This window comes from Coenobita brevimanus, chromosome 4 (genome assembly GCF_032717465.1).
Source record: "Coenobita brevimanus isolate Jiangsu-jjx chromosome 4, ASM3271746v2, whole genome shotgun sequence".
In the NCBI taxonomy this organism is placed as follows: domain Eukaryota; kingdom Metazoa; phylum Arthropoda; class Malacostraca; order Decapoda; family Coenobitidae; genus Coenobita; species Coenobita brevimanus.
In genome coordinates, this window is record NC_136957.1 from 22,155,290 (window position 1) to 22,227,378 (window position 72,089).

Genomic DNA, 72,089 nt, shown 5'->3' on the forward strand with positions numbered 1-72,089 from the left:
GGGGTCCACATCAAGCTCCTGAGTCAGTAAGTGGAGGCGAGCGGCAAGTGGCCGACGCACCCCCCGCAGAAGGTGGTGGTATTGACGCAGGGGGGTACAGGCCACATTGCCGATATTACTTTTTCTTAATGTCCTTATGCCGTAGGACAAGGCCAGGTGGTCACGGCGAATACGGAGGGGAGGCACATTCGCCTCCACTTCCATACGAGCCACACGGGTACACCGTACAGCATCAAGACACATTCGCAAGCATTTATTCTGTAACACATCCAATCCTTTCAGCGTGGCATCAGATGCCGAGCCATACACCTGTGCGCCATAGTCTAGCTTCGATCGAATAAGGGACTTATACACCATTAATAAAGATTTTCTGTCGGCACCCCAGGTAGTACCCGCTAGGTACTTGAGGACATTTAACGGTTTATCACAACGAGCAAGCAAAGTATTAACGTGAAGTTTAAAATTCATTCTACGATCAAAATGTATTCCTAAAAATTTTACAGAATTTTGAAAAGGTACCGCCTGATTATCCAAAGTTAAGCACAAATTAGGTACGTTACGATTAGTGAAAACTATAGCGGCACACTTACGTACGGAAAACTTAAATCCCCACTGCAAGGCCCATTGGTGGACGGAGTCAAGGGCTGCTTGAATCCGCCCAGCCGAAAATTGTGCATTACGGGAAGAGTGCCATATTGCACAATCGTCAGCATAGAGTGAGTATTTAAGATTCCTCGGGATGGGAGCTGATGACAGAATATCATTGATCATAATACTAAATAAGGTAGGACTAAGCACACTTCCCTGCGGCACCCCGTTTTCCTGGATAAATATATCCGATGTTACGTTACGGGGCAATTTGACAGAGAAAGTTCTGTCCCTTAAGAAATTTGAAATAAAAACAGGCAAATTTCCTCTTAAACCATAAGCATAGAGCTTCATTAGTACACCGTGTCGCCAGGTCATGTCATAGGCTTTATGGATGTCCAAGAACACCCCTATCATGAATTCTTTATTGGCAAATGCCTCTGCAATACAATGCTCCAAATTCATTAAATGATCTAGTGAACTTCTGTATTTACGGAAGCCACATTGTTGATCATTTAACAAATTCTTCGACTCTAAAACAAAAAGAAGCCTATTGTTAACCATACGCTCCATGACCTTACATAGACAAGAAGTCAACACAATAGGACGAAATGAAGTGGGATTCATAAGACGACCAGCCTCTTTGGGTATCGGTATGACGTGCGCAAAGTGCCATGAGTTTGGGAACGTTCGAGACGCCCAAATCTCATTGTACAATGCTAACATCTTAATCAGGTTGTCCTGATTAAGATGCTGGATCATACCGTACGTGATGGTGTCTGGTCCAGGGCTGGTGTCTTTACAGGATTTAAGGGCAAGGAGCAGTTCATCTAGCGTAAACTCTTGGTTGTACGGGGAGTCTACGTCTTCTGTGGCAAAGTCTAATATCTGTAGCTCAGCCGTGTGTTTATGATGTTGGAAACGCAGGTCATAATTGGCTGAGCTACTTACATGAGAAAAACTCCTGGCGAGGATGTTAGCAACGTCCACGGGCTCGTCATAGGTGGTGTTATTCACCTGCAAGGTGGTGACAGGGAAGTATGGGCGTTTATTATTTAATAATCTTATAGTGGACCAGACTTTATTTAATGGTGTTGTACGAGTCACCGTGGACACAAAGGACCGCCAGGAGTCACGTTTAGCCCTTCTTATTATTCTCCTTGCCTCAGCCCGTGCCTGTTTGTATGCAATAAAATTTTCCTCAGTGGGCTGACTATCAAAAATCCTGTATCTCCTATTGCGTTTTCTTAATGCTTGTCGGCAATCCGGCGTCCACCAATGTGCTCTGTGCTTCGCATGAACTGTAAAAGTCTTGGGAATAGCAGCCTCAGCTGCGTGTAATATGGATTGGGTTATATTTTTGACCTTAACATCTATGGTCTCCCCAGATATATCTAAATTGGCGATCCTTGAGAAGGATCCCCAATCTGCTTTCTTATAGTTAAATTTTGGAGGTGGAGGGTCCGAAATGATGTCGCGTGTATAAGAAAGACAGATGGGTAAATGATCACTTCCCAAGGAGTCGTCGTAAGGGTCCCATGAGAGATCTTGATGTATACCAGGGAGGCCAAAGATAAGTCAATGGCCGAAAAGTTACCAGTACGATCATCTACACGAGTCGCTCTACCATCGTTCAGAAGACAGAGGTTGGACTGTAGTATTAGGTCGGCTACTTGCTCCCCACGACCATCAATCCTCAAGCTACCCCATTGATAGTGATGGGCGTTAAAATCGCCCAACACTAACCTATTTCCAGGCAGATGTTCAACTAGTGAATTTAAAGCATCACTATCAATGGGGCCATGTGGGGGACAGTACAGAGAGGAAATAGACAGATACGTGTTATTAAATTTTACTCTGCACGCGACAGCTTCCAGAGTAGAATTTAGAATCACTTCCGTTTGTGGGTGTGATTTGTGTGTGTAAATGGCAACTCCGTGACCTTCATATCTTCTATACGAGTGGTAGTGTCTGAACTGTGAAGGATCAGGATGATCCTCCAGGCACGTCTCCTGTAAACAAACAACGTCTGGCCTGTGTAGTGAAAGCAAGATAGCTATATTATGTAACTTATTCCCAATACCTCTACAATTCCACTGCAGTATAGTGAATGCGGCGGTTTAAGATTTTCGAGGGTGGCCAGTGTGCTTAGTCTTTTTATGCCCCCGCGACCAGGCGAGTGGCTACCGGGGGACCTATCCCGGTGCTTGTTTGTGGAGATCTCCATAGTCTCATCAATAACGAGGCTCCCAGATTCCATCGAGGAAGAGCTATTCTTTCTCTCCCTCACTGGACCAGGAGCAGGAATGACATGAGGACGTGACTGTTTGGTGAGGGTGGTCAAGTTAATTTTATCTGACTTGTCAGGCTTCTGTTTTGACCGCACTGACTGCGAAGGAGCAGCGGCAGCCTGTGAGTATGAAGTGGCAATAGGGATGTCTGTCAGAGAGTTGGAACGTACAGGAGGCTTAGACTGAGAGGTAGGGCGTGGGGCATGAGGAGCGAATGTTAGGTCAGTCTGTGTTTCAACGGTGCACATCACGGGACGGGACACAACCGCCGATGCATAGGAGACATTAGGCTTGGGAGTTGCATGCAACTCCTTCACCTTCTTCCTTGCATCGTAAAAGGAAATGCCCTCGGTCGCCTTCACTGTGCAGACCTCTTTCTCCTCCTTCCACTTGGGACAAGCCCTCGAGGAAGTGGAGTGAGAATCCTTACAGTGGAAGCAACACTCCGTCTCAGATGTACAGTGTTCAGCAGAATGTCCCACATTCGCGCACCTACCACACACTGGCTGGGAAGCCCTACAAGCCTTTTCATGATGCCCATAAATCTGGCATTTTAAGCAACGCAAGGGGTTCGGGATGTATGGTCTGACGTTAAGAATTTCATAACCAATTCTGATGTTTGAAGGTAAAGCAACTTTGCCGAACGTTAGGACAACTGTGGCGGTCTTCGTCTTCCTGCCTTCCGAGAATCTAGTTATGAAACGGGCCTCTATAACATCCTGCTGAGCAAGTTCTTGTACGATCTCTTCCTCCTCCATGACCACAAGATCTCTGCAGGTGATCACACCTTTGCAGGAATTCATGGAGTGAGGGATCGTGGTCTGAACATCATAACAGTGGAACTTGCTCAGTTTTAGCAAATCCTTTACCTGACTTGAGTTCCTAGTTTTAACGAGAAGATCTCCACTCGCAAGTTTTTTCACTTGTTCCACTTCACCTGCACACCCATCAATCACCTTCTTGATGATAAAGGGATTGAGGCTGGACAGGGGAGTGGGACCAACCGCATGTATCTGTACAAACTCAGCATTTCTAAAATCAATGTCAAGACGGGTACGTGTCTGGGGCCGTTCAGTCTGGGGGTAGTCAGTCCGTGAGACAGTCGGGGGTCGGTCAGGACTACCTCCCCCCCTGAAGGGGAGGGAGGCAGCAGTGGCGTCCGCCATAGTTACCACTTCCCCCGTGAGGGGGAAGTGGGAAGAGAGAGAAAAACGACCAAGGGAGAATTGCCCGGGGAACACACACCTAATCTGAGATTACCCTCTCAAACCACTCTCGGGAGGACGCGCCCGTGTGTAACTCACACCCCAGAGCGATCAGTGGGGGGTACACTCCAGAGGTGAGTAAGCAAAGGCAATCTCAGGAAACAGATATAGACACTTACTATATCTCTAAAGGGCTGGGAGGAGAATTAGTACTAGCTAACCTAACTTTATTGAAAAACGCCCTAGTGGCGGAGAAAACAAAGCTAAAGCCGGTGAGGCAACCCTGCAGCTAGAGGAGAGCCAGAGAAACACGTCTGCACACTCCACGACCATGCATCAAAGTCCTCCATTTCCCTCCCTTGCTTCTCACCTATATGTTATAATCCTCTCTCTCTCTCTCTCTCTCTCTCTCTCTCTCTCTCTCTCTCTCTCTCTCTCTCTCTCATTACACTGTGACCATACCAAAATCTCCACAATCTTATAATAGGAAATTTACCACTGCCTGTTTCTTGTTAAGAAACAATGTGTATATAAACATACTATATTGGTGTAACTTTGTATCTGTGATTATTAATCTATTTCTATGTTTATTACAATGGTTCAACCCATCAAGGCAATCCACCCGACGTATAGGTTACTAGGGGGGGCGCCATTTGTGTCATTTTTATTATGTAAACCTTACACAATAAAAAAAAATGTAAATCAAAAGCGGGAGAAAATGAAATGAAAAGGAGTGAATATGATCAATCAGGAGAGAAAGAAAGAAAGGACAAGCAGCAATACAGACAGGTAGAAAAAACAGACAGACACACACTGGGATAATTAAAAAGCTAAAGGCTGGGAGCGAGTGTGAGAAGGGAAGAGAGTCAGTTGTAATGAGTCTTTAGGGTCAGCGAGAGAGAGAGAGAGAGAGAGAGAGAGAGAGAGAGAGAGAGAGAGAGAGAGAGAGAGAGAGAGAGAGAGACGGACAGACAGACAGGCAGGCAGACAGACAGACAGGCAGACAGAATGTGTGTGTGTGTGTGTGTGTGTGTGTGTGTGTGTGTGTGTGTGTGTGTGTGTGTGTGTGTGTGTCTGTGTGTGCTAATTACACAGAATGCAAGTACAATGCAGATTACAGAGATACGCAGTACCAGAAGAGGTGGATCGGCCCTGATGCTAATAGACAGCCATATTCTGTTCGCAGAAATAAAGAGAAGACTAGACCAATGTCAACGCTCTGCCCGACTCTAACACCTGTGGTTGTGAGGCGTAAAGAGAATTAAAGCTACACCGACCAGGAAAAACAAAAAATGCTGATTTTCAGGAACAGCAAAAAGAAGGTTTAGGCATAACGTGTGTGATTAGCAAAGCCTGAAGAACAACGACCTATTTTGCTGAGCGTTTTTTTTTTTTTTGTATGTTTATTTCATTTTTTAGTAGTAATGGTTGTATGTACTGCATATAAGTTAATTTCATTATTTTAAGGTATCGTGCATAGTTTTTGTTTTGTTTTTTCCGTAAGAAACGAAGATGATAGTTAAACCATAATAATGTTAACAAAGTAGTGATCTTACATGGTATTGATATTAGAACTACGAACATCATAATCCTCCACAATGGCCAGATTATACAACTACTTTGTGCCATCTTTGGTAACCCCATCACCTGTAAGTCTGAGAGAGAGAGAGAGAGAGAGAGAGAGAGAGAGAGAGAGAGAGAGAGAGAAGAACTCTACGAGCTAGACAATTATCGATCATGTAGCCCCGCAAGGTGACGGGAGAGAGCTACCTCTCAAAGCAGGGCAGCTACCCGGGCGAGGAGCAAATTCTCGACTCTTCTGCCTCGAGTCAGGCGCTCTACCACTGAACCACCCTGCCTCAGAGAGAGAGAGAGAGAGAGAGAGTTAGGGAATATGAAGGAGTGAAGACAGGGGAGAGACGTGCTTTAATGACTATAATGGATGAAGGTGAGGAGAGAGAAAAAAAATAAAGGAAAGGAGATAGGAAATGAGAATAAAGGAGAGGGGACGGTGTAATAACCGAGAAAGGGAAGAGGAAGGGCGGAAGAGTAAGAAATGACATAGGAAAGATGAATGGAAGGAGAATTAAAGAAAGAATATGTAAGCAAGGAAATAATAGAATTAACTGATAGAGTGAATATGGTATTTGGATAATAAGCTTGATAATATCTGAAATCAGTACATTTATCATTATCATCATAACTATCAGTCAATATCCTCATCGTCATCTCCATAAGGCAACGTTTACAAATGCTTTCGTGAATTGGGCTCTTTCATTTCAATGGGTCATACATCAAAAGACAAAGGAAAGCCACGATACTGTCTCGTCAACACCCCTGCTTTTCTGTAGGAGGTACAGTGATGCCTGCAACACGAGTGCTGGGTGATGGGGCTGTGCTACCACTACATCACTACGAAGAAGGAAAGTTTACAGCTATACTAGTACTCAGATTTATTTTGTCATCATTTTGGCACTCAGTTGGGTAATTATTATTATTATTATTATTATTATTTCTTATTATTATTATCATTATTATTATAATATTCTTCTCTCTGGCCAGTCCACTGGAGCACTGTCATGATGTTCGAACCATAAAACTGTATCACAAGATTCAGGTCCAACGAGGGCATTGTTTGGTCAGTAGTCGTCTTGCAGGTCATGCTTCACAAGGGACAAAGAAAACTATGCACTTTCACCAGCTGCTGGTGAAGGTGCAAAGAATGAGGTCGAGTCAGCACCTCTGGACCTTCGCAGCCAGAACAGCAAGTTTGTGAAACCCGTCTAGAGCCACCACAGATGTCAACCGGAAGACAACTCAGCAAGTGAAGGTTGATGCACACTGATGATCGACGACATAAAACACATCCCATTCTCTCACTTATATGTAATATAAAGAATGTTTACATTTTACAATAAGTTATTAGGTGGGGGTGCTCACCATCCACTCACTTGATGTAATGCTGCTCTCGGGTGTCTGTTCTTTCCTCTCTTCCTTACTTTTTTCCTTCCTTCCTATTCTGTCTTTATTTCCTTCATTTTTTCCTCCTCCTTCTCTCTACGGATGACTCTAAAGTGACTGGCAAGCCAAATGGTTTCCTGTACACCAGGAAACCATATTATGGCGCCTGGTGGTTTAGTGGGTAATTAAGGCGCTCCAATCGGATTGAGTCTCTGCAGGTTTATATCCAAGGGGTGGTTGGGGTTTATCGCTCAAGTAATGCCACTCAGGGACGAGTGAGGCTGGTCACCCTCTTCTTAAATTTCAGGACCAACTTGCCTAGCCCCGGGTTCCTACGCTCCTTATGGGGAACCACAGGACTGGATGATGATGATAATGACGATATTTAAAACGAAATACCTTTTAACCTACAAAACAGCTGACTGTGTAATAACCTACTATGACAGATGTTACCCATACCCAGTTATGTACATGAGTACGGCTTGAGAGAGAGAGAGAGAGAGAGAGAGAGAGAGAGAGAGAGAGAGAGAAAGAAAGCAAAACAATTCAAAAAAAGAAAGCAGGAAGAGACAGAGAGGAAAGGAGATAGGAAGCAGATGACAGAAGCTACCACAATACCGCAAAAATAGTGTGGAGAAGATGGAGAAAGAGGGGGAAATAGAATATGTGGAAAATAAGGAAAGGAAATGATGTGTGTGTGTGTGTGTGTGTGTGTGTGTGTGTGTGTGTGTGTGTGTGTGTGTGTGTGTGAGAGAGAGAGAGAGAGAGAGAGAGAGAGAGAGAGAGAGAGAGAGAGAATGACGAAATGAAGAGCAAAAGAAAAGCAAAAACAGTAAGGAAACTAAAACAGAAACATAATGCTGCAAGGACAGAAAGAGGATAAAGAAAGAGAACGGTAAGGGAATGCGCAGATTTGGAAGGAGAAAGACAACATTTGAATGGAAAGAAGATGTGTAAAAAGGAACGAACGAATGTCTGAAGGAGAGTAAAGATCGGTAGACAAAGGAGCAAGAGAAAAAGCAAAAGAGGAGATAGGTGTTATAAATGTAATGGTGGTGGTGGTGGTGATGATGATGATGATGATGACTGTATCGGAGAGGGAGTAGAAAAAAAAAAAAAAGAACAGGAAGAAGGCTACAAACTAGTTAAACATACACTACAAGAGAAAGTGTGTAAAAAACTGAATGATCTGCATATACTCGTACTACTTTTCATAAATTAAGACTGCATCACCCAAGACTGTTTTTGCTTCAAGTTGCCTAATTTTTTTGTCTTAAGCGTCTTGAAGTAGTCTGCTGTTGTGCCTCCCTGTCTTCCTGTACACCTCACTGTGGCAGGGTCTAGAGAGGGGACTGAGACACTTAGGATGTACTATTCATTATTCATGCTTCTACAGTGCTGAAGTAAGTTTTGGATCAGTGCTAAAGCAGTACCTCCTTACTGAAAGCAAAAAGCCTGGGTAGTTTGTGGGCACTTATAAAGTGAATCCCCCCCCCCCTCCCTCTCTCTCTCTGACATCCTTTTCCAAAAGCCTAGTGACTCCTTTCAGAGACGGCACTGAGGAGACAGAGAGAGAGAGAGAGAGAGAGAGAGAGAGAGAGAGAGAGAGAGAGAGAGAGAGAGAGAGAGAGGACAAGAAGAAACTAGCCTACTTATTTTCCCCTCCTTGCATTTTCTGCACTCCTGCATTATTCTCTTCCCCTTCTCCTCTTGTTCCTATTCTCTCCCTTGTGTGTGTGTGTGTGTGTGTGTGTGTGTGTGTGTGTGTGTGTGTGTGTGTGTGTGTGTGTGTGTGTGTGTGTGTTTTATTGAATGTAGAGAAATTTCAGCAGATTAACAAGAGGCTCTATTATGTATTATACTAGAGTGCACAGAGGAGAGTAATAACCCTTCAGCCAGGATTTTTACTTTTTTTTTTTGTGGGGGGGGGGTTATAGTTAGTTATCAGGCTTACGTGAGAACTTTTGAACTGGAAGAGTTATTGGCGATCGTCTCTTATCCCTTCACTACGACACATCGTTTCTATCTAGCTCTCTGTTGCCAGACGCCTCAACCCAGAAGGGGTGGCCACAAACAAGTCGCCTCCATGTCGCCATGTCCAATGCAATTTCAATAACTCGCTCCCAGCTCACACACCCCATTCATTATAAAAGCATTCAAATACTCGTATACCAACAGTCTGAAATAAAACCGCGCTATTCAAGTGACCATTCTCAACCCTCTAACTATCGCTCAATTGCTTTAACATCCTGTTTCAAAAGTTTTCGAGTCTATTCTTAACAGAAAAATTTTAAAACATCTTTCCTATCACGACCTTCTTTTTGATAGTATGGGTTCCGTAAGGAACGCTCCACTGGCGATCTTCTCACCTACTTTTCGGACTCCTGGTCATCCTCCTTTCGGGACTTTGGTGAAAGCTTTGCCATTGCACATGGCATCTCAAAGACTTTCGATCGAGTCTGGCATAAATCTTTACTTTCCAAACTTCCCTCTTACGGTTTCTATCCTTCTATCTGTGCCTTCATCTACAGCTTCCTTTCTTGACGTTCTATAGCTGCTGTTGTTGACGGCCATCGTCCGTCTCCTAGATCTATCAATAGTGGTGTTCCTCATGGCTCTGTCCTATCACCAACTCTCTTCCTTTTAATCATCAATGACCTTCTAGGCTGTACATCTAACCCTGTCCACTCATACGCTGATGATTCCAGACTTGACCTTTCCATTTGGCTATCGCAATGTCCATCTCAGCAGTTACTTCAACAAACAAGGGATGCAGCTATGGCACACCTAATGTCTGACTTGGCTCGTATCTCTGACTGGGGAAGAATAATCTTGTTTTTAATGCATCAAAAACTCAGTTCTTACACCTATCAACCCGACAAAATCTTCCACGGGAGTACCCAATAATGTTTAATAATATCCAGTTTAATCCTACATCATCCTTAAACATATTTTGGGTTTCATTCTCTCGAGACTTATCTTATAAAGATTATATTACATCTCTTGCAAAATATGCTTCCAAGAGATCAGGTGTGCTAAGCCGACTCAGTACCTTCTTTACCCCTGCACAGTTGTTGACTTTATACACGGGTTTTATTCACCCCTGTGTAGAGTACAATTCTCATGTGCGGGGAGGCTCCCCACACACCGATCTTCTCAATAGGGTGGATTCAAAGGCTTTTCGTCTCATCAACTCTCCTCCTCTCACTGGCTCCGTTCAACACCTGTCTCTTTGCCGCACTGTTGCATCTTTATCTCTTTTCTATCTCTTCAATGATCACTGCTCCTGTAAACTGTCTGCTTGCATCTCTCCACCTCTACGACGGGAGCGTAGCATCAATCTAGCAATAAACTCTCATCCCTTTTCTGTCCAACTCTCTAATTCAAGAGTTAACCGTTACTACCAGTCCCTCATTGATGCAACAGGTCATCTCTGGAACAGTCTCACTCTGTATTTCCTACTTAATATGATCTCCAGTCTTTCAAACGCAGTGTGTCCAGGCATCTCGAAGTGAACGGATCTTGAATTTTTCTCTCTTTCGTTTTGTTTTGTATTTTATCTTAGAAGGAACTGTTTTCGGGCTCCTGGCCTTTGGTTCCTTCTTCCTTGCATAAAAAAAAAAGTAAGGGAACTCTTGAAGGCAACGATGAAAATCATTCTCAGTAGAGTCTATTCGTTGGTGTGCACACACCTTGGCATTATAATTATACTGGCTACGCTGTTCGTCCGAAATAAGTCATGTATGTAGCTTTTTTTTTCTTTTTATTGCTGCAGACAGATAAATTTATATCACTGAGATGCAAACCAGACTATAATATGTATCTAAAATGTGCAATTATATTTAACTGGAGACTTACAGGTATTATTTGGTTAACATTTTTTTTTGTCATACAATTCCCCTCCCCTTTACTCTTCCTAATCTAGTCTTTCCTCTTCCTCTTCCTCTTCCTCCTATCTTTCATTCCTTAACAACCTCGAGAGGATCAAGCATTCTATACTATTCGCTTATCGTTGAACCCTCTTGTACTCTACTGTACTAAATCTTTCCTTTCTTCCCCGAGTTCTCCCTCCTTCTCTTCCCCTACTCCACTTCTCTTTCCTATTAGGTTATTCTTCCTCCTCTTACCTTCTTATTGCGATCCCCCTTTGTCTCTCATTCTCTCTTTTCTTTCCATCGCCTCTATCCTTCTGTTCCTCCCTGTCCTCACCTTCCTTCTCCTCCCGTCGCTTTCATTTCCTCCTTTCCCCTCCCTCTTCTGTTTTTTATCCACCACCCTCGTCTCACACTCCCATGGCCTCACTGCTTTCCCTCTCCTAAGCCGTCCTTCTATCGTACATCCTTCCCCCCCCCCTCCTTCTCTCCTACCCGTTCACCTCGTCCTAAAAAAAAAAAAAAAAAAAAAAATTCTTTTCAGGTTACACTATGATAGTCTCTATTCTCCTTTCACACTTTCCTGTAAAATGTCCACGCCAGTTTTTCTATACGGCGTGGTGTTCTTTCTGACTTATTCCTGCCGGCTTCGGCTGGAGGGTTTGGAGGGCGGGGGAGAGCCTTCTTCTTTGCTATCCTTATCTCATTCTAGTAGTTCAGTTACTCTTCTAGGAGCTGCCTAGCATGGGCCAACCGGCCTACTGCAGTTTTCCTCTCTTCTTATGTTCTTATGTTCTTATGTCAGTCACGTTCACCCCCTATTTCCATCCTTTTCCCCCTCTTCCTCCTTTCTCTTTTCCTCTCTCTCTCTCTCTCTCTCTCTCTCTCCTCTTTCCCCTCTTTTCCTCCCTCTGCTTCTTCCGGTACCTTTACTTTATACAACAGAATCACTTCTATCTTCCCCTCCTCTCCCTCCCGTCCCCTAGACCCTCCTTCTCCCCTCCCTTCCCTCTCTACCCCTTCCTTAAGGCTGAGTGGAAGATCGGTACAGTGGCCTGGAGAGAGAGAGAGAGAGAGAGACAGACAGACAGACAGACAGGCCGAAACAGACAGCTACACACACACACACACACACACACACACACACACACACACACACACACACACACACACACACACGGGGAGACGCGGGAAAGATGGAATGGTAAAGAAAGGAATGAGTAAGATGTAAAGGGGAGAGGGAAGGAGAGTAGATGGACGAGGAGGGGGAGGACGGAGTCTAACTGGAGCTGGGGGCAGGAGAGAAAAGTTGAGTGGAGGAGGAAAGGCAGAAGGGGATAGAATGGATTCTTGGAGTTGTCGAAGAGGCTGAACACAGAGAACTGGGGGGGAGGGGAGGAGACTGAGAGAGGAAGGAGGGGAGAAGAAGAGTGAGGTAAAATGGCAATACTGAACTGAATTAGACGTCGTATGGAAAGACGGGTCGAAGGAGGGAGGAAGAGGAAAAGGAAGAGGAAGGGGAATTATGGAAAGTGAGAATCAGAAAGGTTTAATTAGAGAATAATTATAGCAGAAGGAGAGAGGAGGACGAGGTGAGGGGGGAAAAAAGGAGGACAGAGAATGGAAGATTGGAGTGACAAAAAAAAAAAAAAGTCTGAAGAAAGGAAAAGTAGGAAAGAGCAGTGGAAGGGAGGGGTAAGAAAGGAAGAACAGAGTGAGAAGAAGGCTAAGGGACGGCAAAGGAAGGGAGAGAGAGAGAGAGAGAGAGAGAGAGAGAGAGAGAGAGAGAGAGAGAGAGAGAGAGAGAGAGAGAGAGAGGTTAGGTTTATATCTTCGAATTCATATTTCAAGGCAAGAATGATGTATAGCCAAGACCTGCCAATCACATGCTATTTTCAGAAGAAGGGTGATAATGATGATAAACGGGTGAGGATGTCTGACTGGGAGATGGACATCATTGCAGCACTTCATGTGGTAGGTGGGAACATCGACCACCACCTCACTGGATGTAATAAACCCTTCAAATGACTCTACACTCAGTGACAAGTCACATGATTTTCTGTAATCAATGAAACCATTTACAAAGTTGGATAACGGCCACATAAATGCTCTCCAGGTGGTCTGTGTGGTTAAGACTGGCTGCCCCAACCAGATGGTGCCCCAAAGGGTTTATATCGGAGGGTTGACTGCGTTTATTGCTGACGTAATAATCCCCCAGTGGTGAGTGAGGCTGGCATCTCATGCCTTAAATATCATAACTGAATAACACTGCGCCAGACCTCAACGCTCCTGGTGCGGTGAAAAAAATGATTGGATGAGAGGCAGATAGACTGTCTACTTAAAAATTGAAATATATCTTATGTATAATACTGTGCACTGCTCTCTCTCTCTCTCTCTCTCTCTCTCTCTCTCTCAGTTATTTGCCAAGGAGTTGAAAGGTTAATGGAACCTAAGTGTTTGTGGTTGCCCCTGCTTCTCTATTAAACCTATATCCTTTAGCATTTCTTGTACGTGTATAATGTTGTTTGCAACCTTCCCCCCCCCCCCTGGGACGGGGTACATATTCAATAACAAATACTGTACAACATTAGTACTTGGTGTCAACATTTTTTGCATTTATGTCGACTGGATTCCACAACAGTTTCATTCCATCCGTTTCAGCGTAGATATGGCAGCCTGTCTTCTGCACCACAACATAAATTTACTTACCTGAATACAAAACCGTCGCTCAGAAGAACCTACCACTTGATTCTGATTACCTTTTTCTTACGGTAATCCCGCTACAAACATACAATTTTCTCAGCTTTCGGGGAACATTTTTCGATGAGGAAGAGTAAATGAAGGCTATACGTGCCTCATCCAATTTAACGCTGTATAAATTTGACCCGAGATAGCAAAAATCACAAAAATGTCATCATAGCGATGGTGTTTACTCCACAGCCATGCGATCAAGTTCCCAAATCAAGCTGTATATATTCAAAGTTATGGAACACTCCCAATCTCTTACAGAAAGCGTCTCTATTCACAATTTTAAAATGTTTATACAGCAAGACTCTGATACATAATACAATATCCATCATTCAGTTTCACACACACCTCTCGTGAGACAATCCTCTTTCCGGTTCGTAGGTCTATTTGGTAGCATGGTAAAGGATAAATTCTGGCTTACACTGATTCCTAGAAGGTCCAGTCCTGCAGAAAACCTCATATGTGATTATAAACATTAAACATTACAGCAGCTGCCACTAAGAACAATATGTTAAGCCAGATAATCAAATCATACATAGACTGCCATTATAAACAACAATATACTTAATATGATAAATGAATAATACAGAGGCAACCACTAAGAACGCTATATTTAATATGAAAAATGAATAATACAGAAGCGGTCACTAAGAATAATATACAAAACTTGAAGGAGAGCTTCAGAGGCTTGCTAACACCTCTTCCTTACCAGTTTTTATCCACATACACCATGTAAATATTCTCGTCTGTTAATAGTAAGTTCTTCAGTACAATGAGGAATATTCAGGCTTGTACCAGACGAGTTCAGTGAACTGAGAAAGGGTCTATAGTAGTACTCCCTCCTGTTGAAGCCTTGCTTCCTCTGAATAACACCCTTTGAAGATAACTCGTGTAAAATGACGTAATCATTATGAAGTAGTTATGCCAAGTATGCAATATTATCCAAAAGCAGTAAAAAATACTAAGGCACTGCCGAGGTGTATATACTTATGCGAGAACAAATCACTGCAGAGGATGAACATTTATATTCTTTTAGCTGCCAACAGGCGACTGTAGTAAGCATAGGAGAAGCGGAAAGCTATGTCTATAACTCCTCGAATGCAAAGCGTATCTCACAAACTAAATACAAAAGTAAAGCTAAGATTAAAATCAAAAGAGATCATCATAGTGAGTGGTTTAATGCGGCATAGGCAAAATTAAGATGGTGATGAGGTGTTAGAAAGCCCTGAATTTCAAAAATCTGGTAATCTATTGTATTCTGTACCTTTGTATACTCGTCACAGTGTTATTAAGCTTAGATGTTTTGAAATGCATGGGTTAATTATATTTTTCGTTATCCTGTACAGTACTCGAAACCACTGCAACATAATATTAAATAATCTGTTCGTTAGCCAGAATCAAGCAACAAATACGCCATCAGAGTGAAAACTTAGGAACGTACAGTATTCGCCCCAGCTTACAGGCTCGCTGACACCTTTCATACCAGATTTCACACACACACACACACACACACACACATACATATATATATATATATACTGTATATATATATATATATATATATATATATATATATATATATATATATATATAAATATATAAATATATATATATATATATATATATACACATATATAAAATGTATATGCAACAAATCGTAAAGGAAACGGAACTAGAAAAACTAAACACACGGGAATGCGATAGTAAGACTGAGATATGAAAAACAGGTATGGGCGGATAAAAGGCCATGGAAATCAGAAATACTGAATACATCACACGGTGGCAGAGAACAGAAGAAAGGAGAAGATGGAAGGGAAAAGAGGGAAAACGAAAGAAAGGGGGGGAAATATTGTATGTGCAGAAAATGGAAATAATGAGAGAAGAAATGAAAGGGAGAGGAGGGAATGTTGATAAGAGATATAAAGAAGGGAAGGAAAGGAAAAAGGCATCGGAGAGGGAAGGTTCACTATGGTAAGGAGAAGGCATCCAGTGCACTGATGGGATATAAAGAATACAAAGAGGAATGAATGAAGAAGCAAAATGAAAAGAAAGAATGTCAGAAGCAAATGAAAGGAAAATGAACAAGATGGGAAAAATTTTAAGGCGAGAATGATACAAGAATGAGAGGGAAGAGAAAAACGGCGAAATGGAGATTGTTACTGGCCACTACCCAGCCACTAATCTCGGGAGTGACCTTGTAAAGCCACTAATCTTCACCAAACCATGTGAAGTTCTTTTGGGGGGACTAACCATGCGAGGTTTGGTCTTAGCCAAAACTAAGCTGACTCATGTGTTTAATCAGCTCTGATCTGGCCTGGCCGGTAGCCTATCGGATGTGATGAGAATCAACACGTGTCGAATTACAAGGTAAAGGAGGCGGAGCTGAATTCGAAAGATGAGGATTGCATACATAGAGTGCAGCAGCTAACCCCAGCTGAATAATTTTGTATGACCACTCTCTCGAAGTCAGTATTGGAAAGAGATTTACTGTGCTGTTAGATAGGTCAGTAGAGAAGATACGTGGCTACTGGCATAGGCTGTATCAAGAGTGGCTAGAGGTGGAAGACTCAGTACTCTAAACTCCAGCCTCCTCCAAGCACCTCTCATAGTTTGATAGTATTGTTTAATAAGTACTCCAAGATGTCTACTCCTAAGGTAAGACTTTGCATTTATGTTAACTTGTACATAGCAGCCTAGTAATGTAACTGTTCTCATTTAGTACTCTTTTACCAGGTGTGCCTGACTGATCTTGTTTGAGAAAGTTTGTAAGTGATACTATTTAGGTTAGGAGTGTCCCACTGTGCACCTGTTTATTATATAATAGAACTTAATTCTGGTATGTTCTATGTAGACATTTCGTAAGTAAAGCTAATTTGTTTAGGTGTCATTGGCTTTGAGTTTAACCTTCAGAGACAGAAACCTACCTGCACGGTCCATAACGAGATAGACTTTATGACGGTGAGTATGGAGACAGATGAGGGGGAAGATGCATAAATAGTAAGGAAAAGTGTGGATGAGGGAATAAGGAGAAAAGATGATGAAAATAATACCAAGGATAAAAAACGGAGAAGAATGGTCAGTACGGAAGCGATTGGCGAAAAACTGAGTGAAAGGAACGGAAGAAATGAGAGAAAAAGAGAAGAATATAGAGCTCATAACTGAATAGGAAGAACGAGAGAAAAGGAGAAGGCAGCAGAAAGGAAAGAAGACACTAGGAGGACAGGGAAGGTAAAAAGTGAAGAAATGAGAGCGGAAATGAGGAGCGAAAATGGATATGTTGATAGAAAGAACAACGAGAAGGGAATGTTAAAGAAGAATACAAAAACAGAAAGAAGGGAGAAAAATAAGAATGAAGGAGATGTAGGGGAACGAATAGACATGAAGCAAAGGGGAAGGAAGGAAAGGAAATGTATACAGAGAAAAAAGGGAGGAAAGGAAAAGGAAGAATACGGAAAGGAGAAACAGGTATAAAGGGAAGGTGTAGCAGGCATCAGAAGGGATATCTTCAAAAATGGAGAGAAGGGAGAGGCAGCAAGAAAGTACAAAAGGAAAAAAAAAGGTTGAGAAAGAATGGAATGGTAAAAACAAAGAAAGAGGACGGGAGATTCACTTCAAAATGTGAGAGCAGAGTTGAAATCAATGAAGAACAGGGGGTGGACGTAAGAGTTATGAAAAGGGAGAATATGGATCATCAGGACAAAAATGAAGGATAGGAAATAAAGAATGTAGCTATACAGTTGAAGAATGGACATAAGGGACACAAATAATAGAAGATGAGTACAAAAGGGGGAATGTGATGGAGGAAAAACATGGAAAAGAAAGAGGGTTAAAGGGAAAGAATATGCTTAAGAAAACTGATGAAAGAATGGGTAAGAAGAAGGCAGAAATAAAGTGAAACACTAAAACACTGGGAAGAAGAATGAAAAAAAAAAAAAGAAGGAAAATGGTGGAAGTGAAGGAGGAGAACGTGATAAAAGCAAACAATACAGAGGAAGGAAAAGCCAAAATGATACAAAAAAAAAGAAAAAAAGAAAAAGAAGACCATGAAGGAGAGGAGAACGACTTGAATTTTGAAGAGAAGGAAAAGATTGATGAAAATGAGAAGCCATGTAAAGGAAAGCAATGAGACGAATATGGAAGAGCAATAAGGTGTATAGAATAAGAAAAAAAGAAAACTAGGAGCGACATTTAAAGGCTGAAGAGAAGGGAGAAACTGAAGAAAAAGGAGAGGAGAGGAAAGGATACGAATAGCTGCAATATGGAAAGAGCAATACAGAGTAAGGCAGGGGGAGGAGGAAGATTTCATAAAGAAGAAACACCTGAAGAACGTAAGGATGGGAGATGAAAGGAAACAAAAATCTGGGAAAATATAGACAGAAAATATGGAGATATAAATATAAAAAGAGAAGACGGGAGAAAAAGTAATAGAGACGAAGAAGAAGGACTGGGGAGGAATGATAGAAAGTAAAGAGAAGCGATAGGAAAGATAAAAATACAACAATGAAAAAGAAATGAGGAGGGAAGTATAACAAACAAAAAGAATTGTGGAGGAAGAGAGAAAAGAGAATAAAAGACAGAATGGGGGAGTGAAAAGGAGGAATAAATCAAGCAATATGATAAAGGTATGGGGAAGAGAAAGAAAGACAGTAATCAAAAAGAAATAGGTGGTAGAAGGAGGAAAACAGAAAAATAACAGGGAAGAGGAAGGGGAAAGAAAGAAAGATAAAGACATTGTTAGAGAAAGAAGGGAGGGGGAAGAAGTAAGGAAGACAGAATGGTAGCAAGAAAGAGAAAGAAGGAAGGAGGAGGAAGAGTCAGACAGGAGGGAGAAGGAAGGAGAGTTACACAGGCCGACAAAACCCACAAACTTTACCGACCCATTGATGTGATGAACCCAAAAGTTAACTGGAAAACTTTTCCATTGTGGCTGAAGTAAAACAAAAGGATACTGCAGTGGAAGACTCCCGACCCCTTTCCAAACCCTTTGGCCATGAACCCTCTAGGGGGGAGCTGAAATATTTTGTTCGATTGACATGGTTGTGGGAAATTTTATAGGAAGAGTAGACTCTGTAGTTTATTTGCTTTTGTCCATGGAAACTGGGTCACTTCTGAAAATTAATACCAAGTTGTGGCTGCGTGAAGTTCAAAGAGCCTTAGTTCTGCAGTGGGAATCAGTAATTTTGGCCATCTATTTTAATGATGTTTGACCAGCGCCTGAGCTAAAGGGCAATGCATTTTTGTTAGATAAGGACAAACGAGCTATTGCACAGATAACGGAATTGTTGACAAAGCAAAGTTCAGGTTAATGTAAAATTAGATATATATACTTGGGTTGCACTGCCATTAATGCATGCAAATGATAATAACAATAATCATCACCACCATCATCATCATCATCATCATCATCATCATCATTATAATAATTATCATCATCATTATTATTATTATTATTATTATTATTATTATTATTATTATTTTATTATTACTATTATTATTATTATTATTATTATTATTATTATTATTATTATTACTACTACTACTATTATTATTATTGTTATTATTATTATTATTATTATTATTATTATTATTAAGGCCTCCACATTCTGTGGAGTTCTTACTGATATTATAGATTTCTTGTTTTGTTTTATTGGGGAGGAGATCTAGAAGTCTGGCATTCCAAGACCGTTCGAGATAAAGACTTGAAATTTTCAGGAATGATGTATCTTGGTTGCAGGCTTCTTCTGGCTCAATTTTTTTTCCCTAGCGCTAGTGATGCACATGCTTTCTCTACAGAATTTTTTTCAATTTTTGCTCTCTTCTGCAGCAAAAACTACTGAACTGATTGTTTTGCAAATGTTCTTGCATGTAGTCGCCAACATATACTAGCGCAGCTGGGTTCTGATACAGAGATCCAACAAATACTTTTTGAGATATTGAAGAAATCAAAATGGCTGCCTCATGCCGGAAAGTGCTAAATAGGAAAGATTTTGGTCAATTTAAACCTAACTGGGTGGAAATGTAGTGGGTAATGAGTGAACATGATATGCATCGTATGAATGACCGACCTTGATATCAAGGTCACAGGTCAAAATCCATAAAAAAATTTGAGTCAGTCCCTTATTATTAGGCCAACAATGATAACAGTATTTTGATCTGGAAAGTGGAGTTCTTTGAATAATGCTTCAGCCATTTCAAAATTTTACTTATTATTATCATTATTATTATTATGATTATTATTATTTGCTATTATTATTATCAAGCTTTGCCATATATATGGCAAATATTATTGTTTTTGTAAGTATTATTAAGTTTCGCCATATATATGGCGAAGCTTATTGTTTTGGTAAGCATTATTGTTTTTCTCTGCATTTTTTTTTTCTTAGATCTTGATGATATTATCCAGCAAGGTATCCAAGTGTAACCCTAGTTCTTGTGCCAAATATAAATGACCTGGACCTTTTTTTTAAGGTCATATACTCATTATTGGTGGAAAAATTGCATTTTTAAAACTGAAATACCTCAGAAACTAATTGAGATATATATAGGTATTTGGTTGAAAATCCTGTGATAAAAAAGGTTGGTTGCTGAGAATTTTGACTGAATATTTGGCCATTTAGCCTGGCGGAAAGTACCAAATTCAAATCATTTTTTTTTTTTTTTTTTTTTTGTAACACGTTTTAGAGATAAACACAAAAGCTGTCAAGCTATAACGTTACAGATATATTGTGGTCCCTCTCATTATCTGAAAGGAATATGGTTACAGTGAAGCATACACTTAGCCCGTTATTGAGACAAATGTAAACTGTACCCATGGCCACAGAGACAATACCTTAAATAGATATGGCGAAATCATCAGAGAAATTACCAATATGCCGGGAATCGAACCCGGGACTCTCAAGTGAGAGTCAGGCAGCATACCACTACACCACGACCAGGTAAAAGTTAACTCACGTTGTCACAATCTTGTAACCAACGTCCCTCCGCCCCCACTGTGGGCATCAAGAGGATGAGTTAACCCCCTGGCACTCGGGCACTTGCCGTAAGTGTTTGGGATAGATTAAAAGCATCTACTTGCCCGAGTGCCAGGGGGTTAACTCATCCTCTTGATGCCCACAGTGGGGGCGGAGGGACGTTGGTTACAGGATTGTGACAACGTGAGTTAACTGTTATCTGGTCGTGGTGTAGTGGTATGCTGTCTGGCTCTCACCTGAGAGTCCCGGGTTCGATTCCCGGCATATTGGTAATTTCTCTGATGATTTTTCCTGTGAAAAATACAGGTTCTCTCTACAGATATGGCGAAGCTTCATTACTTTGACTACACGATAAGTAAATAGGTAACGAGTTACTATTTTTCTCTCCAATAAGGAGAGTACGTTTTCATCCCTGTTTGTTTGTTTGTTTGTCTGTCTTTTTGTCTATTAACTTGATTACTCAAAAACTAAACGAGAGCTTTGGACCAAGTTTGGTGGGCAGATAGCCCATGTCCCAGGGAACAATCCAATAAATTTTGGGACCAATCCCTTGGTGGTGTAGTGGCTAGAATGCCCCGATCGGAAATACAACCTTGATTGCACGAATTTTTTATTCCCAAGGGATGACTGAATATATTTCTTTCCGACAAGGAGGGTATGCTTCCACCCTGTTTGTTTGTTTGTTTGCTTGTTTGATTGTCTGTTCACAGGGTTACTAAAAACTTAGACAGAGATTTGGACCAAATTTGGTTGGTATATAGCCCATGTCCCAGGGAACAATTGATCACCTTTTGAATCCGATACGAATCGTACTACAGATTCTGGACCTGGAAAACACTTTTTGCGAAACCCTAATCAGTGATGAGAAAACCTAATCCATTATGAGGAGTGGTTTGGAGATTACGTTGCCTTTGTTGGGAGAGATGCGCTCCCGTGAGTGCCCTTTTAGTTATAGTTATTATTATTATTAATATTATTATTATTATTATTATTATTGTCATCATCATCATCATCATCCCTTTTTAATATCTTCCTTTAGACGAAATAGAAGTCAGAAGTACAGTGACTTTACAGTAATTTGTTTAGCATCTACCAGATGATTGTATTCAATGTTGGGGAATTTCATGTAGTTCAAAAAAAAAGAAAAAAAAAAAAGACGTCTTCAGTAACCACTTCACTGTGATGTCTTTTATATTCTTCCTTTTGGTACAGTCGCCCCAAGAAGTGATGGCAGAGTTTCAGATTACTTCGGTCACTCTGCAGTGCCATACGTTCAATGAAACAGTGAATATAAGGTAAATATTCAATGCCTTCATCACTTCATATCAAATAAAATAGATATTATATCACGCCAAGAATGATGTAAATTGAATAACAGGAGGCAGTGATATAATAGAAGTTAACACTTATATAGTTACCTTTCTCGATTTGAATGAATGTGAAATGTATTACTCCGCGCGCGGTGGGCATTACAGAAGTTAGCATTCTCCAAGAAGCTCCGACTCTAGGGAAATTTCGAGGTTCTTTTTTTTATACTTCTTTCACCGATAGCCCTCTGGCATATATTAAATAATCCAGAAATTTTTCTTGATGGAAAATTGGCCAAAGGCAGTGTAATAACTTCATATCTTTGAGTAAATGTTTTCTCCTTTCGTGCGTGTTGATCGAAACATTTAAAATAGCTTACTCACCTTACTGGCTTGCGCCGCCTTCCCGCTTTCTGTCGTCGTCCATGGAGACATTGGAAACGGAAATAAATGACTTTAAATTATTCCCTAGTATTGTAACGGAAATTATTTTATAAACAATAATTATTAATTTTAATTGTTTATTGAAGCACCCTTTTGTTCATTCTTACGCTACTATGAAATTATTGCGTGTTACCATACTATACCTCATACCAATTAATCTGGCCAGACATGTATGGCACACTGTTCCTGCCGAGATTCTGATTGGCTGGAGGTGTTTGTTCGATTTCGTTGTTGCTAAAACTGATACTCTTTTTATTATCAGATATGATACTGAGTTTGTCGACAATACACTCGTCAAACGCAATAAGAAATCCGTTATATACTTATCAGCAATGAAATTTTCGTAGGAAGATAGAGATATGAGTCAACAAAGTATTATAACAGTCCAAGTCAAGGTCAGCATTCGAACAATTCCTTTAAATCTCCAACACTCCGTAATATAATAGAAAATTAAGGAAACCTGCTTAATCTAAGCGTTGGTATAACACATTTAAATTTTAAGATCAGTCCGTACTGTGATAATAGAGGATATATAATGAAATAGTTTTCCTTTAGCCTACTTTGATTTTTCGCGAGTTTTTCAAACCTCCCTCCCCGCAGAACTCTTTTCATTAGAATTTTTAATTATTCAGAGTTGTGGCACGATTTAAGGGTGCAGACTGATCTTAAAAAATTTAAATGTGTGTTATACCAACGCTTAGATTAAGCAGGTTTCTTTAATTTTCTGTTATATTACGGAGTGTCGGAGATTTAAAGGAATTGTTCGAATGCTGACCTTGACTTGGACTGTTATAAGACTTTGGTGACTCATATCTCTATCTTCCTACGAAAATTCCATTGTTGTTAAGTATATAACGGATTTCTTATTGCGTTTGACGATTGTATTGTCGACAAACTCAGTATCACATCTGATAATAAAGAGAGTATCAGTTTTAGCAACAACGAAATCGAACAAACACCTCCAGCCAATCAGAATCTCGGCAGGAACAGTGTTGCCATACATGCCTGGCCAGATTAATTGGTATGAGGTATAGACTTGAACTCCACAAATTATTCCTGACTGTCCCTGAGCGATAGTTGTGAAATTTCAATTAGTTCCGTTTAGGATTTCCTATTATCGTAACTAAAGAAATGCTTCCCACAGTTTTGAAATATACAGGTACTTTAGCATTGATTTATTATTTTTTGTAACAGTTTTACGTATTAGGTTTCGCCTCGTAGAGATATAAGCAAGAGTATGTGCACTATCGCTGACCGAAAACTTCTGGATACTCCGCCGTCACTTCTTAGGCCGACTGTACCACCAGACGATTATAACTAAGTAGATTTGGACTAACCAGTAATAGTGAAGCAATGACATCCAGTGCCAGTGAGGCATGGCTCTAAAGCACGTGAATGTATCAGCCAACAATGGCATCAAAGTCGCTTGAGTGAAGCCAGTATAATTATTCAGGTAATACCGTTAATGTTAAGCCTTTACTTCTGTGTTTATGAGGTCCACTGCAGGAAGGGAAACTGACGGCAAGAATTTGCTATTCCTTATGCTGGTCAAGTACAAACCAGGACAAGCTGTGTGCAGTTGTGTCAGTGTATATGGAAATTGAACTGCTGTACTGGCTCTCTTAATGTGTCTGAGTTGTACAAAGTGGCATTGGTACGAACTTGGAGAGTGTGAATATATGCTAGCACATGAAAGGATGTACTGCAAGAACGCACTTCTAAATGCCTACTTGGCAACGAAGATCAGTAGGCAATACCTATAACCATTAAGCCATAATAATGCCATCAGTTTAGTTTGTTTTTCGATATCAGAGGAAGTTCTGCATACCAGATAAATTACGAAGTATATTGTCTTTTCTGCAATATAATTAAAAAAGAAATTATGTAACTACCAATGATTTTTATCGTTATCTCTGATCTTCTGTTTATCGATCTGGACTGGGAGGAAAGACGTCGATTTAGGGAAGCTTTACATATTAACTTAGTTAAGTACATTTTATTACTTTACGGAAATTAATTGGCTTCTCCACTGGCAGACGTTATTACAGGGAAGAAAAGTCAAAATTTTCCGAAAAATAACAAATAAAATCTTTGTGGTGCATCATAGTGTCATTTAATTCCCGTATTTTTAAATAATTCCCCATTTTATAACTTACGTTCACTGAAGAAGGGCAGACGCCAACTTTCATCTGCTTTTTTCTCAGACTTCAATAAGGCAAAATTCAAACATTTTACAGCAACATCGTAAATAACGAAACAGGAGCAAAACAAAAATGCGAACATTACAGTGGCGTCTTAAAATCAATGAATAAAAGTAATAAGCATTGTATTATGTGACTGACAGTGATGCTCGTTTTTATTATCCTCACATACCCAAATTTCGTGATGAATGTTCCTTTCGGAAGTCAAGTAATTCCTGTTCTAAAAAGAATATTTTACTCAGTAATCATTCCGTGATATTATGCCTTGCACAGATTGTCTGATGTGGCTGTGTTTCATAGCCTTACAGTATCTGATAATGATAAATAGAATTTTTGTTTACCACATTAGTGCGGGAAATTTAGATGATCAAAAACACCATCCCATCACAGTTCGCCGAGGAATCTCTTTAGTTTCCAATCTTCTTGTTTACACGTGTCCATTCACAGCATCTCGTTGTTGTCTGCACTGTAACTAGTCATTAGTTTCTTCTACATTCCTGATGTTTCCAAAAGACAAGCCTGGCTCCCTATGAATTCCAAGAGCCAATCAAATTTTCCGTCAAAAAAAAAAAAAAAAAAAGGCCCCCAAAGGAGGAATCACCAGCCGCAAGCCGATGCATATCTAGCACGGCTCGGAATATGACCTTGACCTTGACCTACTTTCGTCAATTTCGAACTAGTAGGAGATTCTCATCCCTAATACAAACCTGTAAAATTTTTTGATGATATTTTGAGTAGTAGTGAAGTTATCGCGGTAACAGACACACAGACCTTGACCTAATGTCACCAAGTTCGAACCTGTGATCCATTGTTTTACCTACTGCACACCTGTAAAATTTTGTGATAATATCTTGAGCGGTTGCGAAGTTTCCGTGCTAACACACACACACACACACACACACACACACACACACACACACACACACACACACACACACACACACACATTAAAAAGGAAGTGAAAAGAATAATCCAAAACAATCCAAAGTTAGTCAGAGATTCAGCAGAAATAAATAAATCAATAGTAATCACTGGTATAGAAGAGGAAGAAATTAAAAACAAGATCACTAGAGACAAAAAGGAGATGGCAAATGTAATGAGCTTACTGAAAGAAGTATCAGAGGAAATCTGTAGTAAAGACATAGAGGAACACAAAAGGTTAGGGAAATACGAGAAAAGGAAGACAAGACCTCTAAAGGTGACTTTCCAGAGTGTAAACACTGTGGAAGAGATACTAAAAAATGCAAAGAATCTTATGGAAAAAGAGGAGTTCAAAAATGTATGGATAAAAAGATGCCTAACACAAGAGGAACTGGAATTACTGAAAGAGAAAAGGGAGGAAGCAAAAACAAAAAATGAGGGAAGATCAGAAGAGGACAAGAAGAAATTTTTTTACAAAGTAATAGGATTGCAGGTACGAAAGTGGTACACAAACAGGATGGAAGAAAAAGGAGGAAGTTAGTAGAACCATGTCATGACAAGTATATAAACAAGATGATAAAGTTGATGTACTCAAATGTGGATGGAATGGTATCTAAATTACTAGAGATGAATGATTATATCAGAGAAAATGAACCACAAATAATATGCCTAACTGAGACAAAATTAACACCAAGGATATCCAATGACATACTAAACTTAGAGGAATACAATATATGGAGAAGAGACAGAAATTTAAAAAAAAGGAGGAGGAATTATAATATTAACTAAGAAAAATCTAAAAGTCAAGGAAATAAACCTAGATATGCCATCACAAGTAGAACTGAATGCAGTAGAGATCGACACATCTGAAGGTAAAGTAATTGTAGCCAATTTGTATATGCCACCCAGATCAAACACATGGGAAAGAGACGAATATGAGGACCTGGCAGAGAGTACAATTCAGAGTATAAGATCCTTGCTACATAAAATGGAAGAGAAATCGGAAAGAATTATACTAACTGGGGACTTCAATACAAACATAAATTGGAATACTCTAGATATAAATAGCCAAGAAAGCTGTTGGGACCAAAAGCTCCTGGATCTCGTACAAGAGTTTTTCTTAACGCAACATGTGAGGGAAACCACTAGAAAAAGAGGACTTGATGTACCTTCAGTGCTAGATCTAATATTTACTAGGCAAGAAAATGACATTGACAGTTTAATATATCACCCTCCACTCGGCAAAAGCGATCATGCAGTACTAAATTATAACTTCAGGATAGCATATGACATAGTAAACAGCAATGACAGTTACAAAAAGAGCCTAAACTATAAAAAGGGAAATTATCAAGACCTAAAGAAGTATTTCTTAGAAGTTGATTGGGAAAATGAGCTTAGAGGACAAGATTTAAATGCTGTATATAAAAATTTTTGTGAATTTTATGAAATAGGAGTCCAGAAGTACATCCCACAGCACAAAGAAGCAGATAAGAAAATACAGAAATGGTTCAATACAGAATGTAAAAAATCAAAAGAAAGAAGAGATTTGTTGTGGAATAGATACAGAAGACACAATAGTGAAAGGGCGTATAATAAGTACAAACAGGCAAGAAACGACTATACAAGAATAAGGAGGAAGCCCAAAAACAGTGATACTTCATGAATGGAGTAGTACATGGCAAATGGAATTCAATGTGGACAAGTGTCATGTAATCAAGTTTGGTAAAAGTGGAAAAAGACCTGATTGGGATTATAAGTTAGGAAATAAAACCCTATACACATCAGAAAGAGAGAAAGACCTAGGTGAGATTATCAATAACAGACTATCTCTGGCTGACCACATCAGCGAGAAGGTACGGAACATGTATACACTGCTTGCAAATATGAGAATAGCATTCACATACATAAATGAAGACATGCTAAGAAGGATAATAACATCATTCATTAGACCAACCCTGGAATATGCATCAATAGTCTTGAGTCCTCATCTCAAAAAGCATATAGACAAGATTGAAAAAGTTCAAAGGGCCGCTACAAGATGGATACCAAGCTTAAGGGACCTAAGCTACGAAGAAAGACTAAATACAGTAGTGCACCAACTTTCGCTACACCAGGATTCGCGGAATCCACTTTCGTGGCATGCACCAAATATTCCCTAACTTCCACTTTCGCTTGAAAAAAATCGATTTTCGCACACAAATTTTGGGTTTGGGACAATATTTTGAACTTTGAATTTCCTGCACCGCCCGCCCGCAACCCACCGCCATCTTGAATGACGTCATGTCAACACTCTGTCCACCCATTCCCGCCATTGTGTACGAGCGTGCCAGCTCCATTGTGTTGGATTCTCACGGTTCAATGGCCTCTACCATACCTGGTAGTGTGGGGAAAGGGCCTAGTGGTGTGGGGGGAGAGCCTGGTGGTGTGGGGGGAGAGCCTGGTTGTGTGGGGGGAGGGCCGGGAAGCAGTGGTGATGATAAAAAGAGGCAGGGAGAGAGTGGTAGCGAGGCAGCAAGAGGTGGCGCCAATACGTCTGGCGTGGCTAAATAAGCCCGCCACGCGCCTCGGATACTTACCCCCAACATCCATTAAACACCTCAACCTGGTCTCTGTGGTATGTTTCTCCTCATATAATGTGTACTGTACAGTTTTTATTGTTTGTATCTCACAATGCAATGTACAATAGTGATTTGATGTACTGTATTGCAAGTGAAAATGAAAATCTGATGTTACTTTAGGATAACCGGGAACCAATTAGCCTTTTTGCCATAAAGACAATGCCCCAACTTTCGCTAATTCCACTTTCGCTCATTATTTTTGGACCCAATTAGGCGCGAAAATTGGTGCCCCACTGTAAACTGAATCTACCAACACTACAGGCGAGAAGGAAAAGAGGTGACATGATAATGCAATATAAGTGCATATTAGGAAAGGAGAAAATAGACATAAATGATTACTTAACATATGGAGAAGCATCAGCAAGAGGACACTGCAAAAAACTGCATAAGAAGAGAGGTGATAAAGACGTAAGGAAATTCAGTTTCCCAAACAGAGCAATTGATCAATGGAATGCACTACCGAATGAAATAGTGTGTGCCAAAACAATTCACAAATTTAAGGATATGTACGATCAATATAGTCTAAGACACGGGACAATACGAGCTTGACTCATTCCTGTAAAGATACAATTAGGTAAGAACAATTAGGTAAGGTAAGAACACACACACACACACACACACACACACACACACACACACACACACACACACACACACACACACACACACACATACACACACACACACACACACACACACACACACACAAACTGAAAACAATATCAGCTTCGCTATCCAGGCTGATAGAAACTTCCAGAAAAAATAGAAGAAAATCCCCAGGCAACTCCAGGACCAAGTCACGATCCTTACCAGTAACAGGAACAAGTCAGATTTCTTGTCAGCTCCCCCCACCAACCTCGAAATTCCCCATTAACCTCCTGAGCCATTGGGTGCTCACTTGCATTATCTTTTTACTGCCACTGGAAAATTTTATTCAGCTTAGCAGTGACCTTTAAACGTGCAAGATCAGACACTATCTCCATTAGTACGTAGGCTCTCTCCAGTACAAGAAATCTCTCCCAATTTGAACAAAAGCACCTGGTAATCATGTGAACAGAACATGAAGAGCGCCACTGTACCGAAGTAAATTATCTGGGGGAATAATAAGTAATACCGTCTGTAGGCTAATTACAAGTAAGATAGATTAACCTCTTCACTACGGTGACACGTCTTGTATATTAATCCTGCTCTCTTCAGATTTCAGGGCTGAGAGGCTTACATACTTCAGGGGCTAAATGTCTAGCTTCATGAACACTTTCACTGCGACCATGGTCCCCTAAACTGAATAAAACTGTTTGAGGTGAGGTAAAACAATGTCAGTAAAATGTTCGCGAGATGAAGGGGGTAAATAGAGAGAGAGAGAGAGAGAGAGAGAGAGAGAGAAGGAATAGTGGAAAGTATAATGAGAGGGAGGAAGAGGGAGGAAGGCGATAGAAATAAAAAAGAGAAAGGGATGGAGAGGAAAAAGAAGTTGAAAATGGAGAGGGACGGATGAGAGAAAAAGAAGGAAAGGAAAGGAATGTAGGGAGAGAATAGGAGGTTAAATGAAAGAGAAGGAGGAAGAGAAAAAGAAGAAGAAGAAGCGATCAAGGAAAGAAATGAGGGTGAGGGGGAGAAAGAGAAGGCATGGGAAGGAGAGAAGTGGGAAGAGGAAGAAAGAGGGAGAGAGAAGGATGGCAAGCACAAAGTAAACAGATCTAGGCCTAATGGTTCTTTCGAGTAGCAAGGAGGAAGGGGTGTAGAGGAAGGAGGAGGGTAAGCAAGAGTGAAGAGGAAGAGGGAGACCGAAAGAGAGAGAGAGGGATAGAATGAGAGAAAATGAAGGAGAGTGAGAAAGGAGAGAAAGAGAGAGCAAACGAGGAAGAGGGGAGGAGGGAGTGTCAGTCTCAGCGATATGGGCAGCAAGATCATGTTTACAGTCTCCCTTGTCTTACCTTTCCTTCCTTCCTTCCTTCCTTCCTCCTTCCCATCCACTCCCTCTACTTATATCCCTCCCTTCCTCTTTTCACCCTTTCCTTTCTCTCATCCTTTATCCCTGTCACTTTGATTATCCCCTTTCATCTCTTGTTCATTTCCTTCCATCCATCCTCTCCCTCCCTTCCTTCCTCCCTCCCTCCTTCCATGTATCCCTTCTCTTTCTCTCTCTCTCTCTCTCTCTCTCTCTCTCTTAGGATCAGTAACTTATAAACACGATGAAGAAGAATAAAAATACAAATAAATGAGAAAGTATAAAAAAGAGGAAAGAATAAGAAGAGATGAGAAAAGAAAGATGGAGATTAAATAAAAACGGAAATAAAGGAGAGAACGTGGTAGAAGACTGACCAGGTATTAATGAAGGTAAATTAAGGAGCGGGAAGGAGCGGGAAGGTTGGATTAATGGGACGTAAACGAGACAGAACAGGAAGATAAAAACAAAGAGAAAGATGTACAGAAAAAATGAAACAAAAGAAAGAAGGAAGAAAGGAACAGGGAATGAAAGACGAAAAAACAGATAAGACAAGAAAAACAAGAAGAATTGAAGAAAAAGAAAGAAAGGAAAAGGGAGGAGGAAGAGAGGCATGTAATTAGTGACGAGAATCAATGAACACAGCTTATAAAGAGAGAGAGAGAGAGACAGAGAGAGAGAGAGAGAGAAAATACAGAAAAGAGGTGAAAGAGAGAAAGAGCGAAAAAGGACGAAGGAAAGGAAAAAACCTGAAAACAGGGAAGAAACAGAATTAGAGAAAAGAATAAAAAAGTAAAGGAAGAAATGAGCAAAAAGTGGGAAAAAGGAGGGAGAGAAGAGGGAGGGAGGAAGAAAAGAAAGAAAGGGGAGAGAAATGCCAACGGAAAGAAACTAGAGAAGGGTTGAAGAGATGAGGAGAAAGCAAGAAGGAAAACCAAAACTGGAACACGAAGCAGAAAATTAAGACAAGCAAACGAGAAGAGCGAAACAGAACAAAGGGAACAGAAGATGGGGGAAGGAAGAAGGGGAAGAAGAAAGGAAAGATAAGACAATAAGAAAAAGTAAATAAAACAGATGAGTGAAATGAAGTAAAGGAGAGAAAGGGAAGGAATAAAATAAGGATGAATAAAGGAAGAACGGAAACCAGATGAAAAAGAAGCAAGAAGGGAAGGGACCAGGTGAGAAGAAAACAAATTAAGAAAAGCGTAATGAAAGAAGAAGAGAAAAGGAAGGACGATGAGAAAGAAAGGAAATGAAGAGGAACGATTAATGATAAGAAAAAAAAGAAAGGAGTAAGGGGGAATAAAAACTGAGAACAAAGAAATAAAAGAAGAGGGACGGCAAAAAAGACCTGAAGAACGAGAAGGAAGCCAAATGAAGACGAAAAATGAAATTATGAAAAGAAGGGAAAAAGTGGAATATGGAAAACCAGAAAAAATGAAGTAGAGGAGAAACAGAAAAGTAAACGAAGAAAGGTTAGGAGGATGGAGAAAAAGAAGGGAGAAACGAAGAGAAGGTGAAAGAGAAAAGGGAGAACAGGAAGAATAAGAACGGAAAGATAATGAAGAAAGAATAACATGAATGAATAAGAGAAGGAAGGAAAGAATATGAATCAATTGTACCCAAGTCATCATTTTATAGCGGCCTGATTCAGCACAAACCGTCTATGCACTCTCTCTCTCTCTCTCTCTCTCTTCAGTCACCTTCTTACACTCGTATCCCTCTCTTTCTCTATAACAGCCTTTCAGTTTATCATTCTGCAGGACTGTACACATCTTTCGGTTTATCTCTGTGTATACCCTCTCTTTCCCAATAACAGCCTTCCAGTTTATCATTCTGCAGGACTGTACACATCTTTCGGTTTATCTCTGTGTTGTCAGTCTACCTATCAGTTAGTCAGTTAAACAGTGAACCAGTAAATCAATCAATCAAACTTTCTATGTATGTGTGTTACTCTAACTATGTATCTGTTTAACCATCTGTCTATCTGCCTCTATGTCTGTTTATGTGTCCGTCACTTGATCTGTCTATCAATCATTAAGTCGATTTTTCTATCCATAAATTTGTTAGTTTATCTATCAGTCTATCTATCTATTTCTGTCTATCAGTCAATCAGCCAGTCTATCTATATATTTATCTATCTATCTGTCTATCTGTGCTGTAGTATTCTCTTTATTTGTTTCTTTGACTAGGATGTAAAGCATTCTTTAAAACTGCCGAATCACCTAGCAAGGACCGTAAGTCGACAATAGTATCTCTCTCTCTCCCCCTCTCTCTCTCTCTCTCCACAAATAAGAGCGGTACAGAGACCTTTCTCAAATCGTCTTCAATAATGGATACATTAAATAAAGCTATCTATGAATCTATGTGTTTCTTTCATACCCATGTATATCTTCATAAACCTAACCGTCTCTCTGTCTTTCTGTCACCACATCTGCATCTGTCTATCTCAGCCCACGTATATCCATGCATATATTCAAAGGTGCAGACTTATATATTTCCATACAACTATGTACATTTTCTGTCTGTTTACTGTCTCTATGGTTGTACATTTCTTTAGCCATTTTTCTAATGACTTGTACTGTATGTCTTTTATTAATCTGTTCACCTCCTTCTCCTCCTTCTCCTCTCATTTCTTCTGTTTTTCATTTTCTTCAGAATACTTCAACTACGTTCATTGTAAGAGAAGAGAATGAATAGAAGTTGGGGAAAAAAATGAAAAGAGACGGAGAAGAGAAAATGAGAGCAACGCCTGGCCAGACACCAAAGAAATCTTACACGGACCAGAAAAGAATTATCATAGCGACCCATCCAGATGTGGGAGTATACCATAATTATTAAAATGGGATGACAAGAAAATGGAGAGGGATGGGGTTGGTAATGAATTGTAATGGATGGAATATCTCAAATTTGTTATATGCTGATGATGCAGTGCTGCTTGCAAATACCGGACAAAAACTTGGTAGGCTAGTGCCGAGTTTTGCTGATGTCTGTGAGCGTCATGCCTTGAGAGTAAAATGTAGAAAAGAGTAAAGTGATGGAAATCAAGAGAGAAGGTGACTCCCAGTGTGATGTTACAGTGAATAGAGAGAGGCTGGAACTGGTGAGATAGTTCAAATACCTGGGTACAATGCTAGAAAAGAGAGGAAAATGTGCAAAAGAAGTGGAAGGTAGAGTGACACAAAGAAAGAATGTAGCTGGTGTTATGAAAACCTTGATAAGAAACAGAGGCTTGAGTGTTGCAGCTACACGAGGCTTATATGAAGGAGTGTTAGTGTCAACTTTAACATATGGATGAGAGGCTATGGTGTGGCAAGAAAATGAAGTCAGGAATGACAGCAGTGGAGATGGGACTGCTGAGAAATGTATGTGGAGTAGAGTGTGGATAAGATACGAAATAATGTAATTCGTGAAAGATGTGGAGTGAGAAAGTCTGTGAACACAAGAATCGAAGAACGTGTACCGAGATGGTATGGTCATGTGGAGAGAATGGATAACAATAGAATGGTGAGAAAGGTATATCTGAGCAAATCTGAAGGAGGGAGGAGGCGAAGTAGGCCAAGGAGAAGATGGAGGGATATGGTGGATGAGTGTATGAGGAAGAGAGGTATGGAAGTCGGTGAGACTAGGGGACTGACTAAAGATCGAGCCGGCTGGATGAATGTTGTGAGAAGTGCATGATCAGGGATTTGGCACCCTTTTTTAACGTGACAGTGTTCGGATTGATTCTATCGGATGCGTTTATGTGAAGCTATAGAATGTGTTGAAAGTTTCTGGTCTATCAGATTCATCCAGGATTCCGGGGGCTTGAATGATGAGTGAATGGAAGCGTGGCCCATTGGACTGGCCAAACTTGGGCTGACTGGTCATTGCAACTCCTCACCCTGCCCTATTGTGGGAAAGGTGGTCCGGATGATGATGAGGAGGAGGAAAAGAAAATGAGAGGATATTTGTCTCACTTAATTGTCATAATCCTTGCTCATAGCACAATGTGCTGGTAGCTCTTAGATGGTGAAATATAATTTATATGATAATATCATCTATTCACTCATTCAGAGCAACTTTCAATTCGCTCTACACTCAGTGACAAGAAAATGGCATCCTGTAATCCAGCTAACTATTTAACTATTTAGTACGTTGAGTGATAACCATATAACCTAATTATCGCCAGGTGGTGTAGGGGGTTAGGGAGCAACAAGCAAATTGAGCCGTGTGGGTTTCCATCTGATCGGTGGAGCTTAATGCTCACAGTCGCTCTCGTGAGGTCAGTCTCAGTTGCTCTCGTGAGGTCAGTCTGCTCAGACATCCTGTGATAGCGTTGTAGTGACCTGTGATAGTGCTGTGCTAGTGATTCATGGTAGTGTTGTGCTAGTGTGTTATAGTGACCCGTAGTGACCCGTGATAGTGCTGTGCTACCTTTGTGTGAATTTGTGCGTGATGGATTCCTTTGCAGAGAGTTGTGTCCCCACTGCAGGTATTGAAAAGGACTACCTTGAATTAATGGAGGAACTTCTCGAACTGAAGCGGGAGGTACAAATTCTCAGGCAGGAGAAGTCACAAATAAAGGAATTGTTGGAGAAGATGTTGGAGAAGAGAGAGAATAAGGCTGAAGGTTGGACACTTGTTCGTAAGGGTGCAACGAAGTTCACGCTTAAGAGGCAAACGGAAATTATGACCACTAATGTCTTCGATGCAATACGGGACGAATGTGAAGGGAAGGCAGAGAGGGAAGTAGAGGAGAAGGACGGTGAGAGAACTTCCCGTACAGGTAAGTATAGTCAGAAGAAGAAAGGTAGGAAAATTGTTGCCGTTGTTGGAGACTCCCAGGTGAGATATCTTAACAGAGCCATGTACTGTATACACCACTCACTAAACATGTGTGTCTTCCAGGGGCCAGGGTGGCTAATGTGATAGAGAAAATTTCAAGTATCGTGAATTATAGTGGTGACAAACCAACTGTGTGCCTCAGTGTAGGATTCAATGATATTAGTAGCCGTAAGAGTGAGGTACTGTGGCAGAAGTATAAGTTGTTCTTAGAGAAGGTTAGGGAGAGGGGAGGAACCCCTGTAGTGCTCGGTGTTTTGCCAAGGTGGCGAGTTGGGAGAGAGTGGTTGAGCAGGGCAATAGGGTTTAATTGCCGCCTTGAAAGGTATTGCAAAGATAATGCAATACCTTCCACAGACAGCTGGGACCGGTTTTATGGACGGAGTGCCTTGTATAGTTGGAATGCGACTCATCTTAGCAGACAGGGAGTTACTGTTTTAGCTGGAATGAGAGATAGGGAGTTGGAGGGATTTTTTTGAGGTTGAGAAGTAGGTGTACAGGAAGTTGCAGCAACTACACTCAGAAATCATTATTATCATGTTTGGAGAGATGCATCAAGATTTACAAAAGTAAAAACAAAAGTTTAACCGTTACTGTAGATACATCCACTCAGGCACCTCAAATTGAGCAGGCGATGATAGAGGACAGAACAAACGATGATAGAAGGGCGATAAGTGATAGTACAAAAAATTGTTATATTAGTAAAGAGTTTCCCAGTTAGTAATGAAATAAAAAATAGTAAATCCCAAGGTAGAGGCATAACTACTCGTAATTATCTGAAAGTGTGCTACACAAACAGCCGGAGTTTACGTAATAAAATGGATGAAGTGAGGGATATAATTTGTACAGAGAAAATAGACATTGCCATTATTAGTGAAACTGGGATGAATACAGACACTTGAGAATTTTTAGCAGAATATCAGATAATGGGCTATAATATTACTGTGTCAAACCGTCTGGGAAGAAAGGAGGGTGGGGTAGATGTAAATGATTCATTAAACTGTTACAATAAAGCAGACAGTAAAGTAAATAGGGACACAGAAAGTGTCTGGATTGAAATCAGTAACAACAGGGAGAAATTAATCTTAGGAGCAATTTACAGATCTCTAAAATTAAGTAGAGCAGATAGTAAATACCTTTGGGAGGAAATTAGGAAAGCATCACAGTCCAGCTTAGTAATAATTGTAGGGGACCTTAATCTGCCAAAGATAGATTGAAGAAATCAGACAAGGAATGCAGAGTCAAAGGAATTTCTAGAGGTAGTACAAGATAATTTTCTTTATTAGTATATCAGGGAGCCCATCAGAGGTAATAATATACTAGAAAATATCATTAGTGATACAGAGGTTGGTGGACGACTTGGTAATAGTGATCATGAAGAAATTAAGTTCAGATTTATTTGGGATGTCTGTTCCACTGAAAATACCTCCACCTTTCTTAATATTCGTCAAGGAGATTTCGATGGATTAAGAGCTTATTTTAGAACGGTAGCCCACAGGGAGAAGAGCTATTTTAGGAGGTGCCAGGTCAGTGGGGAACCCCAGGTCATAGGTGAGGGACAGGAAACAGGTGGGAATGTGCACCAGGTGTCTGTGGAAGGTGAGGTGGCGGGTGGGAGTGTAGTTCAGGTGGCGAGGATTAACTCAGGTCCAGTACCAAGCAGATGTTTGACCAGTGAGAAATATAACGAGTTAGTAAATATAATACATGGAGGCCAAGATAGATATATCCCTTCAAAACCGTTCAGAACGAATAATTCAGGTTTAATAACAGATTAAAATCTCTCATAGGCAAAAGGAAAGGAATGTATAGAAGAATAACACGTGGAGAGGAACACTTACGTAACCGGTACGTGATTTTAAATAGAGAAGTAAAGAGGGAAATATGAAAAGCAAAGAGAAGTTATGACATTAAGATTGCTAGTGAATCGAAAGAAAACCCCAAGTTTTTTGTCAAATGTACCGTACAAAAAATAAACATAGGATAGGACCACTCAGAACAGAATCAGGTGACATTACCAGTGAAGATAAAGAAATGTGCTCCATCCTAAATAATTATTTCATATCAGTATTCACCAAGGAAAATCTAGACCTGGTCCCTCAAGCAGCAAATATTTACGATGTGAATACGGAAAATATACGTAGTAAAATAACCATTCATAAGGAGGACGTATTGAAAGAAATTAATAAGTTAAAACCTCACAAATCGCCAGGTCAGGACGATATATATGCAAAAATTATAAAAGAAACCAAAGAAGAATCATGTCAGCCACTTTTTACGTTATGTAATGACTCTTTAGTTTCAGGAGAAGTTCCAGAGGCGTGGAAGACAGCAAACGTAGTGCCCATCATTAAAAAGGGTAATTAATTACCTGCATCGAATTATCATCCAAGTCTAAAGTCAATAGTAGGAAAAATGTTAGAGTCAATTTTGACAAATAAGATTAGAGAACACTTAGAAAGATTTAATCTTATAAACGAAAGTCAGCACGGATTCAGGCAAGGACGATCCTGCCTCACAAATTTGTTGTCATTCTACTCGGAGGTCTATGAGGCAGTAGATAGTGATAAAGCTTACGATGTTATTTATCTGGACTTTAGTAAAGCTTTTGATAGGGTCCGACACGAAAGGTTAGTTAGAAAGGTTCGAGCACACGGTATAGACAGTGATATCTTAAAATGGATAGAATCCTGGCTGAAAGGACGCAAGCAGAGAGTATTAATAAATGGAACTAAGTCGGATTGGAAATCAGTAACTAGCGGTGTACCCCAGGGCTCAGTACTCGGTCCCTTATTATTTATTATATATATAAATGATCTAGACTTCTGGTTAGTACTTGGATGGGTGACCGCCTGGGAACACCAGATGCTGTTGGCATCCCTACGTGTCAAGTGGGGTTGGTGGAGGATTAGTGCCCCTCCCTGTAAAACAATTAACTCTAAGCCCTTGGCCACCCCGTTTGGGATACATGGTGTCTGGCAATGAATGAATGAATGAATCTAGACTTAGGAGTCAGCATCAGCAAATCTGCCGACGATACGAAAATAGGGCGTATCATTAACTCAACTGACGATTGCCATAACTTACAAAAGGACCTCAATATACTGTCCAAATGGTCTAAAACTTGGCAAATGGAAGTTAACGTTGAAAAATGTAAAGTACTTAACGTAGGCAAGACCACTGGAGATACTAAATACAGCTTAGATAACAAAGAAATTAGCAAATCGGAATGCGAGAGAGATCTAGAAGTTATGGTTAGTAAAGACCTCAAACCAAGGCAGCAGTATATTAAAGCGAGTAATAAAGCAAATAGGGTCCTAGGATTTATTTCGAGAAACGTGAGCAACAGGTCATCAAAAGTAATACTGCATCTTTATCTAGCATTTGTAAGGCGACATTTAGACTATGCAGTACAATTTTGGTGTCCATACTATAGAATGGGTATTAACTAGTTAGAAAATGTACGGAGAAGAATGACAAAAATGATACATGATGTTCGGAACCTGTCGTATGAAGACAGACTGAAAAGACTAAGTCTGCACTCGCTAAAGAGGCGAAGAGTAAGGGGAGACTTATTTGAGGTGTTTAAGTGGATGAAGGGTATAAATAATGGAGATATTAACAAGGTACTTAAAGTGAGCATACAGGATAGAACTAGAAGTAATGGTTTTAAACAACAAAAATTCCGTTTCAATAAGGAAATAGGTAGAAATTGGTTTGGTAATAGAGTAGACGAATGAAATAAGCTACCTAGTAAAGTAGTTGCTGCCTCTTCCATTGAGAGTTTCAGGCAGAGGCTAGATAAGCATATGACAAAAAAGGGGTGGATATAGAAAAAAAAAATCTTATAACCAATACTAATTCATACTTTTTCCTTTTCAGGTTACACTATGATAGTCTCTATTCTCCTTTCACACTCTCCTATAAAATGTCCACGCCAGTTTTTCTATACTGCGTGGTGTTCTTTCTGATTTTTTCCTGCCGGCTTCGGCTGGAGGGTTTGGAGGGCGGGGGAGAGCCTTCTTCTTTGCTATCCTTATCTCAGTCTAGTAGTTCGATTACTCTTCTAGGAGCTGCCTAGCATGGGCCAACCGGCCTACTGCAGTTATCCTTTCTTCTTATGTTCTTATAATGTCGCTCTGGGGAAAGAGAGGCCGGTCACCTTTACCTTAAACATCGGGACGAACTAGCCTAGTCCTGAGCCTCAACGTACTATCGCCAGCACTTATAGCTGGTACAGTCAGCGTTGTCAAAAAAAAAATAAATAAATAAATAAATCAATATTGGGTAGTGTATCCCAACTTCAGTCTTGCCCTTCCTACGGTGCACTATGGCGTGGTATCGTGCTGACCGGTGATACCAGGCACATCGAGGAGTGACGTGTATTAAAGGAAGGACTCGATTTACTGGTCATCCATTGCAAACTGATGGGGCCGTGGGGCCATACACTACTTTTATATTACACTTCCTAAAGAATGATATTCATACCCTCAGGCTCCTATGATTCACTCTTAGCTGAATAACTTCGCCTGGTGGAAGGTGAACTAGCGCTCATATGTTGTACCGAATGAGCAGCTTATTGGTAAAAGTATTAACACTCTCATGGTTCTATGACTCCCTCTCAGCTGGATGAATCCGTCCAGCGTTAACTGAAATACTATACTACAAATATCCCAACCATGAGAGTGACAGCATGAGGCAACAGCAGAAAGGAAGCGAGGAGAAAGCTATTAAAAGATTGATACTGAGAGGATGAGAAGAAGAGTGCAAACAGGATATTTGAATGGAAAGAAAAAAAGACAACAGAAAGATAATCGAGAAACAGTTTGCTGTCTAAACACTAGCGTGGGGAAAATAGCAGTGGGGAGAGGGTGGCGGCGGGTATCATCCTACACGTTTGCCGACTCAGTATGTATTCCGATCTGCGAAAAAAAAAACGTTTTATGGGCTCGCACAATTAGTTCTTCACTTTTGTGGCGGTGTGAGCAGACTTGTTTTGGGTGGGAGTGACTGTGAAGATTTGGAGCAATGTCGGAATTTGGAACTGTAGTACTTGGTGTGTGATGAACAGACTGATAATTTAGGTAAAGTTGTGGAGGTATAAGACTATTATTCATTTTGTGGGGTTTAGGAGGCATGGTTAAGTTTCTGTGGGCACTATGGGACGACTTTTTTGATTCTTTGGTGATACCTGTGGGTGTGTGGAGACTCTGAAGGTGTGCGAAGACTTAGAGTGTCTGGAAACTACCAGGAAGTTGAGAGGCGATGGGGGTATGTGGAAAGTATGGGGATGTGGGGAAAAGGTGGAATGTGGGAAGACTGTGAAGGTGTGAGGAGACTGACGATGTGGGGAAACTGTGGGAGTGTGGGGAGACTGGTGGTATGAGGATATGGGGAGACTCTGGCGGTGCAGGGATATGGGAAAACTGTTTATTTAGGGATATGGGGAAACTGATGGTGTGCAGATTCAGGAAAACTGATGGTGTGGGGATATGGATAAACTGGCTGTGTGAGATGTGGAAAGACTAGTTGCGTGGGGTGAGTGAGTGGATGTGGGGAACTCTGTGAGAGTCTGAGAATTTCGCAATGGGTTAGAGAATTCCACAAAGGTGGGGGGCTCTGGAGGTGTGAGAGAGTCTGTGGTGTGTGAGAAGGTTTCTAATGGTATGAAAGTCTGTGTCGAAGTTTGGAGACGTATCCAGGGCTGTGTAGGACTCTGTGAACCTGTGCAAGACTCCCTACCTCCCTCCCTTCCTCCCTACCTTCCTCCTTCCCTAGTAATATCTAGTGCAGACACCCACTCGCCCTTGCTGCCTAAATGCTTGAGTCTGTGAGAACATTTGCTGTATAAACAATGGGTCTGGCTTCAGTCTTACTTCCTTGCTGTTTATCTAGCATTTTTACTTTCATGCCTACGTAGACTATCTACTTATTTTTCATCCTCCCGTCTACCTTTCTACCACATTTTTATCTACCTATCTATCTACCTCGTTTTTACCATTCTCACAACTTTTACTGACTTTCACACATTCATTGCCGTCTTACCTATCTCTCTTGTACTCGTCACTTTAAATATCTACCTCTCATGTAACCTCTCTCTTTACTTACCTTTTCCTATCCTATGCACTTATCGTCTTCTGTATGATAATTCACGTTTTCTTTGTCTTCTTATCTACCTGTTTTGTGCTCTCCTTTTTGTCTGTGCCTTCTTTTTGCTCGACTTTGAGCAAAAAATTATTACACACCCTTTATGCCCCGGCCATCGTGATATCAAAAACTAGTTATATTTTTACTTCATACACACACATACTGTATATGCAAATTTAACAACATATTCATGGTTAGATTTATAGGGTGATGATACTGCAACAACAGGAGTTTTAGTGTATTACATGGCAATTCCCAGAATTTATTCATTTTGTTTTTAATGGAGTTTCTTGACATTGTATTCCACTCACTTGGATCGCCATGTAAGTGTTCGCTTGACTTCTCACTGCTTAGAAAAGTCAGTCCGAATGTCCCATTTTGCAGTTTCCTGGATAATACAGTCAAGTACACTATAATATCACAGGAATTGTCAAAGGTGCTAATGACCTCAGATATAATATTTCGTTCATTTACCATCATGTCACCAACGTATAATGTGTGCATTCCATCTTGCGTCATCCTGTTTTGTGAAAGTCTTCACTATTTCCTACACAATTAAGCTTTTCACTAATGTTGTATTCACTCCTTCAGGATCAAACATGTGTGATGATGTTTTATTGCCCTGCAGTAAAATTTCAGTCGTGCTTTATCGAGCTCTAGCAACTCAAAGCAACTCAAACGTACACTGAAGACTATGATGATGTTTCCGTTCAAAATTTCCGATTCGTTTTTTTTTTTTTTTTTAAATCTTACTAGTGATTAGGAGGATCTGCTGCATGGTTCTGTGGATTCTTGCAGAGAATCATACAGACTTTTACATGCCACTCTTTCCGCAGCTCTGACATGTTTCAGATCCGAGGTCAGTCACCTCAAAGAGTTTTCTGTAAATTCCTTTTCATAACTTCTTGAGATAGTAAGTTGTGAAGCTTCAGCTGAAAAGTTGGAATGAAATCTCGTTTCTATCCATGACAGTAATAATGGCATGTCCGCCCACTCCCTTCATGGTAGTTTCCAACTTGCATAATCCGTGATTTACCAGTGATTCATCTGCACTGATGAGCACCTCATTTTGCTCTTGGTGGAGGCAAATATGGTGGATCAATGTTGCAGTTAGTAACGTACTGGACTCAAGACGCTCATGCCCTGAGCAGAAGGTTTGAAACATTTATGGCGGATTGCAATATTATGGCCTTTAATTTGCTTTCATGTGTTCACACCTGGATGGTTCTAATTATCTATCTATCTATTGCCAGATGCCTTAATCCCGTAAGGGGTGGCCACAAACAAATCGCCTCCATGTTGCCCTGTTCCCCGCCATTTCATTGTCCTGCTCCCAGCTCACACCCCCCTCTCTCATATGCCTCTCCACTCCATCCCTCCATCTCATCCTTGGCCTCCCTCTCCCTCTCCCCCCCTCCACCCCACCCACATACACTCTCCTCGTCAGTCTCTCGCTCTCCATCCTCTCCACATGGCCAAACAATCTCAGTGTATTTTTCCTAACGCTTTCCATCACATCCACATCCACACCACAACGCTCCTTCACTTCCTCATTTATCAGTCTGTCTCTCCATGTGACCCCACATGCTCCTCTCAAATAACTCATTTCCACTGCTCTTACCCTTGTCTTCTGTCCCTCCAATAAGGTCCAAGACTCACTTCCATGAGTTGGAGTTGATATCACAATACCGTCATGCAGTAGCTTTTTCACTTCCATGCTCACTTCCCTGTTTCTTATCACTACTTTGAAGGAACCAGCAAACTTTTCATCCTTGTTGTACCCTTTCAAGCACTTCACCCTCTAAACTTCCATCTTTACTCATCACTCTACCCAAGTACTTAAACACAATCACATTTTCCATTCCCTCCTCATCCGACCTCACTGTCCATTCACTGACTTCACTTCTCTCGAAGACCAGAACTTTACTCTTCCCTACATTCACATTTAGATTCCATTTCTTACACACTCTCCCAGACTCATCCACCAAGCCTTACAGCTCCCCTTCGTCTTCACTTAACAACACAGCATCATCTGCAAAGAACAGTACAGGAAGTTTCCAAACACTGCCCTCTCTCACTGGGGCCGCTCCAACATCCACTACCCTACCTTGTATCTCTTTTATAACCCCATCCGTATACAGACTGAACAAGCATGGAGACATGACACATCCTTGTTTTAATCCAACATTCACACAGAAAAATTCACTCAGTTCACTATTCACACGCACTGCAGCCTTAGAACCCTCATACATACTCTTCACGGCCTTCAACGACTTCCCATATTCTTAAGAACATAAGAACATAAGAAGAGAGGATAACTGCAGTAGGCCGGTTGGCCCATGCTAGGCAGCTCCTAGAAGAGTAACTAAACTACTAGAATGAGATAAGGATAGCAAAGAAGAAGGCTCTCCCCCGCCCTCCAAACCCTCCAGCCGAAGCCGGCAGGAAAAGTCAGAAAGAACACCACGCCGTATAGAAAAACTGGCGTGGACATTTTACAGGAAAGTGTGAAAGGAGAATAGAGACTATCATAGTGTAACCTGAAAAGAAAATTTTTTTGAATTAGTATTGGTTATAAGATTTTCTTTATTCTATATCCAATATCCTATATCCACCCCTTATTTGTCATATGCTTATCTAGCCTATGCTTGAAACTCTCAATGGAAGAGGCAGCAACTACTTTACTAGGTAGCTTATTCCATTCGTCTACTACTCTATTACCAAACCAATTTCTACCGATTTCCTTACTGAAACGGAATTTTTCTAGTTTGAAACCATTATTTCTAGTTCTATCCTGTATGCTCACTTTAAGTACCTTGCTAATATCTCCCTTATTTATACCATTCATCCACTTAAACACCTCAATTAACACACACACCACAAAGCCAGTCAGGAGACAGGACGTGTGTGCTGGGCATTCCCCAGGTCCTGTTCTCCCCACTTACTTTTTTTTAATCAGCCCATACACCACTGACCGGGCTAATGTATGGCCCGGCCTGCACTATATGTGCAGGGAATCTTTCAACAACAACCTCAATTAAGTCTCCCCTTACTCTACGCCTCTCTAGCGAATGCAGACTTAGTCTTTTCAGTCTGTCTTCATATGACAGGTTCCGGACGTCATGTATCATTTTAGTCATTCTTCTCTGTACATTTTCTAACGAATTAATATCCATTCTATAGTAAGGACACCAGAATTGTACTGCGTAGTCTAAATGTGGCCTTACTAATGCTAGATAAAGTTTTAGTATTACTTTAGATGATCTATTGCTCACGCTTCTCGAAATAAATCCTAGGACCCTATTTGCTTTATTTCTCGCATTAATGCACTGTTGCCTTGGTTTAAGGTCGTTACTAATCATAACTCCTAGATCTCTCTCGCATTCCGATTTGCTAATTTCTTTGTTATCTAAGCTGTATTTATATCTCCAATGGTCTTGCCTACGTTAAGTACTTTACATTTTTCAACGTTAAAATCCATTTGCCAAGTTTTAGACCATTTCTGCTTCAGAATTATGCCTCTCTCTCTCTCTCTCTCTCTCTCTCTCTCTCTCTCTCTCTCTCTCTCTCCTCTCTCTCTCTCTCTCTCTCTCTCTCTCTTGAATATTGACACTTCAAAAGAAATTTAACCTCTTATTTTATTAATTTATTTCCTTATTTCTGACTGATAACCTTAGGACTTTTAACGCATATTGTAGCCAACAAAACTGATATAGAGGTTGTAATTCCCCTTCCTTCGTTTTACACTTTCAGGAAAGGGTTAAATAAACAAAACTATAAATATATATTCCCTGATAACTATTATGAATGGTGTTTCACTATGCGTTCAAATATAAATGATCAATGAAGTAGCGGTATCATTTGTTAAGGTCATGACTTCATAATAGTGGAGGGATAGTTCAGACTGTCCGAACCATCCCCCTCCTTAACTGTCCGAATCATCCCGAATCTACATAATCAGTTGATGGGTGCCCTCAAGTTTCACACGAGAGAGTTTAACATTTGTTTTTCATAGCAATATATTCTACATGCAACACAGATTCACCCTGATAATGCATAGTTCGATGCTTGGCATATTCATGAAGGTAGAGCTTACGATATACACTCAAAATATAACATAAGAGATGCAAGAAGACATAAAATCTGACCTGCATCAAAAAGTGTGGTGTTTCTAGCTTGGAGGTTCCGGGTGGTTGAACTAAACAAACTCTTCCCATTTTCACGCAGATCTCGCGGCCCTGTCCCACACGTTTCTCAGGAAATGCATCGTTCAGACCATCCCACTGTCCGAACCATCACCGCCCTCCCCTACTTTTGTGACCAATAGTAAAAATGCTGGCTTGCTCGTCACGCGCTAACAAAGTGCACATTACTGGTATTAATCAACCATGGATACATTTAACTGAGGATGCGAAGACAGAAACTTGTCCAGGCGACTTCTAAATTATATTACCTTGGGGCAATCTATCACATTACTAGGCACTTTGTTCCTTGTGCTGACAGTTCTGTTGAAGGTAGCGTGCTTTGCTTTTGCTTCATTTGACTGGAAATGTTTGCCTACAATTCTGAAACCATTAGGTTTCGTGTAAAACGACCGGTCGACTGTAAACTGTTATTGACTACCATTCTGTCATGTCCTTTAAAAATTATATCTACTTGAATCAGATATCGTAATCTGTGCTTTGAAAGTTAAATAGCTTTAGCTCTGTTAAGTGCTTCTCATATGGTTTGTTCCGTAATCTGGGTATCATTTATGTAAATCTTTGTTGTACTCTCTCTGATTTGAAATGTCTTCCTTGTAATATGATGGCTCAAGTTAGATACAGTACTCGGGATACGAATACTCTAAGGAACTGTATAAGGTAAAGACAATATTCTCTTACGTTCATTCAAATGCTCTTCCTCTAAATTCAACTCAGTTGTTAGCTTCTTTACCGCTTCCATGCATTATCAGCCATGGTTTTTAAGTCATTGTTATAATTATTCCCAACTATTTTCTTCATTGATATTCAAGAGCTTAGTGTTATTCACAGTATAGCTACATTTTCTCATGTTTACACCCAATACTTAGGACATTGCATGTGTCTGTATTAAAGTCCATTTGCCATGTTTAAACCCATTTGAACAGCTTATCAATATCTCTTTGAATCATCAGTTTCTGTTCGAGGGAATCTTCTCTGTTACTGATCTTCGTATCGATAATGAATTTGGCTATTTTATAAAATACACCTTCATCAATATCCCTTATATGAATTTTAAAAAAAAAAGTATAGTACTCCAAACAACCTCGCAGCACTACATTTGAAACACTCATGCAGCCTGATTCCTTCTCATGAACTACAGCTTTTTGTGTACAGTATATTCCACAATACAGCTTTCAGTCTGTCTCAGTACAATGAAGTACAAGAAGAACAAGAAGAAGAAGAAGAAGAAGAAGGAGACGGAGAAGAAGAAGAAGAAGAAAGTGAAGTACTGTCATCAGAGTTTGAATTCTGGATTTTTATAATTGCTACAGAACTGGTCGTACGATTTGTACACTATTTTGATCAGAGTGTGCTGTGGCCCAGGTGTTATGTTTCGAGTCAACGAGTTGGTCAGATGTCTTTTCTATCACGTAGACGCTACCAAGGATGGAGGTGACTCTCCCAGCCTTAGATGTTCCGGGCGAAAAGCAGCCTAATCTCTGCCTCTTATGCTCCAGTGGGAGCAAAAATGGATTTGGCAGTTGCTTGTGTGTGTGTGTGTGTGTGTGTGTGTGTGTGTGTGTGTGTGTGTGTGTGTGTGTGTGTTTTGATGCCTCAACATAGTATATTTGGTCAGTCTTATATTGAGGTGCCGCAGATTATGGAAGATCTTCCAAAGGAGACCCACTTTTAAAAAGACTGAACTTTGATGGTAGAGTCACACAGAATGGGTGTGAGTACGGCCATGAAAAGGGTATGGTATACAAATGACTCCGACGGCCAAAGGAGGCGTAGACGACCGAGAAAGAGTGAATGGTTACGGTAGTTTAAGTGGATGTTTGACGGAGCAAAGTATTTATGCATAATGAGTAAGCATAAGATTTTACTGAATGTGGACAGAAATGGATGGATAAAATAGGTCTTAAGATATAAATAAAAGGGTTGTGCCCCTGTTAAACAGTCAACGAAATGGTTGTGTACCATAAACTCAATTATGTGCAGTTTTATGTTGATCTTTTGGCTTGTTGGTTGGAGCCGAGAGGTTTCTAAAGCCTGCATGATGATGGAGTGGACGTGTGGTCCATTTCAGTAGGCAAAGTTTGATGGTTCTCTTATTGTTTTGCTTTCATACTGCAGTTTCTGGAACGCAGGGCTATGTGTACGAGCATAGGGTGGTACATAAGACAATGTACTCTACACTTTATTTACAAGAATTTTTTAGTTTACTTCCTATAAATACGTTTAAATTTTTCAACATTATACAGTTTAAGAGTAATGTAATATGATATGTTCTTAAATGCGAGCAATAACATTTCTCCTGCACGTCTGAAGTAGGGATAAAACGATGAGCTATACGATAGATGTAGCGGAAGATGACAAGAGAATATACACAGAAAATGAAGGAAAAAAGACATAGAACGAGGTAAGGAAGGAAAATGCAGAATTAAAGACAAGGAAAGAAGTAAAGAAGTCAAAAGGAGAAGAGAAAGGAAATGAAGAGCTGAGAATACAAAACAGTTAGGAAAGGATAGGGAATAAATATGGGAGATCAGGAAAGAATAAGAACCAAAAAAGGAGGAAATAAGAAGATAGGAAGATGAAGAAAGAGGTGAAGATTATAATTAAGACACGATGAAAGAAGTAGGGAAGGCGAAAGAAGTATGAAAGTTGAAAAAAGAATTAAGGATGGTACCTAATGAGAAACCTCCCTCCCCCATTACCTTTTGCCATCCTTTTTACCTTCCTTTATTGATAACATTCACCCATCTTCAATTTTTGCTTCTACTTCTTGATTTTCCTTCCTTATTGCGTTTCCTTCCTTATCACTTTGTGTCCTTATAATTCCCACTCTCGTATTATCTATTCTTCCTTTCCTTGCTTCCCCTTTCCTTCTCTTTCTTCTGTCTTCCTTTCTCTTCCTCCTTCTTTATTTCTTTTATTTTAATCATTTCTTTTCCCCTCACACCAATTGTACCTTTATTCCACTCTTCCTTCCTCCTTACGTCCGTTAATTTCCCCCGTCTTTACTTTCTACGCTTCCAACATTCATTTATTTATTTATTTTTTCTTTCTGATATCCCTTCTCTCCGTTGTTGTTCTTCCATACTGTCGTTCTCATTTCTTTCCGTTATACCCTTCACTCTTTGCTTCCTTCTTTTATATCCTGGTATCCTTTATTTTTTCCCTTGCTTCATTCCTTCCTGGCATTTTCCTCCCCTCTCTTTACTACTTCCTTGACGTTCCTTCTTTTTCCCAACATTCTGTGCGTTATATTTCCTTCCTATCTTCTTTCAAAATTTGATCTTGTTATTTTTCCTTACTTTCTCCCCTCCTTTACATTACTCATCCTTCTAATCCTTCCATCCCTTCCATCCATCCTTTCTTTATCCCTCCTTCCTGCCTTTACATTTTTCCTCTACGCTATGTTTCCTGTCTACATTTTTTTTTTTTTTTAGTTCCCTTCCTCTTTTTACAGATTTCCTCTTTGTCGTCCTTCTTTCCCCCTGCTTTCCTTCATTTCTTCACTCGCTTTTCTGTTATTCTGTCAACTTATCTACAATGTACTTAGAGAGAGAGAGAAAAAAAAAATTAAGTTATTTTCCGTAAACAAAAACGACAGTATTCCGTAATATAAATCAAGATCCTTCAAGGTTTACCAAAAGGTCGTTTTAAGTACTCTGTAGGGTCACTCGAAGTAAACCAAAGGACCATTGCAGGTAAATCATAAGAGCCCTGCTAACCCTAAAGGTTGTTCTGATAAATTATGGTCGTTTCAGAGTAAAACTAAGGGCCAATACATTCTGGGTTTTAAGAAATACAAATGACCATTTCAAGTCATAATGTCTCCTAACTCTTTTACGGCTATTAAAAGGTAAATGAATGAAGGAATGTAAGTCTGCAGTTTTTTGCAAGTTCTCTTCCACCTAACGACAGAACGTGCGTGGTTTCCCTGTGATGTGCCTGACTGCGCTGTGTAATGTGGAATGCAGGCTAATTAAAGCAAATGATAATGACAACATAACTGCAAATAACATGATTATATAAATACATACTGAAATCTTGGCTTAATTTTCCCGTTCCCAGAATTAGTAATATAGCTCACAATCTTTAAGTTAAAAAATGGAAAACATAATGAGGAAATGCTGGATTGGCAGCGAACATTAAAAAGTTGCAAACACAGGAGCACGAAAACCGATGTGAAAAAGTTAAGTCAGAGTGAGGAAGCGGGAGGGACCGTTCCAGGAAACTTTACGTTTAAATAAACGAGAGCTGTTCCAGAAAATCGTTGTTGGGAGAAAAACATGAATTCATAAGTGTGTGTGTGTGTGTGTGTGTGTGTGTGTGTGTGTGTGAGAGAGAGAGAGAGAGAGAGAGAGAGAGAATCATACTGATATAGGAAGAGCCAAAGAAAAAAAAAACAATAATAAGAATGATAAACCGATGGTGAAGAACCAGATCCAGAAATACAATAGTGTAAATGGGACCGCAAAATAACACTACAGAATGATAAAGACATAAACGCCACCGTAGGGGGGGAGGGGGGATTCAAAAATTATGGCCAGCTGAAGTGAAAGCAGAGAGGACCGTTCTGGAAAATGCACTAGCATTAGAGAAAACGTGGGCTGTTCTGGAAAAATTGTGGATCCGTTCTGGGTAAAGCAGCCACAGACATGATGACTCCAGGGCTGCAGACTCATAACTTTTAACGGCGCCTTTTGTGCCAAAGGCGTGTTTACTCACTGCCTTTCCGTGAAAGGCACGTACCCAAAAGCCCAGATGGGTGCGGCCATATTGGAATACGTTGGTCGTTAGCGCCTAATGGGATCGGCAGGGTCGGGGGAGCCCTAGCAATCAAAAGGTGCCATTGCTGGGCTACAACAAGTCGTGGACGATATGTGTGGTGCTCCTCGCACCTGTTTATATGAATTACTGCCTCATTTCCTCGTCTGGATTGGAATAGTTTGCATCAAAAGTAGTTATTGGGTAGCAAAGTATCATATTCTAGTAATAATGACATAAATGGGGAATATGTATGGTATGTGGAGACTGTCACATCAGCGGTAGAGGCACTTACTGTTGAATGCTGCTTCTTGAATACATGTAGCCATAATATGATGATTCATGCTGCACCGATGTGTGTCTAATGGTACAGTTGTTTGATCAATGCATATATTTATTATATTCAGTGATGTATAAACAAATCAGTGTGATTTCTTTTGGATCAGTCACACCTATAGTCGGTTCCAGGGAGTCTGACGCACTGCTTTTACCATCTGAGGACAGGTGGATTTGGTAACACTGCGTGATTCTCTCGGGCTGTGATTGGTCAACTTCCGTTGTGTTCGAACGTGCAGCAATCTGACTTTGTATTCAAATCAAGGCCCTCATTGATTTGTAAGATAGCGTATTATACAGATACTAATTAAAGCAATGCTATCTTTAATGATAAATATGTGTCTTTTAAATTATTAGAGATAAACCTGAACGACAAAGTCGCAACTGGATGCATACGGACTCAGTTAGCGACTGTGGCGGGTATTCAGACGTTCATAGCAAGGTTGTCCCCAGTTCCTGTGAAGGCTCGAATGTTTTTCCCACCACTGCTACACAGTGTCACAGTCTACAGTCTACACGATGCTCTTCATTACCTCATCTGCTAATATATAACCTTACCCTAGATTCGCTTAGCTTCTAATAATTATGATTTGTGTGAGCACACACACACACACACACACACACACACACACTGGGGCCAGTACATGCTGTTCTCAATATATACAGTGTACATACACATTTTCATTACCTTTATAGGTAACAGTAGCTTTAAAAAAGTCTGCATCTGTTTGTATTCATAGTCAAATTCAGTAAAATTATTTCTTACATGAGAAGTGTAGTGTATGATTTTCCTGAACATTTTCATGTCTCATAAGAGACAGACATACATACAGACAGACGGACACCCTATCCCTGGCCACCATGCACAGTCTCAAGCATGATGTATCTGTCCCTTTGACGTAGAGGAGCCGGGAAAATAATGGATAGCATCACTGTAGAATTAACCGAAACTGTTAATGGTAGAAGAAAGGAAAGTAAGATAAAAGCAAACCTCATGAGAAAATAATAGTTGAACTATGCTGCTATACTAAAACGCGTGCAGTGTGAACGAAATCAAACATAATGAAATGAATTTAAACAAATAAATCAGTCGCTGACTGTTGTCCTTATGAGTCCAGTTTCGACTTTATTTAGGTTTGTTATCAATGTCGTTCAGGTTTATCTCCAATCATTTAAAAGGCAGATATTTATCATTAAAGATATCATTGCTTTAATTTGTATCTGTATAATCCGGTATCTTACAAATAAATGAGCGCCTTGGTTGGAATACAAAGTCAATTTGGTGCACGTTCAAACACGATGGGAGATGACCAATCACGGCCCTAGAGCATCGCGCAGTGTTACCAATTCCACTTGTCCTCAGTTGGCAATATCTGTGCGTCAGACTCCCTGAAACCGACTATACAGTTTTGCCAACCATGGAGAATTATCCCCAGATTTAGGGAATTCGGGGTACATATGGGGAAATGGGGAAATCGGCTTTCAATTTGGGGATTTTTTGCCAATGGCAGGATACGTAACCCATAAACTGAGCTGTAGAAATTGAAATAGGTTATATATTAACATCGTAATTTCAGGATGACTATATTTTCTAATATGAAACAATAGTGCATCTGTTTTTCATCAATAAAGTCGATATTTCGTGTGCATTCGAATGAACGAAAATAGTTGACAACAACAGCAGCAGTAGCAGAGATCAGCTGAGTAATAATAATGATAATGGTGCCTTCCACAAACCGTAACCTTTATTATATTTCCTGTCCAGAAGTAACTGTACAGAAAAAGAAATTAGACATACCCTAAGTTAACTCAAGAGTAATTTGAGTGATGTTAGTCCGTGTAATGTTTTTCTTCCTAATTAAAGGATACTGTGATGAAGCATAATTTATATCTGTTTCGTATATTGCATATTCCAAGGCTAACCGAGAAGCAATATGGGTAATATTGTTTCTACCATTCATAAGTGAAGTGTAACATTACCCAAGAGTATATTGTTGATACTGTATGCTTAATGTTCGTCATAACTCAAAAAGTAGATTACTTCTATAACCATTATTTGTTTCCCTCAAAATAATGGGATACACGATTAGAAAAACCTGTATGTTAATCAATCAGTTGTGTATAACCATTTCCTCTTAATATGTTTACAATATTCTGTCTACTGGACTGAACCTGTACAATAATAATTAGAGATTATAATATATTTTTACTGAATGGGAAATTCTGGGGAATTTTAGCCTGGAGCTGTGGGGAGTTGTCACTGGTTGGCAACACTGCGACTATAGTGTAAGCCTAATCCACCAGCTTCAGCTAGGGGTATGTACTTCAGTTAATAGTAACCGGATATATTCAGTTTTAACCCCTATTGTTACTCGTCTCCTGAAGTAAGCCAGGTTGCCTGTTCACATGTAAATTTAAGGTTCCAGGGAATGTGTGGAAAATGTAATTTTATGAAAACTCTAGTCAGTATGTGAAATGGATTTTATTTTAGGTAGGTTGGGTTGATCTCGGTTGTAGTAGTATAAATGAAGGTTGTAGTTAGGTGAGGTTAATGTACAATCTTATTTAAGAAGGGTTGGGTTAAGTTAGGTGATGTTACAGTAATGTTAGGTCTAGCTAGTACGGGTTTGTTTAGTAAAAGTTATGACTTATGGCAACTTAGACAGAGCGTAATCTAGATTAATCTAATCTAACCAAACCTAGCCATATTTAACCAAATCTAAGTTTAACAAATCTAACCAAAATCATCCTGGTTTTAAAATCCATTTCAAAGCTTGACTAGTCACAAAATGGCTATTTTCACAGATTTATCGCAACATTATAGGCTATAATCTACAGTTTCTTGTTGCTGTGGTTGCTACCCGAGTAAAGTATGAGGTTAGGAATGAAGATTATGGCAGTGTAACTTCGGTTTGGCTAGCACAGGTGATTTTTTTTTTTTTTTTTTTTTTTTTTTTTGGTCAGTCACTTTTCCCTCATAATATACCTTAGCAATAAACCAAATTCTCATTGTAATCAGGGCACGACACCAAACCTGAGTTGCAAAGGTCTCCCTGCAGTAACATGCAACAGCGGAAAATCCATCCCTGACTGGTTTCCCCACAATTACTCTTTGGATACAGTAGGTTAGATCTTGATAGCCAAGGTTATGATACAGTAGAATACTCTCTGAATACAGTAGATTAGATCTTGCTAGCCAAGGTTATGATACAGTAGGTTATGCCACTTTAGGTTACCGGTAGCTTATGTTAAGGTTTGTTGTCCAAATCTACAAATTTACCCCCTCAGATTTCCTCCTATGTTTTACCAACTGAACTCAAGCTAAACTAGCTTAATCTAATTACAGTATACTAAATCAATTATGGGTAAAAGATACGGCTTTAGGAAAATGTTGTGCATGTGATGAGACACAGCTGCTGTTGTAGTTGGGCCTATAAGCTACAAGACAAACAAAATCAAGGAAAATTTGGCCTGAAACTGAAATGCATTAATGCTGGCGTTTCTTCCGTCATAACCAAATCTCCCTTTCAATGATAGCGGCTGCTGATCCACCAGTAGGTCTAGGAAATGAAATAGCAACTCCCGTTCTTGCTTAGAAATGATTAATAGTGGGAAGGCAAATGCCTATTTTTATATACTGTACTGTACATGTTACAGGCAATTTGTGAAACCAGTGATTTCATGAAACCCCTTGGGAATTCGTGAAAAGAGTTAAGATTACGATGAGTTAAGGTTAGGTTAATATAGGCTGAGGTTTGGTTAGGCTCGGGTACTCGAGGTTAATTTTAGGGTGGTTAGGTTAACTTAGGCTGTGGTTAGGTTAGGCTGGGATAATCAAGGTTTGATTAGTTAGGTAAGGTTAGGTTAGGTTAATTTAGACAAATGTTAAGTTAAGCATCCATCTAAATTAACCTAACCTAACTAACCTAGCTTAACCTAACCTAAATTTAACCTAGATTATCCAAGCCTAGTCTAACTGCGGCCTAAATCAACCTAGCCTTAATTAACCCATCCTAATTTAAACTTATTTCACGAATTCTCTAGGGATTTCATGAAGTCACATGTTACACGAATTCCAAGCATTTGAAGAGGGATTATGAGAGGCTCAGGAAATTTGTATTTCAGCTTTCGCAGACTAACGCACAGTATTTGTGTGCACCTGTTTACTATTACCGGTGATCTCAAATGACCTCCGAGGTCAACCTCACATAGCCTATGTCCGAACTGGAGATCATGTGAGTCTCCATGCCCAAAACTGGGCCGCAGGGGTACCCGGCGTTGCCTGGCCCAATAAGGCAAATACTCTCCAGTTGACCTCAAATGGCCCAGATCTGAATTTTGAACCGCCTAAAACCATCCCTGGGCCACCCTGACTCAGAATATATATGGGTTTGGGGGTCTCTGGCCCTTGGTTTGGGTGTGATTGAAGGATTAACAAACACAAGCAACACGACTCTCTCTCTCTCTCTCTCTCTCTCTCTCTCTCTCTCTCTCTCTCTCTCTTATATAATGAATGTGTGTACTTAATACTTCAGAAAGGTGTTACTGACGGTACACACGTATCTGTTTTGTCAAGTGAGTTATTGGTCCCGCATATAGCTTTGAAGTCAGTGCGATTGAATCCCAGCTTATGTTTATTCTTCATTCTCACAAAATATCACTACGAGAACGAAAATATTTCGGGGCTAGTGCGTTGCACCCTCACTTCATGTTTTGTTTATGTTCATTAGCTGATAGGATATACTACTTTGTAATTGGCAAACTTCCTAAGCATACTTTCATAAAGCTGCTATGACTGGTTGTGGTATCAAAAGGCACCTTCTGAGGGTTGCCTTACTGCGGAAAGGCACACCAAAGGCTCCTTTAAAATTATTTCAGTATGGGAGTCGGGTGTGCCATCAAAGGCGCCTATGCCCTGCCGTACAAAAAGGGGGCTTTTCCTCAACTGGTGCCCTGGCTAAAGGCTTGTTTCGAGTATCTGACCCCAATAGAGCGATTCCACTGGGAGGGCTAGTGGGAGGGGAAGATGCAGGAGTAACGTCAGACGTTACGAAATTTGGTATGGCAAACTGATATACCAAACTTTGGTACAATCAGTTATAACGAACATAAAGTACTTTGGTACAATAAACTTACAACAGGCTTGTATAACCAAAGTCCCATAAATTGAGATTCACCTTCAGTAAAATATCTGATAAACTTCAACGATCACTGGCACAATATAACTTAATCATAAGAAACATAGTTTACTGTACATTATGCGAGTACTTATATTACGAATCTTAACACAAATAACGGTCATAGAACAAACTTTGAAGTTAGGAAGTATGTGATGAAATCGGATAAAATAAATGAAACACACCACAGACTCCGCCCATCCGAACAGTCCCAAATACTAGCATGGGACCTGGGGCCTTTAGCTGTAGTCAGAGGCCAGTGGCTGTGGCAATGGCCTCAAGGCACCTGTCTCACTGTAACAAACTTAGATTCACTTCAAGAAAATGATCTGTCAGACTTTGGCGATCACTGGCAAAATGAACAAGCCCTGAATTTAAAAACTATATAATACTGGCAGGCTGCAAAACAGACAACAGTATAATGAACTTAAAGTCTGGTACAACAAATTCTGATTTTATAAAGCAGTAATTTTTGAACTAATGTAATAAACTTTGGTATGACGAACTCAAATATAGGACATTCTGGTACATCAAACAAATGTGCTGCAGCAAAGCACTGAATTAGCAAGCTCTAATATACGGAACAAAGATAAGGATAATAACGTTACAGGTACGAGGCGTGTACAACTAAGCTGACGTTAAGATAAGGAGGGGAAGATCGACAACGAGGAGGAAAGATGACAAGAGTACACAGAAGTGATATTGGAGTAAGAACGAGGAGAGGAAATCGAGAACAAGGTGGAAGGATAAGAAGTGTAGTGCACTGAGGCGTTAATGGCGAGAGGGTAAAGAGACATAGACCAAGGATCATATTCTTAGTGGCTCCACAGATATCCTAACAGAACTACCTCTGTATTAAACCTCAATATCCCCTTGCATATCACTGATGCAAACTATGCCGATAATAAAACGGCATTAATATCACACAACCGTACAATAAGGTCCAAAGGCAAAACAAATGTTAAGTAAGAGGTGCCACAAAGCCTGTATCACTTAGAACCCAACCCAAAGAACCAAGTGGAGGAATAAGAAAAGACTGAATGAAAATTAATTTGGATTGGGAAACAGAGCTACCAGAACAAGGTAAAATAATATAGCGTGAAAAAGGAGCAAAGTTGATGCGAGAATGGGGTAAAAAAGACGAGAGTAAGGTGGAGAAAATAGTGAGACGGTAAAGGAGCAAAGTTGTTGGGAGAATAGAGGGAAGGAGATGTAGAGCGAGACAGGAGGATGTTGCGGAAGAGTGCGTGAAGGAGGTGTTCCATCTTTTGTATTCCTTCATAAACTTCTCTTGTTTAGTTACTTATTCATATCGCTGCCTTCCGTCATCTCTTTCTCCCATAAACTTCCAGTTTGTAGTTACCTATCCTTCTCTGTCTCTCACCTCTGCTCTTTCTCACATGAACTATTTAGTTACCCATCATTCTTGCTTTCTTCCTCTCCTCATTCTCCTGTCATATTCGCTTCAGTGTACTACCTCTGTTATCCTTCCACCTCTGTCTTCCGGTCCTAATTCTTTCACTGACTGTTATCATACAGTCATTTATCTTGTCGTCGGTTTTCCTCTACCCATTCAGTCATTAAGTTTTCTCCATTGCGCTCTGTTGATTATTATGCTTCGTTCTCGTTTTCTACTCATTCTCTCGATTTTGCTTATCACTCTTAGGTACCAAGTATTGTATTTCATATTCTACTATTTCATTATGTTCTTTGATTCTACTGTTGTAGTAAGGCTAACGCCAGAGGTTTATATTCAGCTGAGAATAATTCATAGCAGCCTAAGATGTAATACTCTCTCTCTCTCTCTCTCTCTCTCTCAAGATAAAAAGCCTAGATGAAGGAAAACATTACAAAAAAATCAGACACCAGGTTACATGTACCCTCCAGTCCTGGTCGTACCATCTCTACTACTGTAGTCTACCCTATCTATCTATCTATTGCCAGACGCCTCAATCCCGTTTGGGGTGGCCACAAACAAATCGCCTCCAAGTCGCCCTGTCCCCCGCCATTTCACTGCCCTGCTCCCAACTCACACCCCCCTCTCTCATATACCTCTCCACCCCATCCCTCCATCTCATCCTCAGCCTCCCCCTCCCTCTTCCCCCCTCCACCTCACTCACATACACTCTCTTCGTCAGTCTACCCACCGCCAGTTATTTTTAGTCATCTGTGAACGAGTCATAGGAACCTGAGTTAGTCACCCATTCAACTCGTTCTCCGCCTTCTTCTTATCCTCTCTTCACCTATAACGAATACAGGACGTACCGGTACACCAACCAGCCTTGAGTAAGTGGCTGAATGATCAATGGAATTACTTAAACAGTATGACGAATGAGCCTATATCAATGACGAATAACGTAAAATGGCCATCATTATCATCATCATCATCATTGCCGTCGTCGTCGTCATCCTCACCCAATAAAAAGAAAAAAAAAAATCAGAAAAAAAAAAAACTAAGAACTGACAACAAATATATATACAGTATATAGCTTGAATCGATGAGTGACTGGTGAGTCGGAAATATTTTCCAGCTTTGTGATGAAGTTGCAAACCCAGGATAACAGTGTTGTGATTTACGAAGCAAATTAGTTTACAGACAAAAATATCCTCTAATACAACTTGTTAGTCAACATTGCATTGCATAATGTAGTATAGTTTTCGGTTCGTATTTTATACAGACAAATAGGGAATTTATAAATCAGTATCAGAAAATAACTGAATATATACATTCCTTACACAACTACTTCTAATGAGAAATTACAATAAAACCTTGTTCTCTTATATAGTGTGTTCAGTGGGAATACTGTTTTATAATAATAATAATAATAATAATAGCAATTATTACTACTACTACTATTATTATTATTATTATATGAAAGCAAAAAGATTTTTCTCTATTAACCTTTGCTTCTGAATTATCAAGACATAGGAATATTTTTAAAACTTAAAGCTCGTAGGCTTGGTCTTATATATATATATATATATATATATATATATATATATATATATTCTGTGCGTGTACGATTGACCCGACAGACTACAAGTACTGCAACAGGCTTCCAGAAATTGCGACACAGAGCTCCACCATAAATATTTTCACAACAAAGGTCCATGGTCACCTGTTATTAATTGGAACTAGATGGCCACCTTAGCACCAGATATAACCATCTTTCCAGTAACGATGGTAGAAAGAATCGGCATAAACATCTTCATAGTAGATTAAACAAATGCCCATCACTGTCTGTCATTATCAATACCACATGCACCTGGAATGCTGGGCATTGCAAATAATACTGACACCACCTCTCAGATAACACTATGTAACAAAAACATAAAAAATAAAATCTGTTCCTGTGTATTAAGTACTATTTCCTTATTTATTTTGCTCCAAAACTATAGAGAACATATATCATTATCCTAAAACTTCGCTTTTGTAAACAGGAGAATGATTTTTTATATCTACTAATTTTCCGTAGGAAGAATGAGTGGGTTTGTCTTTTCTTTCGTGAGGAGCCAGAAGAAAACATATAAATATGGAAAGTGACATGTAATAATACTGAATACATAATGTATGAAATAAAAAAGTCTAGAATCGTACATTTTTTCGCGATTTGCGACTGTATAGTAGATCAGTTTCACCGACCAGCCCCCAAATGTGGTCCCCCATCATGCTCTCGTTATACTGTCCTTGGTATCTCCGCTCAAAGTCCATTGTCTTGATGGAAGCGTTCTTCTTGCTTTTCCGAATATGCACCCATGTTTTCCTTGAATTTATCAACATGGGAATGAAGCATATGAATGTGTAGTTTATTGCTCCCCCAATGCTTCTTCTGAACCGAGTGTATTTGATTCCATTTCCACACAGTTGAGTAACCTTAATTTTGCCCTTAACACCGAAATTACCATCTTGAGTGATTTTAACATACATAATGTTGAATGGTTATTGCACTCTGCCAGGACTGACGATGCTGGTCTAGAGTGCGAGCTGTTTGCAGAATCGTTTAATCTCACGCAACTGGTAAAGCAACCAACCAGAATACCAGATAATCCTGACCATAATGCCCATCTTTTGGATCTGTTCCTGACAAATAATCCAGATCAGTACAGGATAGAGGTATTGTCTCCACTTTGATCCTCTGGATTTATTCATACCAAGTCAACGATTCACTATAAGATCGAACTCTCCAAAATGGTTTGATTGCAACTATGCCATAGCAACAGCCCAAAAGTCATCAGCATATAACTATTACTTGAAATCAAAAACATCTGAATCACTCTCTCAATTTGAGGTTACTGGAAACCATGCAGAGGCTGTAATGAATCTTGCTAAATCAAACTTTCTTCAGGACCAAGCATCGGGATGGCTTAGCGGCCCTGATGACAATGGAATATTCAGGTCAACTCTCAATTCTTTCAATAATAACTTTGGCAAGTCATCATCCATTCCCCCACTAAAGCCTCCACATGGCAACACTGGGGATGACCCGCGTGGGAAAGCAGATATCTTTGCCAATACATTTGCCAGAAATTCTGCCTTAGAGGGAGCCAGCCAGAATGTCCCAGCACTAGAACTTGCCTCTCCCAACATTGTTGCATTTAAGATACAGACGGGGTGCATGAAGTCCATCCTAGACAATTTACCTACCAACAAAGCTCCAGGCCCAGATGGAGTTCTGCCGGTTGTTTTGAGGAAGTGTTCCCCGGAACTTGCCTCTGTTCTTGCAAAATTGTTCAGACTGTGCATGTGTGCTTCTTCGTTCCCTAATTCATGGAAGGAAGCCAGTATCCACCCAGTTCCAGGGAGGGGAAGTTCCTCTGACCCCTCTGATTACAGACCGATAGCTGTCACATCTTCTCTTGGTGAGGTTTTTGAGACTGTGATTAATAAGCACATAGTTAAGCATCTTGAATCCAACAACTTAATTAGTGATAGACAATATGGTTTTCGCCAAAAAAGATCCACCATTGACATACCCAATCTCCTGACTCATACCATCCATCAATCAGTTGACCTACATGGTGAAACTCATGCAGTAGCCCTGGATATATCTAAAGCTTTTGACAGAGTGTGGCACTGTTCCCTGTTGTCCAAACTCCCTTGCTATGGACTAAACTCTTTTGTTCCTTTGATTTCCTCATATCTCAGCAATAGAAAAAGTAGAGTAAAAGTAGATGATGGGTATTCCACTTTCCACTCAGTTAACGTTGGTGTGCCGCAGGGATCAGTTCTGGCACCAACCCTGCTCCTCGTTCATATTAATGATCTCTTACCTGTCACCTACAATCCCATCCATTCATATGCAGATGACTCAACACTTCAGCGCTCATTCACACTCAGACATCCATTTGCAAAGTCTGATATCTCTAACTCTCACCTCAGTACAGCCATCTCTTTAAATCAAGACTTATCCACGATCAGTGAATGGGGACAAAACAACCTTGTCTCATTTGATGCTAGTGAAACTAAATACATACAATTTGCTAATAGACAGGTATTGCCATAATCGTATATTACCTTCAATGCTACAAATATTCCCATTTCCAAAAGTATTGAAATTCTCAGTGTCTCGCTTAGCAGTGCCCTCAGCTGGACCTCTCATGTTGGATCACTTGCTGGGACCGCCTCGGGGAGGCTTGGATTATTGTACAGAGTCTGTAGTTTCTTCACTGATGAGCAGCTAGTTATAGTTTGAGGGAGTCATGTGTGCTCTCAGCTTGAATACTGCTCACCCTTGTGGAGCGGATGTGGAGAGGTTGCATTAAAACAAGTAGTCAAAATTCGGAACAGGGCTGTTGGAATTATTAATAACCTGCTATTACTAATAAACTATCTCGCCTACGACTAAGAAGGAATGTTGCTTCCCTTGTGTTATTTTACAGATATTTCTACAGCAAATGCTCAGACGAAGTTGTGTCCATGGTGCCACCTTTCCATGCCTTCCCTTGTGCTGCATGGGCAGCTGGCGGTGCTCATGACTGGAATGTCACTCAGCCATACTGCAGAACTTCTGCCTATCGGAGTTCTTTCGTTCCCGGAACTGCATCTCTCTGGAACTCGCTTCCCCAGAGTTGTTTCCCTCCAGACTTCAACCTGCTACTGTTAGAGTCTAGCTGTTACAGATATTATATGAACAGCGGACACCAGTAATCTGGTGCATGGATTTGTTTTTTTTTATTCATTTGTTTTTCCTTCCTCTGTTCTGTTAATAAAAAAAAAAAAAATCTACAGCTCATGGTGCCGTAGTTCTTTATGAGGTTGTCAGTCAGCTCCACATGGTTCTTATCCTTGTGATTTCCAAGAAAAACACGAACCACTGCTTTCAGGCTGTCCCAAGCCACTTTTTCCACTTTTGAAAGCTCGTTGGGAAATCCTTGCACTCCCGGATCTTCTTAACCTGTGGACCAACGAAAATACCGACTTTGATTTTCGCCTGCGATAGCAGGGGGAAGAAGTCTCATAGGTACTGAAATGCCCCCGACTGCTTGTCCAGAGCCGTGACAGACTATTTCATGAGGCCCAATTTGATGTGTAAGGGCAGCATCAGTACTTTTCTAGGGTCCACAAGTGGCTCCCATTTCATGTTGTTGCTTCCTAAGGAGAAGTCGGTCCTCTTCGGCGACTGAACTCGATGGTAATGTGCTTCAGAATCTCTGCTTTCCCAAAGACAGATATAGCAGGGAAACTTGGTCCAGCCGCCTTGGAGACCCATTAGGAATACCACCATTTTGAAGTCTCCATTGACCTCCCAATTGTACTTGACATACTTCAAGACCTTCACCAATGTAATCACGCTGTCGTAATTCTTGAGATGCACAGAGTGAGCCAGGGGAAGAGATGGGTACTTGTTCCTCTTGTGGAGGTGCACAGCTTTTAGGCTCCTCAATGAACTGTCGATGAGGGGGCGCCACTCGCTAGGGTTACAGGCAGTTCTGATCGCCTCGAACAGACCAGTTACATCATAACAGAAACACAGTCCATCATGACAGGTGAAGAAGCTGGAAAAAGATTGGTGACGCTTCCTCTGACCAGAAACCTGCACGTCCTCACCCAACAGGTTCCACCATTTGAGCCTAGATGTCAGCAGCTCAGCACTGGATTTGGTGAGACCAAGACCTCTAATCAAGTCGCTGAGATCGTTTTGGTTAGGGAAGTAAGGACGTTTTTCCTCAGCTGCTTCTGTGAATCCACTGTCTGAATTTGCAATGTCTTCCACACTCTCTGGTTCACTGCTCTCCGAAGATGGCTGTTCTCTGGCTGGAGAAGTTTGTACAGGGGGCTTGGGGCAGTCAGGCACTGGGGCTATAGATGAAGAAATGTCCGGATAAGTGACTGCAGGGGCATTCTTGCCATCCCTGCGCTTAGAAGGATCCACAAAGCAGAAATAACAGTCACTTGTGTGGTTTGTGGGTTCACGCCATATTCTTGGAATGGCGAACTTCATGGCCATTTTCTCCCCTCTGTATCACCCTGTCAAATACAAAATCGTATTAAAACACACTGGTTTCACCATTAAGAATTACAAAACTATCCATTTTATATTTCTATGGTTAGATCATCTCAGTGTAATATGGACTTTTTATGAAACCAACTCACCTTCCTGAGTTTTTTTTTGCAGCGCTCACAAGTGAAATGAGGTGCCGACAGCTTGTCTTGATCACCGACAAGCATGCCAAAAATGGCTTATAGCTTCACACATCTTGGCAGATGCTTCAACAGAATATTTCTTCTTTCTCGTTTTAATAAACTGACCACAAATAAAGGAAAATGCATCAGCGGAATGCTTACAACCTTTAGATGCCATCTCAGAAAACATAGATACATCCATGTTGGCAATGATCGAAAAAACAGAAACAATGGTCTAGAATTTACTGTGTATGTACAACAGAATTAGCACCGTTACTGTAACAACCCAAAATTCATTGGTAATTCGATAAAGATTTGATATATAAATTCATAAGCCTTTCATCTAGCTCCGCTCAGACTGACTTCATTTCAACTGACAGCACCCACACCCGAAAAGGTACGGCACGTCCGGAAACGGTTCGTGTTCGCATAATGTGCTTCAGCCAGTCACCGTGCTCAGCAAAATGACGTGCAGTGCTGACATCGGCACATGCGGGCACATGTAAAATCATTTATGAAATGAAGCTTTTCGTTCACCCAAGAACTCACCTCACTCTGCCTAGGTAGCCATTTTTCACGTGTTTGAAGGCATAAAAATCACTTTCCTAGTCACAAAAGCGAAGTCTGACGAGAGTAATAGTCTTTTTTCATGGTTCTGAGACCGAAGCCATCAGAAAATAACACCCGCTACCCAGAAATAAAAATCGTGTTACATAGTGTAATTTAATAAATTAATTCTTTCTTAAGCTTGGAGGTCATGTATGTATTCCTTAAGCATGATGTACGCAGTTTAGGGCCATGATTACTACTGTCCATTAAATTAAAAAACTTACTAGGTAATCCAATGATCTGGTAAACATATACCAGATGTATTCAAGTTTCCATGACTGTGTTATGTAAATTCGTATATATAACAGATACTTGAAAATATATATGTATAAGAACATTGGCTTGATATCTTAAGTAGTTTCATTAAAGACCTAATTTCTGTCTTATCTATATATATCCCTCCAGAGATTTGAGTCATGCAATTTGTTCCACCCATTTTCCTGTCAGTTCATTTTTGGAGAGTCTGCATGGTGGGGAGAGTCTTCCACTTACCTATGGTCTTCTTACACGTCTACAGTTATTCATCGTTTATTACTGGAAATTGTATTTTACAGCGCTACCTTAAAGAGACCGTTAGATTAGTATGATCTGTAACTTCATGGAACAAAGAGAGAGAGAGAGAGAGAGAGAGAGAGAGAGAGAGAGAGAGAGAGAGAGAGAGAGAGAGAGAGAGACAGACAGACAGACAGACAGACAGACAAACAGACAGAGGGAGAAAGACAAAGAGAGAGGGGGGAGGTGACAGAGCAGTTAGTTAAGAGAGATGGAGCGGTAAAGTCAAAGCAAAGTGAAGGAAGAGGAAAGGGAGGAAAGAACAATGATGGAAGGAGAGAGGGAGAGTAGAAGACAGGAAGAGAAACAGGCAAGGCAAAAAAGAAACAGACTGAGAAAAGACCTGGGGATGGATATACGGAGTAAACTGGTTGAGAAGCACGACATAAATGAGGGAAGGTGAGTGATATGAGATGAGATGAAATATGGAGTGAAGTGAGAGAATGAAGGAAAGAAAGGAGAGAAGAAAGGAAAGGAGGGAAGGAGAGCGTAGCAGAGTGACAGCTCCTGACTGCATCACAAGCAACCCACTCTGCCCCATACACTAAAGCATACTTACTTCCCTCAGCCACCTTACTGTCGTAACACAAAGAACTCATTCTGCCCTTCACATTACGACGCACTTGCCTTATGCACCACACTCTCCTAACACCCTCAAACCACACTGCCCTTTACACAGCAACACACCTTATGAACCAACACTTTCATAACGCCCTGAAACCACTTTGCCTCTTACACAACAACACACTTAACACATGGGTATCATTCTTACAACACACAACTCTCTCTGCCTTTCCTCTAATGTCAGCCACCCTTCCACACTACGCTTACATATCTCAGCCGCCTCATGCTAGCAACACAAGCAATTCACTTTGCCCTCTCACACTGAAACTCTCTTACTGATCTTGTACAAATCATACGAATCACTGCAGAACTTACACCGCAACACAGATACTAGTACCTCATACATCACACTTTTGCAACACAAACAGTCCATTCTGTTCCTCACACCACAACACACAAACATACCTCTTGGACTTCACTTTCGCGACACAAGTAAACAACTCTTCTCCCAGTGCAATTCCGTCCTTCACACTACAACACACTTCATGCATGCCACCCATGCTACACGAACAGCCAACACTTCCCCACTTCCCTTACGTTGTTGCCGCCCGTCTCACTGCAGCACACTCACTTACCACATAACTTCACTCACCGCAAAAGCATCTCGCTCTGCACCTCAAGGCACAACAGACCACCTGCACTTAACTCTTGAAACAAATGATCCTCCAACAAATCTCAACTTATCATGGGGACGCTTGCTGGAATTCTGCAGTCAATTGAATTTACGTCCACGTCAACAAGGACCGTCTATAACACAACAAAACACAACAGCAACAACAACATTCCCTCTGTATATATCTTATGCGTTTACGGGAGCCAGACTTTTTGAACTGTTATATCAGTAAGAAGACATCTTTCTGTGTTTTATTCTTGGTAAGCCCTGATGCATCTGTTCATCCTTAGAAATAGCCGTTTGTCCTGCTTGGGTCTGAATCAGTGTCTATTAAGTTTTTCTCTGCTAACATTTTTTTTTTTCCAGTGTAATCCATGGTTTTCTTCGATTCTAGGCAGCATGAAGAATAACTCTATTTGATGTAGGAGTAAATCATGTCTCGGAAAGAAAGTAGAGAAGAAGGACAGAAGGAAGGAAGGAAGGAAGGAAGGAAGGAAGGATGGCAGCAAGGAAGGAGGAGGAGGAAGTGAGGAATGAGAGAGAGTAAAGATAAAGTAAGATTAAGAAAGGAGGCAAATGGTGAAAGAGCAAGAGATAGACAAGCAGTAAAGACTGGAGGAATGAAAGTGGGAGAAAGGAAAAGAACCAATGAGAAAAAGAGAAACGATGAAAACTATGATAAGAGGAACGGAGTCAGGAGCAAAGGGAATAAATAGAAAAAGGATAGAAATGAATGGATATGAGGTAAGAGAAAATATAAGGAGAGTAGGATAGAGAACTGAAGAAGGAATAAGTGGTCAGAGGGGAGGAAGGAACGAACGAACGAAATCACTTAAAAGAAACAGGAGTAGGAAGGAGGAAGCAAGAGGATGATGGTGAAAAACACAAAACTTAATATGAGAAACAGCAATGATAACAAAAAATAGGTATGTGGGATTTAGAAAAAAAAAAAAAAAGAACTCTGAAGATCTCGAGAATGAAAAGAAAGAGAAGGAAGTGAGATGGACAGAAGAAGAACCGTGAGAAAAACAGAAAAACCAAGAAGGATGGGAGTGATTGAGAAAAAATATGACGAAAGGATTAAAAAAAATAATAATGACAAGAATCAGAATGATGAGCGGAAGGAAGGGTGGAGGGATGGGAGAGGATGAAGAAAGGAATGGAGGGGAAAAAGAGAGACGACGAAGGCAAGAGAAGAAAAGGATGAGGAAGAGGAGAGATTTGGAAACAAAAGAAGGAAGGAAGGTGGAAAGACAATAGGAAGAAGGGAGGAAGGAAAAGATGGAGAAAGAGAGGACACTAAGAAAAAGGAGAGAAGGATGAAGACGAGTCGAAGAAGGAAGACGGAAAATGGAAGAGAGATTGAAGAAAGAAATCGTGATGGCAGAAGGAAATAAAAGAGAACGAAAGTGAAGAACAGAAAAATGACAAGGCAAGATGGCGAAGGAACAAACAGAATGAGAGGGGGAAAGAAGGAAGATGGGGAACGAGAAAGAACTGGAGAGACAAGCGAAGGAGGTGGATCTGGTGAAAGAAAATTGAGAAGATGGAGTGAAGGAATAATGAATGGAGGAGAAAGAAAGAAAAAATACACACAATGAAGGAAAGAAGAAGAGAGGGAAGGACGGCGGACGTGAGAAAAAGAAAAGGATTAGAGGGAGAAGCAAGAAAAGATGAGATGAGAATACGATAGAAAGTGGGGAGAGAGAAAAACGTAAGAAGAAAAAGATGAAGAGAAAGAGCAGAAAAGGGAAGAATGAGACGAGAGGGAATGATTGCCGGGGTAAGGAATAAGTAAAACAAGAAATCGTGTACGAAAGAAAGATAAGCAATGAGGACAGAAGGAGAGAAGGAAGGAAGGAAAAGCCCAGGAGATGGAGAAGGAGAAAGAAGGAAGAACACAACAGGGCAGGGAAAGAAAAAGAAGGACAAAGAAGGTGAAAAAAAAAAAGGATGGAAGAGAGAAAGCGTGACCAAACGAGGATGGAGAACGAGAAAGATGAAGAAAGAAAGAAGAAAGCAAGAACAATGTATGATAAAGAGTGGGAATAATATAAAGGCGGAAACATGAGAATGAAAGGTGAAGAGGGGGACTGACAGATAAACAGAGAGAAGGAAGGCGGGAGAGAGAACTAATGAAGACAGAAGAAAGAGAGCTAAAGGGAAGTGGGGAAGGAGGAGAGATGGAGAGCTCGAAGGAAGTTGAGCAGGAGGGAAGGAAGGAGGATGATGGAGGAGTCAGCGAGGCGAAAAGCGGCAGGAAGGAAACTAATGGAGGAAATTTAGGAGTGGGAAGCCTGCGGAGAGGGGGAAAAAAAGAAGGGGAGGAGGAAGGGAGGGAAAGAGGGAGAGGAGAGTGGGAGAGGAATATGAGGGAAGCGAGGAGGGGAACAGGAATGCTGCATATGTGTTCAAGGAGAGCAGGAGGGATAGAAGGTTGGGGAAAGTTTGTGTGTGTGTGTGTGTGTGTGTGTGTGTGTGTGTGTGTGTGTGAGAGAGAGAGAGACCAGAGAGAGAGAGAGAGAGAGAGAGAGAGAGAGAGAGAGAGAGAAATACAAAGGAAAGTAAATAGCAGTATTTCCATTTGTTTCTGCTGAGACAATTTCACTGAATTAGGAGCGATAAAGGAAGTTTATGAATAATGTGGGTATACTCGTAAGTTTAATGATTGACGAGCAAAAAGTCTTCACTCATCCACTAGCCCTCCTGCCGAAGCCATGAAGAAAAATGTGGAGGACTACAATGCAAAAATGAAAACCTACCTTGTCAGTTTCGTTAGGAAAGAACAAACAGAGCATGTATGGGAAAGTAAGGTTAGCATAAAGTACACACTGATGTTTGCTTGTTCTTAATACACAATGATGTTATTTGTTTTTTTCTTAAACTCGATTAGAGGTACCAGTATACTGTACAGTAGATCAGATTTTTAAAATTGTTCCTCTGCGTTCGTGTTTAATCAAAGAATAAAAACTATTTACAAAATCAGCTGAGGTAAATAACATTACTATTGTCGATAGTAAGGAAGAAATGTACATAGCTGATACAGGAGGGGAGAGAGGACGCTGAGGAGGACTGTCTGATGATAATCGTGATAAGTACAGTAAAGTTAAGAGAAGCATGAAAAGTGTGAGGGAGATACTGAGGATGAGAAAAAAAGTGGGCAAAACTGAAATTCAAATCAACAGGTGATGAACATGAGAGAAAAAAAACGGAGAGGGAATCTGAACTGGATGATTTAGAATGTAGTAGAGATGATAATTATAGTGTTCTGATAGAAATACCAAATGTATGTTCGGTGTTACACTGGTGTCCGTTCGTAAGAAAGGAACACCATGGAGGGAAGTGAAAGTAGAAAGAGCCATATATAAGAATGAAGAAGTGATTGGTGTGGATGTAAGATACAAAATTAAAAAGGAATGAAAGAGGAAATGCGTTGAGAGCAAAATGTGTGTAACATCTAGCTCAGATGAAGATGAAGAAGGAGAATGAAGAACTTGGAACAAGAATGAATGCAATTTTTTTTTTTCATTCCATGAGAAACTGTTTTCAAAAGCGTGAAACTAGGAAAGAATGTGGGAAAAAGTGATGAAAATTCATGGGATAATTTAGAAGGATTTTAAGAAATATAACTGAAACAGGTAGCGACATAGAGATAATTTTGGCATGTTCATGAAGTACTGTATGGAAGGCAGGGCAGTGATAAAAAGAGTTGGAATGGATGGTGCTCAAGAAAGGATTCTGGTGCCCCAGAGTAAAAGTGGTAGACATATAAACTGTTGTCAAAAGGTCAAAGAATGAGGAGGCAACAATGCTGAAGAGATATGTGCCTCAAATGAATACCACGATGGAGTGAGTGCTGTAGAAAAGGTAAACAAAAAAGTACAAAAGCCTGGATGAGTGGGGTTGTAACAGTGGTCAAGAAGAAATGCGACTGTACGACTGCATAACAGTAAGAGTGACCGGAGAGTAAAATTTGTTGCTGAAGGAATCTGTTGTGTTGTGGGTAATGTACAGTCACTCATAACAGAAGTGGTACACCTCACTAGCCAACCCCTCTGCGTTTCGTGTGGTAACACTGTAACCTTTGCAACTTTAGGTGATCCAGTTGGGTTTTGAGATACTATGCCTCCAGGCATAAAATTTTCAGTCATGTAATCGGTTCCACCCATTCTCCAGTTAAGCCCATTGTTTGATAGTCTGGAATGTGGGGAGAACTTTCCACTTAACTGTGCTCTTCTTATACTTTTACAGTTCTTCATCGTTAGTCGCTGGAAACTGTTAGGTTACTATGATCTACAACTCCATAGAACAGAGAGAGAGAGAGAGAGAGAGAGAGAGAGAGAGCGGCGTTTGTGAACGAGGAGGAGGCGGGTGTGGAGAAAGAAAACTGAGAAGATGGAGTGAAGGAAAAAAATGAATGGAGGAGAAAGAAAAAAAAAGAACAATGAAGGAAATAAAAAGAGAGGGAAGGACGGCGGATGTGAGAAAAAAGAACACGATTAGAGAACGAAGCAAGAAAAGATGAGATGAGAATACGAGAGAGAGGTGGGAAGGAGAAAAACGTAAGAAGGAAAAGAAGAGAAAGAGCAGGGAAAGGAAGACTGAAACGGGGGGAATGAATGCCAGGGTAAGAAATAAATGAAACAAGAAATCGTGTAGGAAAAAACAATGAGCAATGAGGACAGAAAGGGAAAATGAAGAAAGGAATATAGCAGGAGGATGGAGGTGGAAAGAGAAGAAAGAACAAAGTAGGGTAGCGAAAGAAAAGGACGGATAAAGAAGGTAACCCCCCCCCAAAAAAAAGAAAAAAAAAGAAGAGAGAAAGGATGACAGAATGCGGATGGAGAACGAGAGAGATGAAGAAAGAAAGAAAAAAGAAAGAACGAACGATGTAAGACGAAGAGAGGGAATATAAAGATACGGAAAATGATAATAAAAGGGGAAAAAAGGAAACTGGCAGAAGAGGAGAGAGAAAGAAGCGGGGAGAGAGAACTTGTGAAGGCAAAAGAAAGAGAGATCAAGGGAAGTGGGGAAGGAGGAGAGATGGAATGATTTTATAGCCATTACATTATCATTACATTATCTCTGCAGCGCATGTGTTTTAACCCGAGAAAGATCCTAATCCCTTTTCAGCTCAGTGCATGGCTGAGGGTAGCCAGTGTGGAAGGTTGATTTGACTAATAGCTAGAAAGATTCGTTTCTTAACTAACGTTCACCCAATGCCATGCAATCACGGTTTAGTATTTAAGTTGCCAGTGGTCCAGTTCCGTTAGGTAAAAACAACTAAGTTTATTGGTGAATTGTGATACATGCATGCCGTGCTATGGCATCATGTTCTTGTTGTATAATTTGTATTCATGTATTACTCGTGCATCACCAGGAAACATGCACGATATTAAATTAAGCACACATTGTCTCAATTTTTCTTGTAAAAAAATTGATCAATCTACGTGTTCTTTCGATCATATTTCTTGGACGTCCATGCTTTTTGTGTAATATGGTAATCGGGGGAGTTGGTGGCTGAATCGGTAGGAAGGTAGTCTGCAGTCCTAACGGACCCAGGTTCGAATGCCCGTTGAGACAAGGAACAGTTTAAAGATTTGAATTTCATAAAAGCAGACCTTTCTGGTCTACCAAAAGACCCGCCGACATGTAAAAGTACCCCCCCCCCATACCATAACACCAGTCCTGTATGAGACAGCCCTAGCATGTATTCAGTATGGACGGTGGGTGTTAGCGCTGAAGTGGTGACACATGGAGGTGTATGGTATGTAGAAGGACTACTGGGCCTTGGGAGCAGGCTGTGAAGCCTATGCCCAGAGTCAGACACGTACAAAAAAAATCGGGATTAACCAGAATCTTCCACGTGTGAGTGTAACAAGAAGTGAACTGGAACAGGTTTGAGTCAGATTACTTTACTTAATTCTGAAATCAGTTAAACTGATTGGTTGTCTTTTACCGATTTCGAGAGCTGTTCGTTTGGTTTTACATTGTAATTTCATTTCCTAAATAATTTTGTTGGTCAGTTTTTCAAATTTAGCATTTTTCATAACAAGGAAAATCCCCCTTGTTTTCTTTTGTTAGTACATAGCTCTTTTCGTTTTTCATTGCTACCATTCATTTTCAATGTTTGTGCCTGTTTATCTACATATATTTTATCAGTTCTTTGTATGAATGTAGGCTATTCTTTAACTAATTCATGGACAAAGAGTTATGTATTATGTGTACTTTATACCCTAAAGCTCCGGTAAGATAAACCAGTAATTTACAAACAGAACACTGTAAAGTGGAAAAATTGATGATGTTGATGATGATGGAACACAGCAAGACATGCCACTAGTCCTTGTGGCACTGGGTCGCGGTTGTTTCGACCGTAAACCGGTTAGTCCGTAATGGCCTAGAGTGTTAAACAGGTTAGGTTAGGTTAGGTTAGGCTGGTAACACTAAATAGTCAGACTCTGTTTCATCCACTAAAACTACCTACATAGGCTACATCATGTAAGTTTCACAGAAATCTTTTGTTGAGAATATATCGAACGTTTCTGAAA